The sequence below is a fragment of the Myripristis murdjan genome, chromosome 13 (assembly GCF_902150065.1).
Source record: "Myripristis murdjan chromosome 13, fMyrMur1.1, whole genome shotgun sequence".
Classification (NCBI taxonomy): Eukaryota; Metazoa; Chordata; class Actinopteri; order Holocentriformes; family Holocentridae; genus Myripristis; species Myripristis murdjan.
Window position 1 is genome coordinate 28,015,251 of NC_043992.1, and position 72,089 is coordinate 28,087,339.

The 72,089-nt window shown below is 40.6% G+C and overlaps 2 protein-coding genes across 2 annotated transcripts; one reads left to right on the top strand and one right to left on the bottom strand.

Annotated features, from left to right (window-relative positions):
- Window positions 1-17,891: 17,891 nt before the first annotated feature.
- ttc12 (tetratricopeptide repeat domain 12) lies at window positions 17,892-44,141 on the bottom strand. Its single transcript, XM_030067197.1, has 20 exons — window positions 44,044-44,141; window positions 43,601-43,781; window positions 41,888-41,967; window positions 41,667-41,788; window positions 41,021-41,080; window positions 40,343-40,414; window positions 39,754-39,814; window positions 38,801-38,989; window positions 35,215-35,284; window positions 29,399-29,487; window positions 28,763-28,931; window positions 28,252-28,347; window positions 25,875-25,938; window positions 25,028-25,162; window positions 24,760-24,852; window positions 23,120-23,188; window positions 21,082-21,183; window positions 20,598-20,697; window positions 20,152-20,380; window positions 17,892-17,961 (listed from the first exon to the last, which is right to left on the bottom strand). Exons 1-20 carry the CDS (start codon window positions 44,096-44,098, stop codon window positions 17,892-17,894), a joined length of 2,106 nt encoding a protein of 701 aa, XP_029923057.1. The 5' UTR covers window positions 44,099-44,141.
- A 6,837-nt stretch (window positions 44,142-50,978) lies between these two features.
- On the top strand, window positions 50,979-52,374 carry LOC115370263 (dispanin subfamily A member 2b-like). Its single transcript, XM_030067199.1, has 2 exons — window positions 50,979-51,151; window positions 51,544-52,374. The coding sequence occupies exons 1-2, from the start codon at window positions 51,038-51,040 to the stop codon at window positions 51,679-51,681; spliced, it is 252 nt and encodes an 83-aa protein (XP_029923059.1). The 5' UTR covers window positions 50,979-51,037; the 3' UTR covers window positions 51,682-52,374.
- Window positions 52,375-72,089: the final 19,715 nt, after the last annotated feature.

The window sequence follows — 72,089 nt, forward strand, 5'->3', positions numbered from 1 at the left end:
GACAGTGTCATATTCATATTCTGTCGTGGTTCTGTATTTCTTGTGTTTTTGGACTTTTGGTTGGACTCTTGTTTCTCTGTTTTCTTGTGTGTTTTGGTGTAGTTTCTTTTGTCTCTCCAATCAGTGGTTTCACCTGTGTCTAGTTAGTCTTGTTTGTCCCTCCCAGTTCCAGACCTGAGGCCTGTATCACAAAACAAGCTTAGTTTTCGCTAGATTACTCAGACCTATCCGGATACACTAATTGAGATCATGGTGATCAGGGATAACTGGTATCACAACGCTTGTTATCAACTCGCTCATTCGATCCAGGTTTGCCTCATCAAGAGCCATGAACACGCATGTATAAGGGGCATATTCCGAGGCAGCCGACCAATCACAAACATGAGTGAGAAGGAAAAAAAGCACAGCGTATGTCACGGTGGAGGAGCAGTGTATTATACTGGAAAAGTATGAGGAGGAAAAACAAAATTTACACACTAAATCGAACATCGTGGCTGCCGCCAAGAGAAGGCAGAATGCTTGTCAACGAATTGCTGACTGCATAAATGCTTAAGTTACACATCAATGGCTCAAGTCCACATCTGACTCTTGAAACCCATGAAATCACTGCACTGCACAGATGTGCTGCGTGTAAGACAGGTATAGTTTAATTCCTCCAGGTGTGAACCCTCAGGGGTTAAAAGGACGTGGGAGCAAGTAAAAATTAAACTCAAGAACATCATTGCATTTGTTAAGTTTGCCCTTTTATTATAGCCTGTTATACAGGCTATAATAAAATAAAGCGGATGCCAAAATTCAATCATGTTAGTGCATCAGGTTGATAGCCTGAATAAAATCAGATACTGAGCTGCGTTAGAACAGGAACAAAAGGCAACTATAAAGGCCGACTCGCCCTCTTGAATGAAGGGTACAAATGATCCTTTTTCACATTTGCATCAGCGAGCTGTCAATCAGGCCCATTCTCTCACCCAGAAATAATTTTCCCCCAAAAAATATTTAGAGCTAATTAATTGTGCCATTTTAAATGTCCCTAAATTAATTTTAATTATCAAATTTCCTTTAATGATCTCTCATTTCTGTGTTCCTCTCCTACAGAGAGTCAGCTCTGTGTAGCAGGCAGCTGTTAGCCAGGCTGAAGTGCTGCTTCACATTAGTATTACAGCCTCTCTCATACTGAGAGCTGTCGGCAAAATGTTACGGATATGATCGGTCAAGGAAAATCCTTTCACACCGTAATGCTCTCCTTATTTGGACTCGTTGTTCAATGGGATTCTCAATGACTGGGCAGGCCACATTTTTAAAGCGGTGCTTTATGTAGGATTCAATCCTATCCTGAAAGTTAGCCTGCCACGGAGCAGGCTAGCTTTCAGGACAGGATTAGGATAGTTTCCTATCCCGATCAGAGGTGAACCAGCTTTGTGATACAGAAAATCCGGAGTTGAGCCTTAAGTTATCTCACTAATGCCTTGATCCCGCTTCGTGATACAGGCCTCTGCCCTGAGTCTGTGTCATTTATCCCTGGTCGTCCTGATCCCTCCCAGTGTTTCCCTCAGCCTATCCTCTGTGTTCTCCTGTCTTGTGCTCCAGCCCCTTCCCCAGGTGTGTCTGGTTATCTGACACACCAATCTAGTTCCAATCTAGTTGTATTTTAGTCCTGTCTTCTGTTCAGTTCCTTGTCCATTCATTGTCTTTCCTGCTTGTCATGTTTGTAGTTTCCTGTGCTCCTAGAGATCCCTGTGTTTCTGAGTTATTATTAAATATTTTGTTTTCCTTTGAGCTTCCTTGCTTGCTTGCTCCTGGTCCAACCTACCTCATCACACGACGTAACATATTCCGTATCTGCTGTTTGCAGCTCGCCTCAGTGAAGCAACCTCACACTGATACTGAGTAAAATATTCAAACCCAAGATGCCATTGTTTTATGGCTGCACCATTACATCAAACAGACAATATCTAGATGTCTTGTGCATTATTTCTTACATGTTCCATGTTCCTGTAAAATCTGTGAAATCTTGTGAAATCTTGGGCTCTCCACTAGAATTAAAAAAAAAAAAAAAAAAAAAAAAAAAAAAAAACAGAGCAAAGCTCAACTGCACAGCAATGACAAACCCTCCAATGGGATGGGCAGTGATTCTCTGGTTGAGGGAACATAAGCACGCTGTCAACAACAAGAGCAGTGTGGTCAATTCACCCTGCTGTCTGTTAGTTTTGAGTTGCTTTTCCTCCTACAGATAAATGAGGTGGTCATTTCTCATTTCCCTTCTGGCAGCCTCTCCTGCACATGCTCTGTTATCTGAGATTGATCATATTTTGTTTTAAGGGACAGCTAATAATTACCTATCTCCTCTGGGAGGGTAGAATTCTTCACTTCTTTCAGCATGGGACCAAAGGATATACGATTCCTGAGATTGGTGACAATAGCCTCTGGATTGTCCAAGGGGAAGGCACTCCTCTGCTGAAGACACTGTCATCAAATCAAATCAGAGGAAGTACATGATGACGAGCAGAGTGAAGTAAATAATGATTTAAAAATAAAATAAAATAAATAATAAAATAGCTGACTGGTATTTAGCTTTCTGAAGAGAAATGGTGTTCCTGGATATAATAGATGGTTAAAATGGTTCAATGTGAAAAAATAGTAATTGAAATAATTCTGGTTCCCCTCTCTCATAAATATGTATAAAACACACTTTCCCTTTGCGGTGTTTTTTGTTTGGATAAAAGGGTGAGAGCAGAAGTATCTATTACAAAATGGAGAGCGCGGAAATAGGTTTTTAGCTTGAAAGCAAGTCACTTTCTTTTAATCTAAGAGGCTCTGAGCTGGCATAATGCAAACAAAGTAGTTGAAATGTATAATGTATGAATGTCTCGCAATATTATGCAGCCTGAAGTGCAGAGGGAAAAAAAGACCTTTTCAGGGAAGTAGATAAATAATAATTTATAGATGCACAAAAAGCAAGGTGGGATTACATAAAAAAACAAATGTGAAATTACACCAACACTTCCTGAACGCTTATAAAGTCCCATTCAGTCCAAATATTTATGAACCTGTTCTTAACTTTTTTGTTTTTTTGCAGCAATTGCCAGTCCTGCAGCCCTGTTGTACCACCCATAGCATATTTGACTGCCTTTGCTGTGAACAGACAGTTAATTGCTAAAATTTAATAGTTTTGCAATAGCAAACATAAAGAGAGACAGATAGTGCCACAGCTGACTTAAGTATGGCTGCCCTCCACAAAGGCAAACTGTGAAATGAGTCTCCAAAGTTTACTCTCTGTCTCACCACTCTCTCACACTTCACTTTACTCTTCAGATGACTCACTTTTTCCCCACTCAGCCTGAGTCCTCATTCCCACAACAGCAGGAGACAGCAATTGGTATCAGCGTGTCACCATCCTTTGCTCCTCTACAAGTGTTATTCTTTTACTCCGCTAAGACCATATCTAACCTTCAGAGTGTGTACTGACATGACAGATGTTTTAGGCTGCATGTCTCTGGCTCTTGGCCTCAGTCTCACCTTTCCCCAGTCAGTACATCTCAGTCTCTCTCTCTCTCTCAGCACCTCTATTTATTTCTGACATTTTATCACATTTATAAAAAGGAGACCTTTTCGCTGTACCTATGACAGGATATTTTCATCATATCTCAGGCTCCCATTTTAACATTCCCTCCCAGTACAGACAAGTCAAATTTATCCTCTCTTGTAAATAAGCTGAGCCTCACTCCCATCCTTCTTCCTCCATCTCATACCTCACAAGGCCCGCACTCGCCCTTGTCCCTCATCTTGCTGCCCCTCCTTCCCTGCCTGTTTGCATCAGCCACTCAGTTCGCTCCCCGTTTTTCACGGTCATAATCACACCCAGTGTGTCGCTAAATTTTAGTCTCTCTAAACCATTCGCGGTCTCTATCCTTTCATATTCATTACACAGTTCAGTCATCACAGTCTTACCCTTTGACAGTCAGAGTGGTTCTGGAGGCAGACACTGAGATCACAGTGTAGGTAGACTACTGAGTAATTAATCATTTGGAAGAGACTGATGGTGAAGCTGGCACTGGTTGACAGGGTACTGGGCAGCAGCCTGATCCCCGCTGGCTCTGCTGCTAACCTGAGGCACCACAACACACACAAAGTGTAGCCTTAGAACAGACTTATTTCCCTAGAAAGCATTGATAAAATGCTAAAGGAAGAAAGTGCATAACTCGTAGATAAAGTGTCTATTCAGCTACTGGAAAACTACTGGAGCTGTAATTAGTTGATAAGCATGAAAGCAGAAAAAAAATTTCAGACCAGCTCGCTATCAATGTTTCATATTGAATTATGATGGACCCTGAAAAGATAAGAAATAATTTTGGGTAAGGATCAACGTTGCTTTTATGTGATGGTGTAACCAATGTTTAATTAGATTAGGCCCATTTTATCATTGATTATTATTCATGCTAAGTTGTGTTTACTTTGAATTCAGCCATTTAACCTTTTTTTTGGTAACATCAAAACACTGATCCTCAGCTCATGCATTTAGCACCTAAAACAGTTTTTTTTTTTAATGATTTCAGGACTACATGGAATACTTCACTGTTCTTCCTGCATTTCAGCCTTGAGAGGAAATGCATTAAAAAGACTGTCCCCAGTGTCACCACTTTCTCTTGTTAATACAAGTGTTCTGTTCAGATACATGCAGAACAAGTCGACTGCCGGCCGACTTATTCACATTTGACAGATTTTGGAGGTCGTGCATTTTTACTGCTCCCTCTAAGCGTGTGAAGGTACATTGAATTTCCCATCCATCTCAGTGATGCTGGCTCCCACAGATAACACCATCAACCTGAAGCAGTCCTCTATTTACTGGGCAGAAAATATTCAGCTCTTAAAAATGTACCTCCAACAGCCTGAATTTACATGGGCTACAGCAACATTGTTTCCTTGGTAAACACTCTTGTGAGCTTTGATAGTTTGACAAGGTTGTGTTAGGACTGTTACAGAAGTTCATTTTTATGAAAACCTGCAACCTTTATTATTCATGTCTGTGTTTGTATACTGAGCTGAAACACTTTTTGTCACAGTTTTTACCAAATCATTTTGAGGACTCGGTTCGCAACATTGTGATAAGCATATAATGTGCATACATAGAAAAACACTGGAGGGACCAAGACTGAAAAGGACTTGTCTTCAAAGAACTTGCTTTTATGCAGTCTGGTGACAAATTAAAAGAAAAACAAAGTGTTACAGTGTTTTACTAAGGTGTTGGGCCACCATGAGCCACCAGAACAGCTTCAGTGCTCCTTGGCATAGACTCCACAAGTCTCTGAACTCCACCTGAGAGATGGAGCTCCATTCTTCCAAAAGATATTCCCTCATTTGGTGTTTTGGTGTTTGATGGAAGAGAGTGCTGTCTAACATGTTGGACTAGGGTTGAGATGTGGTGACTCTGAAGGCCATAGCATATGATTTGCATCATTTTCATCCTTTCCACTCAGTCACTGGAACAGACCATTCCACTGTTTTTCTCCACTCACTTAATAAGGCTTGTCCTTTAATTTGTCCCCCATATGTATACACTATCTGCAATACATTTCCTTGTAAGAAATTCCTGGCACTGCTCTTGTACGCTTAGTCTTGGAAAAACAAATACTCTTTTTCTTGTCTTCGGTAAAGGACAGAGATGAGAGAAAGGACAAGAAATAAAAATTTAAAGCCTCTTTACTTTGAGGTGGTAATACATGTCACCCTGCTGCTCATAAAATAAAATGATAAAACGCTGTCTAGTGACCTCTGTGAGGAGATCTGAATTTTCAGATTTTCCCTGTGTACCTAGAGAAGAGGCAGCAGGTGGAGTTGCTGAGGTCAGGCTGGATGGTGGGGGACAGACAGCAGGAGGTGACCTCCAGGTTGACCAGACTGTTGTTGGTCTTCAGGTTAATAACCACTCTGAGGTTCCCCAGGGCAGGTACTGCATCTCCAGGCTCTAACCCTCTCCCCAGCTCCAGACTCATCTCTGCTGTGTAGTTCCCACTACCACACAGGTCATCTGAAACTTCTGTTACACTGGTTGGAGATTCACATTATTACAAAGCTTTGTGAATTGAAAACCTACAACTCTGATTTCCCTTATATTCCCCCTTAGGCTACTTCAGAGTTAGATTTTTTCCTCAAATTGTACAACAGTGCTACAAATTCTACATCTGCTGGTTGCAACACTTCATTGTTCAGCATAACACTTAAATTGGATGAAATATTCAAATCCAAATGCCATTGTTTTATGCCTACAGCATAGAAAATATCTAGATGTCTTGTGCATCATTTTATACATGTTTCCCTGTAATTCAGAATGACATGTTTGGCATCTGGGATCTGTACTAGAATTTAAAAATAAAGTTCTGTCAGTTTTAACAAAGCTCAGTCATGCAGCATGCATTTGTAATGATGAACCCACTGATAGGACCAGCAGAGTTGAGGAGGCTAAAAAAGGGTTATCATGGCAGTGACAACAATGTACTTACAATGTAATTAACATGTGGATAACAGTAACATTATAATAGGTTACAAGATGGTGTGATTACCCAGAGAGGTATAGATCAGGTGAAGCTCTTCTCCTGGGTTTTAGCCTCAGCAGTTCTGGTCCAGACTCAGGCTCTAAGATTAACAGCCTCCGCCCAAAATCTTGAGATGCTATTTCTCCTCTGGCCACAGCAGACGCTGACCTAGTGGCATTGTGTGCTCCAAATATCTTATCTCTGGTTGCTCCACTGTTTAATTGAGATTTTGTGGTGGTCTTGCCCAGTGCAGTATAGTCAGTATTGTTTTGAGAAGTCTGGGTAATAGTTGCTTCAGGTTCAAATAGAGTAACTTCTGTTGCAGGAGTATCCTGAACCTCAGAGCTCTCCGTGTGAGGGTGTGTTTGTGTTATTTTTTCAATAAACTGAGCTTTTTCAAGTTTCCCAAAATGATCAGTCTCAACAACTGCTCTGTGTTTCTCTGTTGTAATTCCACTATTGATGTTTGTATTTGTTGTCTCACCACTAACGACATGGTTAGCTTTAATGATGCCACGTGACGTAATTTTCCTAACCACTGAGTGGTCAAAGTTGGCGGTCCATGTTGTAGTCTTTTCGTGTGTAAAATGGTCATTATTGTTGCGATTTCCAGGGTTTGTATCAAGAGTATGCTCAGAGTCAATAGGATCTATTGTATGTATTTCCGTGGGAGCAGCATGATCAGTCTCACCTGCTCTACTTGGGGTCTGTGTTGTTATAGTAGTCTCATCTGACATAGCACAGCCAGCTGTCCTACATCTTCTTTTTGTTATAACGTGTGTGGTCAATATCCCTGTATGCGTTATGTTATCAGTCACAACTCCAAGTGTTGTCCGAGCTGTTGAGGTCCTTTCAGATAAAATATGCCTTTCATGTGTCTCTGCGTTGTCCATTGTATGCATTGCATCAGTCCCTCCAGACAGAGCATGGCTGGCTTCAAAAGCACTGTTTGTTGTCTTTGTTGTTGTGACCTCTAAAGAATATTTTGCACCCTTACTCATCGTGTATGTTACATCATGTGGCCCTCCAGCTCTGTGGGTGGCCTTTAACTTAGACATACCTGCTCGGTTGCCTTGCTCAGGGTCACTGATAGGACGAGTTGTTGTGAGCATTCCACGGAGGGCATGCTGAGTTTGCTCGATAGTCTCTATGGAAATTTCATGGTCAGGCTCCTTGACGCTTTGTGTTTCTGTTGTGGTGTTTCTTTTCACAGTGGGGTGCAGGTTACCAGTGGTGCGAGTTGAGAGAGGCTCCCTCAGTGAAAAAGGTTCAATATGATTATTGGAATGTACCATGGGCTCAGCTGTATTTGCAGTTTGAAATGAGTGTTTGAAAACAGCTTGTCTGTCATTGGTGTCCTCTGCTGATTCATTAGGCTCTATGGAAGTGGTAAGATCACTTATACTAGCAGCTGGAGCCAGAGACACAGGACGACTGGCCTTAACAGTGGTTATCTGAACTTCAGAGAGAGCATGCACTATCCCTTTAGCAATCTCCTGTGCAGAGATGTTGTGGTCTTTAAGGTCATTTCCAAAATTAGTCTGTGTAACACGAAGAGCAGAGTTACCCACAATAACTTGTGCTGTGGATGGACTATCGGGGGCATGAATCTCTAAATTAAATAAACCATTGTTAGTCACATCAGCAGGCTCTGTTTTGGACAGACTAGCTGACTCAGCAACTGCAGCAGATCCATCATTTCTGTCAAACAAAGATATTACAAAGTCATTCTTATGAGGCACAAATTTCTCATTAATAGTGTGATCAGTCTTGCGAGTGGTCTGAATTGTAAACAAAATTGGCCTGCTGCTTGTTTCATTATTAGATTCTAACTGGGTTAGATTATTATGGGATACAGTGTTTGTTCTTGTGGTTTTCACCGTACTGCTTATTTCATTACTGCCATCTACATTTGATAAGTTATCCTGGTTACTCTCATCAGTTGTTTTTATTGCAAAGCTCTCCCCACCATTTGGTATTATTAAAGACTCAAATTCAGCGACATCATGAGGATGGTTTTCAGTTGTGCTAATTGTTTGCGTTGTGAAAGTTGAAATGTTATTTTCATGATTCTCTGCCATGTGCGTATTGACTCTGGACCCAACACGGCCACTTTTCACATCAGTGTATTCAGAGGTTGAATGTGGGCTTTTCTCTGCCTTTGCTGTCCCTTCTTCTGAGGCTGATTTGGTTAGCTCTCTCAGATTATCAGTGCCGGCTAAACTGTCACCTCCAAACAATGTTAGAAACGGTAATGGTGGCAGGCTGCTGAGAGGAAATTGATCTGATATTGCTTTAGGGCTCATTGCAGCCTGTAAAGTTTTAAGCTCGCTATTATCAAGAGAAGCAGGCAAAGCATCTGGATGGGCTGTCTTTCCTGGACGTGTAAATGAGCGTGGTTGGCCTTGCGACATGGTAAAGGATGGGGTGGATTGAGTTGCCTGAAGGCCAGATTGGCCTTGATGGGGATGCTGCAACAGGTTTATTGAGATGTGAGCATGAGATGACAAAGCCTCTGCTGTGGGTGAGTCATTATACAACTGCAGGGGTGGGGTAGGATCCAGGGAAAAAGATAAATTTATCTCCTCTGTTATTTCAGTGCTTAAACGCTCCTCAGTACTAGATTTAGATTTAGTTATTTGTGCTGGTATATTGTGTTCCACTTGCTCTGCAGTTGAAATTAAAGTGGTGGTTTGAGTATTTGCTTTTGACACCAAAGTACTAAACGGATGCCTTTGATCTAAGATGTGGTGAATAATTGATGTATTAACAATAGATGTATTTACAGTAAAGTTGGGCTGAGCACTAGACAGCCTACTTGAGATAGCCAGTTGCGGCGTGGTTAGTAAATCCAACTTGCCAGCACTGTTGAACACAGAGAGTGTTGATTTAATAGTTGCAGTACGGTGTGGGGAAGTTATTGGCTTCAACGTGTCAGTAAATTTTGAGCTCAGAGAAGCTTTTTGGACCGTTTTTGGGATGACAGTCATAGTAAATGTCACCTCTGCAACTTTGTTTAGAGTGCTTTGTTTTGTCACTCCATGATTTGTGGAAATGGCCCCGTGGGCAGAGACAGACGGTCTAAACCCTGTATACGGGTGTTTGGTTAGAGAAACAGTTCTTGATAGTTCTGGGCTCGGAGTTATGAGCGGTCGTATTGGTCCGTTATTGCTTGTCACTTCACGTAACACTGACCTATTCTTCAATTCCTCAACTTGTACAGCATTTTCACCCAGATGAACACTTTTGTGTTCAGTGGGTCCCAACTGTTTCATCAAATTATGGCAGGAAGGTGTGTTTGAAACAGTCTGCTCTTTGTCTCTGTTAAGTTCCTTGGAATTAGTCGTAAGTCCAAGGAAAACAGAATGCCTTGCATGCATAGTCGCATTTGTTGTATCCTCTCTTCCAGTTTCCTTGGTATGTTGTACGTCTTCCCTGCTTGTTGTCTCCTCTCTTCTAGCCTGTACTCCCCCCTCAGTCACAAACTGTGCCTGCTTTTCAAATCTCAACTCCTGATCCTTCACCTTGTGTACATTGTCATTATCTTTGCTAGGAACATCTTCATTTATTTTAGTCTCTTCTTCTCTTTTTGTGCCTTCTTTAGCTCTTACTTCTGCCTCTTTTCTTAGATCTGTTTCTTGTCTCATAATTGTAGCCTCCCCTCCTGTGGTTTCTCTTACTTCATCTTCCTCTTTCCTGGTCTTGGTCTTCTGTTCTTCTCTCCTGTCCTCTTCACTGTCTGTATTTTGATTGATCTCTACTTCAGTACTGATTGCTTTTTCTTCTCTACTGCCTTCTGCCTTCTCAGCTCTGAATAATTCTTCTCTGTTAATTTCTCTCTCCAACTTCTTATCATTCCTGGTCTGCTGGCCTTCCTCCTCCATCTGTATTTCTTTCAGCTCTTTGATTTCTTCACCTTCCTTGCCCTCTCTCCTGATAATCCGTGTCTCCTCATCTCCTGCAACTAGAGTCATCTCCAGCTCATTTTGATCTCCCAGCTCCGAATTGTGGACTGACTTTGTGATTACATCCTCACTGTCATGCACAAAAGTTTGATGTGAAGGTCCCACCCTCTCATCTGTGCTATTATGGAAAGTTTTCCCATGAATGATTTTTGATTGACTGGTCCCTAAAAGCCTATTTGTTGTTAATCCCTCTGAGGATGACTTTCTTGATAGTGTTGTTAGAATAAACACAAGCACATTGTCGTTAAAGTCCTGTCTCAATTCTGAAACAAGCAGCTTTGTGGGAGCAACAGGTTTTTTTGCTGTGGGAGATTGGGTATTTTGTGCTTTCACAATTGGTGTCATTGTCCCTGAGAAATCAACAGAGGACAGTGTCTGTTTAGCAGTATTGTTTACTGTTGTGCAAGCTGTCTGAAAATGTTGCCTTTCTGCAATGTGCCTTATTGCAGTTACTGAAGCAAGCTGCGTGCCAAAGCCTTCTGGTAATAAAGTCAGTAGGGGCTCTGTGGGTTGAGACCTGGGTTTAACTGGCAGCTGGCCAACGCCACTCAATTCAGACATCAAAGATGTTGCTCTTCCTGTCAGACGGAGAGAAACAGGATGTTCGAGTGCAGAAGTGGACAGTCTCCTTAGGCTGAAGGATGTTGTTGGACTATGAGCTTCAATCAAACCCACTGCTACAGTTGAATCACTGTGATCGCTGCCCTCTAGAAGAGCACTCTTTTGATTGCTGAGAGGAGTTTTGAGCAGGATAGGTTTATCACTCACTGAAGCACTGCTGATGTCCAAAGCTTGGTTTTCGCCGAGTGGGTTCTGGAGCTTTAGTGAGAAACTTTCTTGTATGTCAGCACCGTCTATCTTACTCTTGCTGAAAAAAGTCACATTTGACTGTGGGCTCCTGATGTTAGCTGTTGTACTAAAAACGTCTTGGGCTCTGTCTTTCAGTGAGTTTGACACAGTATAAAACAACTTTGCAAAGTGATAAAGTCCTTTTGTTGAAGTTGGGCTGTCAGTAACAAAACTTTGATTAGAATAGGTATGGCTCGAAGTTCTCTTCATCTCTGGTTGTGTTAAGGATGGCATTTCAGACAGAGACTTTGTTTCAAGTTGGACAGCTCCAGTATCAGAGAAAAAAATATTGGCGAGGGACCCATTCAAAATGCTTTGACTGTAATTTCCTGTTTCATCAGAGGGTAAAATAGGATATATCAGATTGTAACCCAGCCTTTTTAAATCATTCATAGACAAATTTGGATGTTTAGTTCCATGGGAAATCTCTCTTTTCATTGTTTCATCTTGTTCTCCAATTGATTGCTGAAATAAACTAGGTGATGAGGTTGCATGTTGACTGAAATCTAAAGTAAGGCCCTCTGAACTGAGGAGGCCTGAGGAGCCTTCACTTAACAGTACAGGCAGAGCTGTAGTTTTCTCAGTGGATGCTGCTCCTTGATCTTTCAAGCAGGTCAAACACAAGTTTGTCAGGATTGTTCCTGTCACTGAGCCTTCTGTGCTATCTCTTTGGGGGATGAGTTGCATTGTACCAAATGGATACTCTTTTCTTTCCAGTTTCAAAATCCCTTTTTCAACCTTGCCTTGAGATCTTTTGTCAACATTGATGTTATGTAGCTCAGCCAGGTTATCAGTTACTCGAGGATGAGCTGAAGATAGCGCTGGCACTCCCACCCCTCTGTCAGCAGACGTGAGAGCAATAGAGTCAGTGCTTCTTTTATTCTTGTCAAGCAAAGTATGAAGCCAAACAGAGGCCCTCACTGCAACTGTGGGTGAAAGGACTTCAGGCTCGGACGTGCCATTCATCATCGACTCCAACGCAGCTTGTATGGGGGAGAAAACAATCCTCTCAGAATCAAAGATCAATGGCAGTTCTGATTCAATGTGAGACCTAACCTCTGATAAACCAGCTTTCGTTGACATGAGAGAATCTGGCCCATTTCTTGAAACGAAACGGGCTCTGCCTGCTGAGGGAATTATAGCAGATGCCTCTGTGATTTGTGTTCTCCCATAAGGTGGCACTGACGTGGTGTGAAACACGGCAGTTCCTGGAAACTTGGCACTCACTGCCACTGTAGTGTGTTTAGATGTTTCCTCTATTGATGTTGCAGTTGTGCTGTGACTTGTTGTGTTTTCTTTTTCCTTTTTCAAAAACCATTTTATTGTGTCTGTTGTGAATCTTGTTTGTTGTGCATTGTAGTCTTGGAAATCTTCATTTTCAGTCCTTACTACAAAGGGAAAAAAAAGAAGGAAAGAAACAAAGAAGAAAGACACACACACACACACACACACACACACACACACACACACACACACACACACACACACACACACACACACACACACAAAGTTACTAATGTGTTTTTCTCCCCTCTGCAAATTATCCATCCAAAAAACAAATGCTATGCAGAATAAAACAAAAATAAGAACAATGCATATGTAGGTTACTGGAGATTAATTCTCATGAGCTCAATCCTGTTCTGTCCACATCCAGCCTAATAGATGGGGAGGGGCAGGTCCATATATTGTCACCACTATAGCAGGTGTAGGGTCACGACAGATGATTTTGAACCTGCACAACCTGCAGAAAGGGTCATCCTCTGCCATCTGCCCATAGTTTTGCAAACTGGCCTATTTCTATAGCAGCTCTCCAAGATTGCCTGGACAACACAAACTGTTATCAATCACTGAGTTTCTTGATGCTTCCAGTTTCCTCCCTGTGGATGAAGACTGTATGATGTGAACACGGTGCAGATCACATTCACACCTGACTGACTCTGCCTGACATCTTATCATAATGTGAGTAATTACGTTACACTCAAAGCCCGAATGCATGCTGGGTACATTTCCTGTATTTCAAAATTAGTAACCAACATTTATTTTGTATATATATATATATATATATATATATGTGTGTGTGTGTGTGTGTGTGTGTGTCTATCTATCTTATCTATATAGATAGACAGATAGATAGATATAGAGATATAGATATATGATATATGTTCTTATAACTACTGTTCACTGCAGGCAGTGATGCAGTTTTCATTTGCTACAGCAGCAATAGCAGTTTGTGTGGAATATACATTAAAAGAAGGGGCCTGGGGTCGATTCCAGCGCAGGCTGTTTGCTGCATTTCATTCCCTCTCTCTATCTTGTTTGTTTTGTCTCTGTTGTAACCGTCCAATAGAGCTGCCAGGAAAAAAAAACAAAAAACAAAAAAAAAAAACAGCCCTTGTCAGGCCAATTTGTTTGCCGTAAGGAGTGAAAATTAATTATAATCCATAATCACACAAAGTTTCATAATCAGGCCAGTGGTGACTGACATAAGATGTTGCTTAAGTTAAAATATTATTATTTGACAGTCACAGCAGAGAAAGACACGACAGGCAGGGGAGAGACATGCAGCAAATGGCCTGAGGTCAAATTCAAACCCGGGACGCTGTGATCAGGAATCAGCTTTAACAAGTGGTATACACTCTTAGTAGGTGAGCTACCGGGGCAGCCATCGCTCTCAAAGTCTTGTCAAAATTTTGTTTGAGATAACACTTCAACCATTAACTATAGAGGTATAATTATACCAAATGATAGAATTTGTAAAGATAGCTCATTATCCTTTGATTCTAGAGCCCTCATTCAATTAATCAGTTTAATTGGTGTTTGACAACACACAGTGCCAAGGTGCTCCATCTCACTAGGTTTCATCAAAATCAGATCAGTGGTGTAGCAGTTACTACCTTTAAAATTTAGAGATTTTGCCCTTTAATTATAGCACTCAAGCCAGTTAATGTAATTTTAAACACCAGAGCACAACTCCAAAATGCATAATCATTCCAACTTGTTAACACTGGAATACGATCCAAAGATTCATCATCCCTCCAAGTTTACATTTAAAATGGTTTCCTTGCCTCCCACTCACAGGTTTCATAGGGTGAGAATGGGGGAAGGGAGGGTGAGGGAGAACAAGAGAAAGTAGTGGGTATATTTAAGAGTACCAAAACTTGACAGAGGAAGTCATTTTGGTGCCAGTGAGATCTAACAGCCTTTCATTTGAAAAGGAGAGAAGAAAGAGAACTGGGCTGGAAAGCACGACTGAACAGCTCAACCTTGTATCTGACATAAGCCTAACCATAGCCATAGCCATAACCATAGTGTCTTTCCACAGCTCATTTTTAAATTTTTATTTTCTTTTTGCATATGCATTCCACGCAAATACTCACAACTGCAGGATCTCAAGACACAGCTCCCAACCCAAGACATAATAATTAATATTGGATAGCACTTCTGTGATGCCTTTCATCTTGTAAACCCTCCCCCAAAACTCAATGAATATGAGAATCTGAGGCTTTTTAGTTAACATTGTTAATTGTTATTGTTATTTCTGAATGGACATAAAATAAAGCATCATAATTTGAAATGCTGTTTTTTTTTTTTTTTTTTTACCATACATTCTTATTCTTATGTGAAAGGCAAACTGGATGAATATACAAAATCTAACTTTTAGCTCTTTCGGTCAAAGATTTCAGATGTGGTTTGTGAAATTCATCATCATGACTTCTGGGAGAAAGCATTCAGGTTCAAAACACACAGTTCTATGGTGTGTAATTGCAACTCTTATGGCAAGTTTGAAGAGTCTGTTTTCTACAAAGCCTAATGGAGTGTTACTCATTTAAACATTAGTGAAATTGACTGGGCTGCATATGGTAACTAACAAATAAGCACAAAAAATTACTACATACCTGTAAGCAGGAAAGCAAACAGTGTGAAAGAGGAAAAGCTGCTCATCTCTGTTCAGTCCTGTTTACAGTTATTCAAGCCTCAGTGAATCAGTGTCTACATTACCATGTAATCCAACTGAGCAGAAGATATCGGTGGTTTGCAGACATACACAGCTGGTATCATCTCTTACTGGGAGCTTTTGTCCTCTGCAGTTCATTTATACATGGATTAGATTTCTCAGTAACCCTTCCTTTTGCAGCCACTGTGCTGGGTACCTGTCAGGTAAATGCATGGTAAGAAGCAGTTACGCATATAACTAAATAGAAATCACAGTCAAATTACTTTAAACACCTGTTGTTTTACTCATTAATAACTGCATTGGAGTTGGTTGGCATAGTTCCTAAATTAGGCTACACTTTCTATTTAAGGCAGTGCTTTCCCATAAATTTGCTTTTTTTGCACATGATTCTACCTACTTGGAAAGGCTTTTTTAAGGTTAACATATGAAACTGTCTCCATCTTAGTTGCGGGAATGATATGAAAAATGACCACACACAAACTCCGACAGACCACATACTTTCCTTTTAGTTTCATGCTCCTTTTTGAAATGACTGAGTACATTCTTACCGGGCTGCATCAGTTTAGTGAGATTAATGTTTATATCTTCTGTGAAACATAAGAAAGCTTTTAAAAATAAAGTCGTGTTTGTTTCATGGAACTGCAAAACTGCTACCCTATTCTTTATCATGACTGTTCCATTTGTTGCCTCATGCATTTTTAATTAAAGGCCAATACATACTATACCATGTGAGCAGATACTGAGTTACAGCTCTAATTACTTGGATCTATACTATTCTTACCTGGTAAATACCTATTGCATAGAGTGCAAAAGAAAGGGAAACCAGTTTCTCTGAAAAAACACCAGTACACCAAGATCCACGATGTCTCATTCGTCGTTCATGAGCAGAGACCCATAACGCTGTAACTATCATACTGGCTTTTTTTTTTTTTTTTTTTTTTTAATGGCAATATGTAATTCTCCCCCAGTGTTACCAAGAATTTGATATTGGACTTCCCACAGAGGCTTCGAAACACAGGGTCATGCACACATTATGTGCACGCACACATACACATCCACACTTTCTCTATTTCTCTCTGTCTCTCACACAGACATACACATGCACACACAAGCCTGACTACTGTTAAAACTGTCTAACAATATGGTATCACCCCTTGCACAGCCCTACAAACTATCACAGTGGGTGTGCAAATATCTAGCACCACAGCTACAGCTGACCCACGGGGGTAGCACTGTCACTAACACAATGAATGTGTGTCTATCTGTATTAGCCCTGCTTCCCTGTCTTCCTCCAAATGCATGATGGGATAGGCTCTAGTCCCCCGTGACCCTGAATACAAATAAGCAGGAAAAGAAAATGAATGAATGATTGATTTCTTGTGCTCACAATCTAACTATGATTCTAATCGCAGTCTTCCAACCACAAATTTGTTTAGTTTGAGAGGATTTATCCACTCAGTGCTGTCATATGAAGGAAATTACCAATGCAGCTGGAGAAGTAGGGGTTTTCCATGAACAATTTGTTTTATATATTCATAGAACGCAGTAATGAATAAGGATTCAGAATTTGAATTAGGAGTTCATATCAAAATAAAGTAGAACAACTAATAATTAAAAAAACTGAAGAATGTAACAGAAATCTATTGGAAACAATTCCCCCAAAGGCTGTCACAAAAATGAGATTGGATGTATTAACCTTTAAGAGATACACATCACAGCCCACGATTTGATCTGCTTGTGCTTAAAGTCATGCTGATGTGATTGGCAGTGATACTAGCTGGCGAGCAGGAGTGTATTGCATTACGATGCATTTAACATTTCCCATGTTACAGTATATTAGACATAAACCCTCATGGCTGAATAATGAGTATAAGTGGTTATGTGTGCATGAACAGCCTGGAGCCACAGGAATACATCATTCTAACCATCTCCTGCTTCAAAACCCCACCAATATGTTAATGCCGTCTAATCAGCGTCAAGCCTTGAGATTACACTTCTGTACTGCAAGTGAACTGTCTTCTATTTCTTGAAGGGCAATTTTCCATTGTTTTGGGCTATGTGTTTTTTCATATATTATTTGGTCTACAAGACAAGGATTCAGGATTCATGCAATGAAATGCAAAATGCATTTGGAAAGAATAAAAGCTGAATACTCGCGGTAAAAGAGACTGCACTTGCACCTTGAAGCTCATATATTTATTGCAATTAACCACACAAATTCACATGGGTGTATGAAAACAAGGACAGAACACTGCTAATGTTTATGACCATTAAGCAATTAGGAGCAGAGTTACAATTAACTAAGTGTGTTTTGTTTTTGTTTTTTTTAGTCTCTATACAGGCTTAGTGTTCTTCAACAAAATGTTCTATATTATGTTTTAAATACTAAAACGTCTGTGAACAATGGCAATCTTTCAGTCCCTTATTAATCCATAAAATAAATGTATCTAACTCAAATCAGCCAAAGTTGAGATTCCTGAAGCCTTGATAGTGTTTTTATTTTTCTATTTTTTTCACAGGTTGGTGAATGTCTAAGGCTAAAACAGTCAAAAGACAAAACAAAAAGAAAGAGACTGAAAGCATGTCACGTGGTCATGCAGTGAACTTCATACACGAGTGGAGTATTTCAAGACCGTTGAGTTCTCGAAGTTTGTTCCTGTGTCTGGAAATGAAGAAAAAACAAAAAGGAATTTTAAAAAATTGAGAAAAAAGAAATGAAAGAATGAAAGCAAACACAGGGCTGGCAGTCGGTTAGACCAAACCTCCTGTGAATTTGTAAGCTTGGGAACTAAAGATAAACACAGTCTCGGCAAAGTCACAGCGGAGCTTTCTTTATAGTCTAGAGGCACAAGCGTTCACATCGGAATAAAAAGCCACTCTGAGACTAGTTTGTTGCTGCCATCTCACATAATTGAGGATACTATAACACAATGATTATACCCACATAACCTATCAGTGAGCTGCTATGGAAGATTGCCTACAGCAGCAAATCTCCATTGTTCACTTAGGCATGAGATGAAGTTCATTTTATTCAAAATGGAGTGCTGAAATAAAAATGCTTACTTGTTGCCCTCTACTTGGCAGTGTCCAATAGAAGCTTTTAAATTCTAAACCACATCAAGACAGGGAAGTGGAGCATTTTAAGGTAAGGAGGCTGTGTAATTTACCATGTGCACTCAAAGCCCTGTATCAGTTTTGAGTGAGACAGTAAGTACGAATAAGAACATTTGAATTGCCTTTGGTATTAGTCAAAAGTGCTGCTCCTGGTAGGCACTCATACACAGGAAATTCTGAGAATGTTTCAGTGACAGGGGAAGTCAACTCCTTTGTACACACACCTACAAAACCTTGCGAGATCCTCACTAATCCACCCAGTCACACCTTTTTCATGTCAATCTGATGTGAGAATGTTAGGGAATGAGTTAGGATTATACATGCCATTTCAAGGCACCTATGAATGAAAGTCAGGATTACACCTGGATTTTGTCAAGGAAGCTGGTGAAGAAAGAAAAAGCCAATACATCAGAGCCATTATTGCCGTAATGCTAATTGGAGGCAAACTCTTAATCCTGCCACAAAGTTTTTGCTGGAGTGGATGGAAAATTCACACCTCAGTTTTTGAAGGCTGACTTTCAAATGTGACTACATTGGCACTGAGTTAGCCAGCTGATTTCATGGAAAAATCAGATTGATACATGTGTCAGCAAAATGGTAAACAAACAATCTAACTTCAGTTGAGCTTAATCTGTGGGCTAGTCTGTGTATTTTTTTCCCTGTGCATGTTCTATACATGTTTGTTTTTCCAGTACAAGTAAAAGACTTTTACTACATCAAATGCTAATTTTGTTCTTTAGCAGAAGACTTTCAAATGGTTGCTTAGCTCTCAGGGGTACTAAGGGAGACTGCCAGTATATATTAAAAGATGTCCTGTCTGCTTACTGTTATACTGCAGTAATGGAAGCAGTACAGCATGCTTTATAGTAACTAACTGTAACAAACTAGCTTTCAAAGTAATTTACTCAACTTTCCCTTGGTTTGAAAGAAGTCATTTTCAGTGCTGTGTACCATGGATTTTACCACTTTCATGATTACTTTGCAGAGGACAATTCTGCTTCAGACAATTTGACAGTTAAGTGGTGAAAACTGGTGGTAGAAAAGAGAAGATTATAATCGACTTAATTTCCAAAAAACTGTTGTTAGACTACATTCTAAATTCCATCATGATTTGTCCATACCATACGATAACAAAGGAGAGAAATAAATCTGTACAGTACTGTGGTGAATCAAAAAGCGATTTTCCCCTTTTCAATTCAGCTTTATGAAAATATTTTTTGTATGTACTCTATCGCAGTTAGCCGAGAAATCCACTGAAATGTGTTCTTACTGACCTCACTATCATCTTTTTTTTCAGAAATCATTACTTTGACTGGAATGTGGCGATAAATGTAAAAAATGTGAATGAAAAACTTTCATGATCAAGCCAATTGACTCTTGAGCACCTTTAACAGCAGGTGCTTTAAGCACAATCGTGAGAATAACCTCATAATCACAGCCATGATTTCACCATAAAGTAGCAGCTAATCAGTTTAGTTAGAGAACATGAGTAATTATTATGTAAAAGCCTGAAGAAATTGCCCCAGCTCTATGTATAACACAGGGTATTCAGAAGCCATTAATTTGCCATATTTAGGACTAAGCCCTTTAGCGAAAGCCATAACATCCCTTCAACATCGCATTAGCTCACTGTCAGTGTGGCCACTTGATACCTGCTAGTTTATCAGTATACCTTCTGGCTAGATCCTAGAATGTAATGAAAAGCATGTGACTCATAGATTGTGAGGTGGGATGGCACCTGGGTTCAGATCGGCAAAGCTTCCCCAGAGCAATAGCGGCACTCTTTTGCACAGCAATCCTCTTGGCATTCCCCGCAGCGTGGTGCAGCAGCAGCAGCACAATATCGGTGCCCAGCAGGTTGCTAGCAATTCCCTCCAACTCAAGGCAGTGGCCCAGGCACAGAGCTGCATTCCCTGACACCACTTCATCACAGCTGGAGGCCAGCAAACGACGCAGAATGGAGAGCCCTGTGAGGAACAATGAATAAATAGCAAACTTGAAGAGACACACACTCACAAACACACATGAAATACCAGGGGATCAATACAGATACACACTCACAAGCATAGATGCACATACATGTGCACACACACAAACACAAATCATTTGCATATTAGGTCAACTCTAAAAACAAATATTTTTGCAGCTCATAAAAGCAATGCAAGAATGTCAATCATGTCTCACTTTTATCAGACTTAACCAGCTCTTCCCGTGCCGACTGACTGGCAGCAGTGCACACTGTTAGCGTCTTAATGGCGTACTTTGTGGTGGTCTTCCCTGCTCTCTGGATTGGAAAGGACACATAAAAAATAACATTACACAAGTACAATATATGAGTGCAAAATATAACTTCATGTGACAGTCAAAGGTTGCATAAAGTTAAAAAAACAATTGACCTGTAAAAGATGGGCACAACTGCCATGAATGCATATGCAAAAAACACAGTCAATGAGGGGGAAGAAATGAAAAAAGCCACTCTTCTCTCTGGTCTCTATGGTTGTTTTTGGGGATATGCATGCATTATTCATCTGTTATTTTGAGGAATTAGGAGTTCCAGAAAAGATGGCTATGAAAGTCATACTGGAGCTATGTTACTATTCAAAGAGTGAAATGTGATAAAATGTTTGTGTTGGTGTCAACAGAGAGTGGTTTGACCATATAAATATACCTTCAGCAGCTGGCACATGGTCCTAACCACGCTGCCCTGGACGACATATTGAACAGCAGCAGGGGACTGTGGGAGGACAGTACTCAACACGCCTGTAGCTCTCTGGAGGACAGGGGAGAAAACTAGCATTAGAAGAGAAGGGAATAGAGAGGAGACAAAGAGCACAAGGAGAGAGGTGGAGAAAAAAGACAGAAAAGCAAAAAAAGACCAAGGGAAAGTAGCAGAGGACCGAGAGACAACTGTTAGGAGCAGGAGAGAGTTGGAGGATAAAGAAAATAGAGAAAGAAAAACACCTCCTGCTGAAGACAGAGTATAGTAGGGAAAAGATGGAGAACAGGGAGAGAGAAAAAACTCTTATGTCATGAGACATGAAATCAGTGGGGGTGTTATGGAGTTTATCAGCAGAGATGGAGAAGAAAAAAATTTAAGAGATGGAGAGAATGATGTTATGTTAGAGTGAATCTAAAACAGATGAACATTTCAAGGAGAGATGATAAAAAATAAAAAATGAGTAAGGTAGAAAAAAGCACAAAGCAGAAGAATCAGATAAAGCCACTCAGGGATGCTTTTTTGTTTTTTTCTTGTTAGTAGGATCTAATACATGCTGTATTATTTTTAACAACTGTTATTTCATTTTTGGCTGTAAAGGTTCCATACCCGATGTTTACTTTTTTCTTTTTTATTAACTTAAATTCATTTTTTTCTTGCCAGGTAGGCAAGAACACATTTCTCAAGCTGACATTTTCTATGTTTCAGTAATAAAATTACTTTTCAAGAAATAGTTCACTCCAAATGATAATCAACCCACACCGCATGGTTGCCCTTGTCAGTAAAAACTCCACTGAAGGTCATACAAAACAAAAATAAAGCACAGTGAGCTAACCCCTGTTCCATCCCAGTCTTTTTCCAAACTATCAAAATAAATGGAGCTATCGATATGGTGTCCAAAACATGCAGAAAACATCTATCAAATTTCTGCAAACAGCTCGGGCTCCCCTGTTCAAACAACTGTAGTATTTCAACCTCCTATATTTTCCTCAATGACATTGCTTTGCTCTAAAATGCACCAAATGTTGCAGTCGTGCACACACCCTAGATGTTGACATCAGAAGCTTGGAAGAAGGCTGAGATGGCACCATGGGGGTTAATATACTATGTGTTCAGTCTTCGTACAAACTTCAGTGGACTTTCGACTGACTAGGCCGAGGTCATTTAACTCTAAAATAGAAATCCATCTTCCACTATATAAAATGTGCATTCATTTGTGATACAGAAACAGAACAACTTTTTCCATAATAATCCCCAAACAATTTAAAACTGGAAAATGATCAAACTATGAAGAGAAGAGAAGAGAAGAGAAGAGAAGAGAAGAGAAGAGAAGAGAAGAGAAGAGAAGAGAAGAGAAGAGAAGAGAAGAGAAGAGAAGAGAAGAGAAGAATATTGACAAAGTAAAAAGGACACTGACAGGGGTGCAACAGGGGAGAAATAGCGTCAGCCACTGAGCGAGAGAGGAGTAAAACAGAGTCGGGAGACAGATGGGAGGAAGTGGAGGACACTGAGGGCACTGCATAGATGGTGTGAATGTACTATAACAGTCATTAGCACAGACAGCAGCACCTGGAGCTGGAGTTTTAATCAACTGTAATGACAGACAGGATCCTCTTCACAATGTGGGATGCTGTTACCACCTTTGGGGGCACACTGGCACTGAGTTCACAAGTCGAAGGAAATGGCCATTACTCAAGACAAATGTCTTTTATTTTCTTCTTGTTACCTAAAAGCATTGTTTTTGCTTCGTAGGCTGTAAGCAAGTTTCAGAAACAAGCAAGAAAAAGATTTCAGCCTCTTCACTTACTAGTATAATGTTGCATACTTTCTTGATCTCACACTGTAGTTTTGTTCCCAATAGGAAATCTTACTGAGTATAATGATATGGTAAAGTAAGTTATTAACGACTATCCGATGAGTTGTAGGTTTGTACTCCTTAATACTTTTAGAATCCTGCCTCTTGGGTAATGAAGGAAGTTCCTCCACTCACAGTTATGATTCCTCCATCACAATCAGTCAACAGGTCCAGACAGCAACCACAGAGAGAAACAGCATGTTCCTACCAAAAACAGATAGCAAAAGGACCAAGTCAATTTTCACATACATATCACATCCACGTAGGTGAAATCACACATGCCACAAGGTTCACACAAATGTTCCCTCTTCGTCCCGTGTCAAATTGCATTTAGTTTTTTTCTATAATCTTATCTCTAGCATTTCAGTGGTGTGGCGTCTATCCATTTATTACAGGACACACAGGGCCACCCAAGGGGTCGAGTGGGGAATTTTATATATCTATATCTACAGTATATCTATATCTATATCTATATCTATGTATGTGTTTGTGTGTGTGTTTCATACTTTGTATTTAACTTTTACAAGTGATAAGAGAGATATCAGCCTTATGATCCTTTTGCATGCCATGCCAAAAAAAAAAAGAAAAAGAGAAAGACTTTCACTCATAATTCATAGTTGTGGTTGTTGTTAACATTATGGGCTCTAGTTTCCCGGCGCAGCGCGGGGTGGCGCAGTGATGCGAACCCCGCGCAGAGCTAGTTTCGACCGGCGAAACGGCAGAGGCGGACAGTGTCCAAGTTTCGCAGGCGGAGGTTCGCCGAGATGGGAGCGGCCCAGCGGGGGGAGGTGCCGACAGATTCGGCTTGGCGCAGTGACAGTTTCGTGCCAAAAGGCTTCGCCGAGGTGCGCCAAAAGCTCGCCATCTGAAACCACGTCTACTTTCAGCGCAAGGCGGAGCGGAGCCGGCGCAGTCGAAGTTTGGCTGCCTGGCGCACATCACCAAAACCTCACAATCAGCATAAACGGTGCCAATCTCCTTTGATCTGACATCAGCTGTGACGGGACAGTTGATATGGAGATATATGTATGTGCTGATTGTGATCGTAGCATTGAATAGTGTTTTTTTTTCGGTATTTATTGCATTGTTCATGTGCCTGACATTCCGGAAGCCTGCCTGTGAGGTTTTGGTGACGTGTCCGCACTGCTCGCCGGTCTCCGCTCCGCACCTGTCTCCTGAGCTCCGCTCCGCCTGCGGCAATAGACCTCCAAGTCCGCTGTGTAAACTTTCATTACGCTTTCGCGCAGCGCATTTTAAAGGCAAGGACAGGGGCTCATTTGATTGGTTAAATGTGAATCGGCAATGTCAAACCCACTCCATGCCTTCTCTCCTCCCTTGCGCCGGTAGGAGGGACGGCGGAGTACTTGCGCCACCGAGAACGGCGTGCCAAACTTGGAAAATCCGCCTGGCCACACCCAGTTGGCGAAGCGCATCTGCGCTACGCCCCCGCCTCGCCTGGTCTGCGAAACTAGAGCCCTATTTGTGTTGTTATGAGTGATGCATTTTTCCCAGGCTTTTTTCTTTCTCTCTGCTTTTCTTTGTTTTTCTTTTTAACTTATAAATTTATTCCCTCTCTTAAACTATGAATTATGAATGATGGGTGCCTAATATTAACATCACTGGAAATGAAGCACAAATTTATCTTTCCCAAAAGCGTGGCTGGGTCATTAAACATCCATGTAGAATGCAACTGTTAACATGTTAAATTATAAATTATAATTAAGATTCCACTTCAATCAAGTCACTGTGGCATTACAAATCGCTAGCTGCCTTACCTGGATAACTGGAGAGGTGACGGTGGACAGGTTAATGATAAGGCCCAGCATGGGATGGAGGATCTCTTTGTATTCACATGCAATGCACTGCTTCTGCAAGGACAAACAACAGAGTTGTTTAAATTGAAGAGAAATGCATACAGTATTCGTGGTACACACTGGAAAATAATGCCATAATATCCAAGACAGACTATGTGCACTGTGCACATAGTCTGAGAAAAGGGCAGTGCTCCTCTTAACAAGGTGACCAGTCTGTAATCATAATCACCATGGCGATCAAAAAGGCCTCCCAACATTCTGCATCATGAGCCATATTGTGGTGGATGACATCATCCCTGGCCAGACAGCCAACAGCTAATATCAGAGATGGAAGGACATGCTGATTGGACCTGTTGATATTTCTCTAAAAAATTGAGAAAACACACACACACATATATGCATGAATGTACACACACACAAACACACACAATACACACACTCACACAGGCACACATACACATATAGAACATACTTCAAAGACCATACCAGTCATTTTTCATGTAACAACTACAAAATGTATATACTTCATCTTTGTGCTAATCTTTTCCCAAAGCAAGCAGTCATAAATAACAACTCCAATATCATTATTCCTTCCTTTTATCAAGTCACTGGATTTGATTAATCCCACTACAATTTGAGTATTAACTCTCCAAGACTGAAAACCATCTTGTCATGGGTATTCCATCATCATAATAAAGTTGTCAACATTAGTTGTCCCAAAAGCAGCAGCGCTGTTGTGTTTTGATCAGTTTGGATGATTTGAAATTAGGCAGAGTGAAATGATGTGTCTGCCAGAAAATAGTCCCTGGGGAAACATCTGTTTTACATAGCAAATTATCAGTTCTGTGGTTCATAAATGATGATGACTTTGTTAGCCACAGAAGCAGATGTGGGTGTTGATTATATGTCATGAATGTGTAGTACTCTGCAAGATTTGTAAAATAGTTTCTTGCAATGTAAATGTGTGGGTAAACTGTGGTAAATGGGAAAACATTCAGAATCATTGATATTGTCATTTAAAGCAAATTCTGGGCATATGTGTCACCACAGTGCAACATTGTATTTAAATGTCTTACCAGCATTGTTGTAAAAGGGACACCAACAGACTCAATACACACATCCCTTAGCTGCATACAAAATCTGTAAGAAAATATAAAAACATTCCATATGTAAGCAGTAACATCAGATAACAGCTAAATGGCTTAAATATTCCATAATTAAACACAAATATCATATATAATTTCTGTCAAGATCATACAAGGTCTTGCAGTGAGCAGCAACGCTTGGCTGATGGTAGACTCTTAAGTAAAACACCACAGTGGTCCAGTATGGTATCTGAGAGTCATTGGGGACGAATTACTTTGCATAGCAGTGTGCTTAAATCGTCAAACAGTATGAACTGTCTATATGAACTGTCTTGTTACGTCAGCATGATTTTTTGAGATCCAGAGGTGACGGGTGCCCTCTTTCCATGGAACCATCAATTTTTATCAAATCAGCAAGTCTGTTGGTCAATGTTTAGAAAGGAAAATAAGGTGTATCTAATAAATACTTCAGGTATTTATTAGGTACACCTATCAGGTGTCAGGTAGAACCCACTTTGGCCTCCAGCCTAAATTCTTTCAGTCACCGACCCAACAAGTTGCTGGAAACTTCCTACAGAGATCTTGGTCCATGCTGATCTGATAGTGTCAGGCAGGTTCTGCATATTTCTCAGCAGCACATCCATGCTGTGAACAACATATTCCAATACTGAGCTGAGATATGGACTATGCACAGACCCAGCAACAGTCTTGAAATAATGCATGCTTTGTGAATTCCTGCAATATCCAGCTGCTATAGGGTAGGTCTAGATTGTGGTACAATGCATAGGCTGCAGCTTTCAAACATTAATTAGTTGATACTAAGGGACCTAATGTGCAGTGTGGAAACATTTCTTATACCATTAAGCCACCAGCAGCAGTCTGTATCACTGACAACAAGCAAGAAGAACCCATGGATTCTAACTATTTACAACAAATTCTGTCTCTGCCAAGAGCATGCCATGACAGGGAACTGGGACCCAGTTCAAAACAACATTTTTTCCATTTTTCAATTGTCTACTTTTTGTGATTTCATGTCCACTTTAGTGACAGGAGTACAACCCGGCGTGGCCTGTACTGCTGTGGTCCATCTACTTTTTGATTTGATTTCTGATCACGCCTCATCATGGAGCATTTTTACCCAGAGGACTGCTGCTCTTTTGTTCATCACAGTATTCTCTTTGAAATCTCGACACTGGTCTCTATGGACACTTTGGTGTGCCTGGAAAAGTGCCTGGACTTGTAGATGAAAAACAAACCATTTCATCTTAACTTTCTTGTTCATCATGACATCATCACAACTGAAAAAAATGTCTTGATTTAGAAAATGTTTTGAAAAATCCAAATAAAAATAAGTCCTTTAAGGCCTCAAACTACTCTGGGAGGTTATAATATGTTATTATATACTGTCCTGTCTGGTGTCAAAAGTTCAGACAATAAATTTATCCAGATAGATGGATAAATATTTCAGATTTTAATAACTGCACGATTACCAAGAGTCCATTTTTGATCCTATTGTCTGGTTTAGGTCACACATCAGATATATTACTGAATGTGTGTTTTTCTATCTCGAAGGAAATCTCCATGGAAACCTCCAAGGAAGAGCATGCCGGGTGTTGTTTTCTTATGCTGTTTGGTTAAGTAAGTATTGTGAAGCCCTTTGAAACAAACTGTGATTAAAAGCTAAACACATAAACTTGATAGAATAATAATCTTGTGTTACTTGTGCCCAACCGTCTTTTTGAGTTAATTTATTTGTCAAATGCCAGTGTATCTGGGAAAAGCCAAGAGTATCTGTGCACTACTATATATCTGTTTGGCACTAATGGATAGGTGTACACAATAATTCTCTGAATTGTTAGTATGAAAAGGGAACCTACTTACAAGTTACTTGAAGCTAATACATTCCCCTGAAGTGATTTTCCTAGAGCTATAGACAGAGAAAATTTATCTGCTTATTTCACTGCTTGACAGCTCAACGTATTTTCTGCTGTGTCTGAGAGCCTCCCATGCCCTTTCATCTCTATTTTCCTGAAGGGCCAAAGAGGGAAATAGGTTGAGAAACGGAACAGCCTTTTGCTTTCAAGTGAGATTAACACTGGGATAGCACATGTTGATTTATTAAAGATGTCACACTCCACATTTCTCAGAGGCCCTCTTGTGATGTGGGTGGATTTTCAAGTGTTTTCAATATATATGGATCTGATGTACGGTAGGATAATAGACTGTCCCGGGGGTCATAGTCTGAATTTTGCAGACTATGACTATCTTAAAATGGTATGTACTTTCTATTGCTGAAATAACATTTATCATTTTCCAGGATGTGAAAAGACAAACTGCGTTGTGTTGTTGTGGGTTGTGTGTCCAGTACTTATTCTCTGATGCAAAGTTCTCCAGAATAATCACTGCTGTGTTCTCCTGCTGCTCCTTTGGGTTTGAGATGCACACCATGAGGTTTTTGACCAAACTTCACAATCCAGATTGAGAGGACACATTGAGAGAAAGAGAAATAAACAGAACAAGACGACTAAGGAAAAAGATTTGCCAAAAGTTCTTCATAAATATCAATTCTTCATAAACAAAAAATATGTGCTGCAAACATAAGAAGCTACAGCATGGCTTGTGATTTAGCTGAATGATGAATACGTTATTTCAAATTACAGTTACACACACCGGTGGGGTTAGTGAAATAGAACGTTTGTTATTAATGTTTGTCCTGTTGGGAACATAAGCCTAACTTCCCTGTTGTCTATATTTCATTTTTTTTCTTTAAATTTCCTTACCCTCTATATGCCTAGCTGGAACTACAGGAATGCAGTTTTAATCAAGCTGCTCTATTGCTGTCATCAGTTGCAATGTGACAAGGTGGAGGAATTTCTTACATGTGCAAATTCAAGTTGTCAATGGCCAAACCTCTGCTGTGTGGCATTTGTGAGTATAAACACAGCAATGCCAGACATTCTGTCCGCACTGCAATGTGTTCTGATGTTACCAAGTGAACAATGGACTGGCTGAAGGTCGGGCATGTCATCAGCATCTTCAGGTTTTCATCTACAAGACCAAACAAACAAACAAACAAACAGGAAGTGTCATTTACACAGAGGTAAATAATGAATCAAGTGGACCTGGAGTGCCCAGTTGGAAAATATTTTCTTTCTTTATATTCCTAAGGAAGGATAACCTGCTTAATCTAGGTGTAAATTAGTCTGTACATACAAATGTGGCAACGTTACACTGACAGACTGAGTGAATGATTTATCAAAGTTGGCACAAACAGTAGAAGTTTGTAAATGCTGGTGTGTTGAAGCCCACATATTTTGAGTGAATCCAAGGCCAGTGAGTGCCTAATAAGAGAGGAGCCATCACAAAGACACAATTGAAATGCTTTGTATTTTAAGCATTTTTTCCCCTCCATTTATACTCAAGCATTTTTCTCTATTTCTTTGCCAACTCAATCACAACAAATTGCTGCATGATGAAAAAGAGATCATTAAGTGTAACTGAAAACACCTACATACCATTGCCATTGCAAATCACCCTCCATAATTTCAGAACAAAAACACATAACTCCTGGGCGGACAGCTCTCTTGTTTCCTGCAACAGGCAACTGTAGAGAAAGTAAAACAGATTTGGTGCTCTTCAAATGTGCATAGCAAAATCCAATTTAAATTTTACTGTCCAATAAGGAAAATGCATCTTGGACACAGAGTTAATAACAGGAACACAATAAAATGTATTAAAATGTCAATGGACATGATATAATTCTAATAAATAATAATAAAAACATTGAATTACCACAGTGTAAGACAAAAATTGTCACAAAATACAGCAAATGGACAAAAATGAGTTAATAAGAGCAGACAGGGAGCAAATAACTCCATAGGGCAAAAAATGTCTTTCATCAGGACAGAACAGAAAGTTCCCACACAAGCACAAGATGGCATTTCATTTCATGTGCCAATGAAACAATCTTGCTGCAGTTAGTCCTTGGTTCTATTTGCTGGGTTAGTTACTCATCTAGTTTCCTCGGCTCACTGAAATTTGCATGCACATACTCAGAATAGAAGAATAGAAGAATAGAACCCACATACTATGCTCCAATGGATTCCTTTAGAAAACACATCAATCCAACTGGGTCTTGGTAAGGCCTTAATATCAATGATATTTGCTGTCTATATACTATATGAACGTGGCCACCTTCACCACTAGTATCAATTGATTGCAGTATTTTAATTTGTGGGAAGAGTGGTGATAAAATAAATAAATAAAATAAAATAAAATAAAATAATAATGGGGCAAAGCTCCGATGCATTCATATGATCAGCCCAACTGACAGCAGAGCTTATCGGCAAGTTCACTTACAGCTCAACCTCCCCAGAGTTGCTGTTCCCTGCCAATTCTTTGCACAAGAGACAGACATGGGCACTGGTTTAGCTGTCTAAGGCAGTGAATGGGAATTCAGATAATATTAATAATAAGCATCTTATATACCTTCAGTAAAAGACCTAATTTCTAATGTCATTTTCATAAAGCTATAGTGTTGAGTAAAGCGAGCTCTCAGAGAACACATGTTGTCACAACACTGCCTGTCCACTGTCACTGTCTCGTGGACACACAAGAATGGCGGGTCTACAATTTCAAAAGTGCTGAGAGTGGTGGGCTCACTAACATGAAGGCACCACTCTTCTCTAAAAGGCAGTGGTTAAAGGCAAGGAACCAGCTCATCAAGACTGTTGGAAAAAAAAAAAAAAAAAAAAAACCTGCTGTGATCTTCAAACAAGTGGACCATTGTCAATGTCTGCCAGCAGTTTACATCATCAGTGGAGGCTGTTTTTCAGTCATCTCTCCAGCTCTAACTGAAAGCTGGCTAAAACTGGCCCATGGCCCTACAGTGATTAGAGTCAATCGCTCCAAAATCTGTCTCCTCCATTGAACCAAGATCACCGTAAGGGCATACTGTCATCCTCTGCATCTCACTCAAGGTCCCAGTTTGGATACGGTGCTGCTAGCGGTCCAGGTCCTCTTTTATTTATGCAACCAGATAACAATGACCCAGTCCAAAAAGGGGCCATGTCCCAAACTGCCCAACTGAGGCAGCTTGAGTTAGGATTGCAATCACTTGAGAGAAAGGCACAACTGAGCCAAAAGGTGCAACTGGGCGGGGAGGTTACAGTGTTCACTGTAATGTGACTCCTCAACCTTACATCAGTGGTACACGCCGTGGTTGTACTTAACATAGGTTTCTAAAGCCCTGACGAAAACCTACAGTGGTTGAAGCATGTTGGCTTTTTTAACGATTTAGCCCAGGGGTCGGGAACCTATGGCTCGCGAGCCAGATGTGGCTCTTTTGATGATAACATCTGGCTCGCAGATTTCGGGTTTTAAAATATTATCGTTTGTTTAAATCCATCCATCGATTTTCTACTGCTCATGTCTTGTTCAGAGTTGCAGTTGCATGAGCGATTGTCTATTATTTTAATTGGATGATAATAGCCTACGTTGGCCGTTACTGGGCCGTTGCTGGGTGCACAGGTACACGCCCCCTTTTGCATCAGTTGGCTCGGTCATTAGCTCAAAGCTAACCCTTCGACGGAGAAGATGGCGAAAAGAAAAAAAGATGACGAGTATCGGTGAGTATTATAACAACATTATTTAAAAGAATAAATTAAGACGCTTGTTATGCTCACATTTAATTGAATTCAGTCTTAAAATATATTATATGGCTCTCACTGAAACAAATTTCCAAAAATTGTGCTTTTATGGCTCTCTGAGTCAAAAAGGTTCCCGACCCCTGATTTAGCCACTACAATAAAAGCTTTTTAATATTTCCTTCCTTGTTGTCATGTTTCCTGATATTTGGGGTTCTAGTTTCCCCGGCGCAGCGCAGGGTGGTGCAGTGAGGCGAACCCCCCGCAGAGCTAGTTTCGAGCAGCACAACCCGAGGCGCGCTCAGTTTGGTAGTTTCGCAGACCGAGGTGCGCTGAGATGGGAGTGGCATTGCAGCAGGGGGAGGTGTCGACAGATTCAGCTTGGTGTAGTGACAGTTTTGTGCCAAAAGGCTTCATCGAAGGTGTGCTCAAAGCCCGGAATCTGAAACCAGGTGTGCTTTCAGCGCAGGCTGAGCGCAGCCAGTGTTGTGGAAGTTTGGCTGACCGGTGCACAGTTTGCACACGTCACCAAAACTTCACAGGCAGGTTTCCAGAATGTCAGGCACATTAACAATGCAATAAATACAGACAAAAACCACTATTCAATGCTACTATCTCAATCAGCACATAAATTTATCTCCATATCGACTGTCCCGTCACATCTGATGTCAGATCAAAGGAGATTGGCACCGTTTGGCATGCGTAATGGAAACCCAACCTGATCACCTGTCAGTCAAACAATGTGTCCAGTACGGTGATGTCTTTTTCCAGTCATGGTGTCTGGCGCTGCTCATGTTAACTGCCCAGTTCTTAGTCCATATATATAAATATACCACACAAATCAAAAACGTAAAATGCATCAGTTCCTTGCCAGACACTGGGCATTTAGACAGCGAATGTAAAAGCTTTCATGAACCAGATTTTGTTTTAATCTCTAGTGTGTTGTAGCATCAGTAAATGATGGAGTCGAAAGTTGCAAAACAAACGTGTTTATATGAAGATGGCAAGGATTATCCTTTGAGGTAAAAACATTCATGAAAAATGGAGGCTTCACAGTTAAATTTATATTTGCTCGTAAAAATCAATAACTTTAACAGATGGTGACAGAGCTGGAAAAAGAGGGATGCGAGGCAGGTAGGTAATGGAAAGACAGGGGAATGAGGAAGACGAATGTAAGGATAGATGCATGGATGGATGGATGGATGGGTGGATAGATGGATGGCAGGTAGCTCCAGCAACATTCCAGCAGCCAAGACTGGCCTCATCGTCCTGAGTGTGTGTTGCTGCTGCTCTCTTCCTCCATGTCAATTCACGATTCCGACCCGGAGAATATTGCCAATAGGATTGGCCGATTTCACAAGACCACGCCCCTCATAATTCCACGTACAACTAATGTCTCACAAACAAACTTCTTTAGCGACGATGTATCACTAGGCTACTAGCCTGAAGTCTTGCGGTGAAGAAAATTATTCTCAGTGCTCAGTTTACAATACATTAGTAACGTTACTAGTCCTTGACACTAGAAGGCGCTCTAAGACCGCCCAGCTATCCGCTCCCAAACCAGAGGTTGATTCAGTTAAGGATTCAGTTCACCCAAGGAGGTCAAAAGGAGTTCACCAGGCATCTTAGCTCCGGACGTAACAAACGTTAATGTGTACTCAGTCTGCGAGCATGTTCAGACTTCAGAGGACCCCTTTGGATTTAATGTTCGCATAGCCTTAGACGTCTGTCCTCTGATGCATATTTAGCAGGTAAGCAGATGAATTTGTTTAGAAGTAACGTAGCCGTGAGTACTGCAGTGGGATATACTAGCATAATGACATGTCCAACAGTGCAACGTTAGCTCTAGCTATAGCCAGTGGTTAAAGTGGGATTTGACCGGTGGGGTAGCCCTAAACTTCCATTACTCCTGCCCCTCCCGCCGTATCTTGGCGCTTATGAGAGAGCCATGCAGACTGTGCATGCGAAAATGATCTGTAGTCCACAGCGCTACTGCCAGTTTGAATTGAATAATTTATTTATTTGACTAAGGTGGCGGAGCTCAGCTCCGGAGGGCTCCGGCCCACTTTAACCCCTGGCTATAATGTTATAACGTTAGCTGTTTGTTGTCGCTAGCCTAAGTTAGGTAGGTAAAATAATTTAGCCCTTTAGATAAAACCTTCTTGAAGAACATTGTTATGTCAGTCGTTAGATAAGGTAGTCCTATTTTATCGGGGATTAAAGCTAAATCATCTGACATCTTGAAGTTGCAACTGCCGAAGTGAGACCAGGTGATTGCACTGAGGTAGGACAATGGCTTGTGAGACAGAGCAACAGTAACTATGCGTGCTGCCAGCGTCAGAATGGTGAATTGTGTAAACTTTCATTATGCCTTCGCACAGCTTTATCATTTGATTGGTTTAAAGTGAATCGGCTGTGTCAAACCCACTCCACGCCTTCTCTCCTCCCTTCCACTGGTAGGAGGGACAGCAGAGTACTTGCGCCAGCACGCACGGCATGCCAAACTTGCAAAATCCACCTGGTCACACCCAGTTGGCGAAGCGCAGTTGCGATGCGCCCCCACCTCGCCCGGTCTGCAAAACTAGACTTGTCTGTCTGTCTTTATTGACAAAGATTGTCAATAAAGACAGTGCTGCTGTTGGCATTTATAACAGCTAAGAGAGTGAGTGATTTGTGTGAACTCTTTATCAAATCCAGTTGTGGGTAGCACTCACCATATAACTGCCAAGTGTATCACCCTGTAGTTTGAATAGGGGACCAGTACACCATTGCATGGTGCCAATAGCTTAGCAATTTTGTAAACTCCCTGGCTCAAAATTATGCTGTTTTGAGATATTACATGTTTATTTTTTAAGCCATTACTTTATAGGGCAAAACCTGTGTGAAACAGAATGACAGTTATGCCTGGTAACTCTAGTTCTGTAATCACTGATGGAGCCCTATAAGATATCTTGCTGCCACTCCAAATGTCGCTGAAGACGTAATGGACATATATAGAGCAAGAAGGTGTCTGTAGGTACATCCATACTAACCTCATGCATGCAAATTGCACACATATATAAATAGAGTTACCACACATAAATGTATCTTCTTCTGTTGAATTGGGCTCTCTATAGCATTGCCCAGCTTAAAGCTCTCTAAAAGAGGATGACCATGTCAGGTAAAAATAAATAGCTTTTCTCACTACACACATATGATGGATTTCAATTAGTATGTCTGCATAGCACATGCTACATGCTTTACCATGCTCAAACTGGACTTTGTTTGCACCATGAACCTAAACTTTCCCGACACTCCAACTTGACATTCCAACTTGAGTAATGACAATGCCAACACTGAAGAACATGGAGAGTAGAGTGTGTGGTAAGTTCGCAATGCCCTTAATAATCTGACATGGGGGAGTTATAATTTGTGTTTTGCTATACAAAGCTCCCTTCCTTTCTGGGACAAAACACAGGGTCTTTGCTCATTCCAGAGCTCATTTCAGTCTCTAGTGTGGTGATGCTTTCCTTTTTGGGCCATCATTTTACTAAGACAAACAACCAGCAAAGGGGGGGTTAAGAAAGGGAAACGAATGATCTCTTTCTAGGTTGGGCCATTTTTGTCTCTGTAGGCCCCTGTCATTGAGTCCATTTGTCAAAGCCCCACTGAAAGCTGTCAGCTGCCTCTCCCTCTGGTCTCCTTACCTCCTCACAGTGCCATTGCTGCTGATTATACTGAAGCCATTGTTCAGTCTGAACAGGGTCTGGCCAGTGCCTGTTAGGAGAGAACACTAGATAGTGTAAGAACACAGAGAACCATATATCATCACCGGGCAGTCTCCAGGTTGTACAAAAACATAATGCCTTTCTCCCATTTGGATGAGCATGGCTTATTCACTAGTGCATGGTCAAGGGCATCAGGGAATGGAATAAATAAAATTCACTGGGAAAGAGTGTGAGAGTGAGGAATGGTCCGTTTTCCTCAAATAATGTGTTGGAGCATAAAGCCAGTAAAGCAGAGCAGAAGAAAGAGGGAATAGGAAAGAAAGCCTGCAATGTCAGCTATGCTGAGAGCCTTTCAGTTTTGAGTCATGTAATTTTTGCCCTTTTCCATTGAATGGCACTTTTAGATAGGCATTATATCATCTGACAATACACTTTCATTCATCCAAATGAAGAAAAAGGAGAGACTAGACAAGAAATGTTTGCCTCTCTTGCCAGTTATCACCGATAACTGGCTTATTCACTAGCATTTATCATTACTTTATGATGGTAGCTACTTTACAGGTGAATTAGCTACAGGCTTACTAAGACTATACAAGCTATACAGTTGTCCCTCCCTATAACGCGGTTCACCTTTCGCGGTCTTGTAGTTTCACAGATTTTTTTTAGTGCAATTTTGCATGCTTTTTTTTTTTTTTTTTTTTTATACAGCGCATTGTGTTCTGCGTCCTGATTGGCTAAGGGAGAGCCCACGCATTGTGTTCTACGTCCTGATTGGCTAAGGGACTGTAGACCATTGTCAATCAATCTCCTCCGTGCCATGTCTCCTGTACAGTACAAAATGCGTTCATTCTATAATACTGGACTTATTTTTCTACGAAGGTTTGAACTTTGAGAGTGTTTAAACAAGAGAGAAAAGTGAGAAAATGTTAATGCCTGTCTGAGAAAAGTGTATAAAGTGTGTAGTGAGGGGTTTTACAGCCTTAAAACATCTATAATAATTGTAAAAAATAAAGCTGACTACTTCGCGGATTTCGCCTATTGCGGGTTATTTTTAGAACGTAACCGCGATAAACGTTGGACCACTGTACTAAACTTGTTTAAGAGCACAGCAGGTCTGGACATGTCAGAACTACTGCATTACAGCTACTCAGGTGTTAACCTTAATGAACTACTCTATTAACCCTTTTCCACCAAAGAGGTTCCAGGGCTGGTTCGGAGCCAGTGCCTGACTTAGCACCGGTTCTTTGTTTTTCCACCGCCCAAGCACCGGCCAAACTGGTTCCCAGTCGGTTCCAGGCAAGCACCAACTTCGAGCAGGGGCTAAACAGGGGCCAGAGAAAGAACCGATGACACGACCCACCACGTCATTGGTGAGCGGGGTTACAGACCCAAACAGGAACAGCGAACGCTATAAACGTATAGCTAAATGTAGGTCGTTCGTTCCGACCACAAATACAACGGGTAGCCAGCAATAATTGTGTTTTTCACCTCTGGATCGCAATGTAGGCTTGTAAAGACACGAGCAGCATTTGCATTGCTACGATGGGTGGTCCATTTGTCGTCCATGTTGGTTATTGTGATTCCGAGCGAGTGTCTCGCACGCCCACGTGATCACGTTTTACGATGGTGTAATGACGTGGGTCTGGCTTGGCTCTGCTTGGCTCTTGGCCGAATGAAAAGCGAACCGGTTCTTTGTTGGAACCAGTTAAGCACTGGCTCTAGCACGAGCACTGAACTAGCACCAGATTCTTTTTGGTGGAAAAGGGGCATATTAGGCCTTTGATACATACAACTCAGAAATGTGTCTTTCATTGCTTTTGGCTCTAGCCAAAAAGAGATCATTTAGCAGCGTATACTTTCAAAATCAGATTCCTGGTCTAGTTTTAACAGGAACAGTGTATGAACAACTGACAGAGGAGAGGTGAAAAACTACATGGGCAGCACTGCAGATGTCTGCAGTGCAAGATTATCATACCAGCCCCTTCCATAGACAACCTGATAAACATCCTCTTCATCCAGAACTATATATTTCACCTACGATGTTCTTCTTTGGTAGGATTAGTCAGTGTAGAGGTTGCCTAGCTGACACCAACTGCGTGGGACAAGGAGTTGCCACTACTTCGTCTAGGCAGGCTCTATTAATTTGGTTTTAATTGGTTGCCACATTTGAATTTTTATTTCCCCTGGCTTGCCAATTAAATTAATGCACATTGCCTCTGAAATTGCTGTACCTTTACCTACAGTTGTGATTGTGATTGTGATCATGATTCTTTTGATTCAGATTCCCATATAAAGTGGGCTCAAGTCCTGGGTAGTAGTAAGATTTTAGGTCAGAGTAAAAAGTATAGGGGGAAATCTGCGTCAGCATAAGAGACCATCTCCAAGGAATTTTGAGTAAACAATGTCCAATCTGTGGCAGTTACTCAGAAAGCAACAGAAAAATACATTCAGTAAGGGAGTACTTTCAGATTCCTCCAGAGGTAACAGCCCAAAATTCTGGTCAAAATTGCATGTCTGTCAGCTACTTCAATGATGAACACAGGCACTAATCTTTGTAAAAACATCTAACCATCCCTCCCAATGCATTGTACCATCAAAAATTATGTACTAATCCACAAATTGTGACTGTGAAGGACATAGAGCTGCACCTTCATGAATCTGCAGGATCATCAAACAGGCAAGTGCAGGAATGTCACTGGGGTTTCCAAATGGTCAACTTACACACATATCACACATGTTCCATTAGGCACATGACGGCTCCAGAAGCCAATAGTGATTTCTAGATTCCAGAGCCAGACCCTCCCACCTACTTTCAACACAAGATACAGTTTTAGTCACATAATAGCTGTACCTACAATATGCTTAAGCTTAGCCATAGTTTTTAATGTTGTTCAATCATTTCTTAATTTACTATTGATTTAACCCAAAAAAGCTAACAAGATGGCTGACACTCAGCTGTATTCATCTTAAATGGATCAGCAGATGAAATAGACCAAAGGAATGAACATGGCTTGGAGTCAGTTTAAACAAATACTAATTGTTGTGATTGGTGCCCTACTCTCTGCCCATTCACTCTCCAGACAGAGTGGAGATTTTGCTCTCTTGCTGTGGCTCTTAGACTGTGTTGGAAATTTGCTCACTGTGACAAGCAAATGGAGCATGAAGAAAAATCAATGGCGCACACTGTCCTGTCTCCCTTCTCTTCCATTTTTACAGGTATTACAAATTGACAGTTACCCACAACAAACATTTAGTTTTCACAGCTATGGTTCATCTGACGTTATGTCTTAGGAAATTGGTTGGAGGTGTTGAAGTATTAACCAAAAGGCTGTCTAGAAACACAGCTAAAGTTGATTCATATGACCTAGACCTGCCAAAGGTGGTGAATGTCCCCTCTCTATTCTCCTCATGGTTTAATATCCTTTCTGAAGTAGGGAAAACTCTGTTGTCAATATATCAGATATCAGAGTACTGGTTAACTAGTTAAAGAAGCAATTGAGGGGAGGGTGCACAAAAGGGACAAAGGAGAAAGAAAAGGAGGAGCATCTTCCAATCGAGCACTCACAGTCAGTAATGGCTTGTGACAGAAGCTCCAAACCTCCACAGTAGTACGAAGGGCTTTGCTCGAGCCTTGACAGCTTCTCTAACAGCTGGGGCACTATTGTGGCCTTGTTCTTTCCATTGTTAAACTCTTCCCTCGCATTCCTCTCCTGGCTCTCTCTTGCCTCTTCCAAATCTACCTGGGTCAGGTATTCTGGGAAAAGAGAATGAAAGGAGATAAAAGAAGGGAAAAGAGGAAACAGAACCTGATCTGAGAGAAAAATTGTTCCAGAGCAGCTGAGCATGTAACTGTAGTTGCACTCCCACAGAGCAGAGTAATCTGAAAGCCTCCTATAGTGCAACTGCCTTCCCAAGATGACCCCCTTCACTTCCCCCACATACTCAAACAGGAGGGGAGAGTGTGGTCACGATGTTGTTGATGTATTTGAAGTGAATGCTACATTACATCCAAAAAATGATCTTTTAAAAATAGACTGCGAGTTTGTGTACATAAGACAGTGATGGGCATACAATGAGGGTGTACTGCTAGGTACTTCATGTCAGCAGAGCAAAGTGCTGGGCTTAGCCTCATTATCTATTTTTTCATAGAGTTTGCATTAATCCTTTACAGTTACTACAATGTTGAACCATATAAATCTAAAGGCACTATTTATTGTAAACAAAACCTTTCCTCTGCACTTTGGATGAGTTTCAGTCTACAAAACAATGCGCTAGATATAGATTAGTAGCATTCTTAACAAAGTTTGAATAATTTAATCAATCAAACAATCATTTAATTTAATCATTATTTATTTTAAAAATGACTCAGGAAAATGCAAAATTTCCAAGAAGCATTTAAAACACTTGAGATGGTGTGAAAAGATGCAGCTTTAATGAGGACAACACCCACAACATGTCTGAAATAAATATGAATATTCTGTATTGAGTAACTTAGAAAATTATAATTTTTTTCTTTACCTTTAACCATCTTCTCCTTCCTAGGTTCAATTTCCGTTATCTTTTCATAGCAGTTTCTGGACTGAAAAAGAGAGGATTTTGCAGTCTGGTAATGTGATAGGTTGATGGGCTTCAGTGATCCCTTGCAGAACCATGGAAATCAATACGATTCTGTCCTTACCAAAATACCACCTCAGCACAAAAGACTGTCAGCAACAAATCAGAAACCATGATGGGAAATAAATTGTACACTGTGCAATATTTGTATCAAAGAGTGTTTAACAGATATCAATTTGTTTAAATAAGCCTATTTTCCAGTGGGTGGATTGGAATACCTACTGTACAGAGCAGATTTTACAGAAGCTTGCTGTGAGATCACATTACCAAGGATCAATAATAGGCTTGCAGAGATATGCAACCATACTGATTCGAAGGACTAGAAAAAACCTTACCAACTTTGCTCTGCTTTGCAGGTCAACAAAAAAGTCTAAATTCACCTGCAGGCTTCTGCGACAGCTAGATAAGATGCTAAAGTGCAGCAATGTGTATACAAGAGCACTGTGTACAAAATCAAAGAGGTATGATTAGCCGTAATGAGGGGTATGCTCACCTTGTTATAGTTCTTCAGTGCCAGATATGCTTTGCCCATGTGTAGATAAGCCTTTATGCACTTCTCGTTACACTGACAACAGAGAAAATGCATGGAATTGTATGTGTTAACGCACTTCAGCAGCAGCATATCTATATGATTGTGGTTAAAAGTGTGTGCATTGTTGAACACTGCTAGAGTGAGATGGCTGAAAATACTCATCCTGAACTTAAGAGATACAATCCACTCTAGATAGTGTATGTAGTACTGTATGTGTTGCTTAAGTGTGATTTCACAAATTGTCATGAAAGACACAATTGTTATTTTATAGAGCAAATTTATCTTCCAAAACTAGGGTAAAGCAATTTCAACTATAACTTGTACTTGGCTTGAACAGCCAGAAACATACACACTTTAGAGAAAAAAAAATGGATGAACTCATAAACACTATCATTTGTTGTACACTTTTTCAAACAGTGTTCTCCTCAGATCATTGTACTCATGACCCGCACCTATTACTGTTCTTGTCTGAGTGCTGTACAGGACAGGATATAGCCAAGTGGTAAGACATACAACCCCATTTTCCTACCAAACCCATGGTCCTCTGAGCACCGAGGATCACTAAGAATGGTGCTTGAAATGACACCATGATGAATGAGGTAGCAACTGACTGACCCTCAGTTCCCAGCCAGGCCTTACCTTAAGGGCCCACTCACAATCACTGATGGCCTCCTTGTACTTTCCCAGCTTGATATAGGCCTAGGTGGAGTTAAATGGTGGTCAGATAGTAACTAAGGAACAAAAACAGAAACCTCAGAAAGTGCATCAGAACAGTAGCATAAATTTACTGCGGCAACAGATAGTGTAGTGTAGTCCCTCCAGAAATTGGGTCCTCGCCTCGGAGAAACATCTAATCAATATAAAATTACTGCAACTGTATCTGACAATCATTATTTGGAAATTAAAATTTATGACGAACAACCACCCGGCTGCACAGAGCCCCCCACTGAAGCTAGGTTCATTTACTAGGCTGCAGTTGCATTTCGCAAGTTCACAAGAGCAGCTTTATTTCTGCTCCTCAGGGGAGAAAAACATTGTTTTGGCACTTTTCCCATGTATCTTAGAGGTTTGGGTCGACCTCTGTTTGGGTCACCTGCTGAAAAAGGTTTGGAATCCTAATGGGTTTTTACAGCAAGCCTCTGGAATTACTCACATTTGAACTTTTTGGCCAGGGTGGGGTTCAAATCCTTTTCAAACCTAGACTTCCTCCAATTCTTTCCCATATTACATGTCCTCATTGTAAAGCCAACAGTTAAAACTAAAGGAATGAAATGAAAATATTTACTTGCGCTCGGTTGGTGTACAATGGCTGCATGTCACGGAGTTCAGCCAATCCATCAGTGTAATATTTTACAGCAGTTTCATAGTCTTCTTGGGTGTAAGCTTCATTCCCTTTTTCTTTGAGAGCTATAGAAACACATTATTAAGGAAGAAAATGTAGAAGGACAACTGGCTCTAGAGTGCATCAAGTGCAGCTGAATGTGGTGATCCCTGAAGTTCACATACCAACTGCCTTTTGCTCTTTTGCTCTCCTCCTTTGTCTTCTGTCTTCAGCATCCATTTCTACACTCTTCATAAAATTCTCTGGTCAAAAAAAAAAAAAAAAAAAAAAAACAAGAGGAAGAAGATAAGCACATGTGCAAGAACAGAAAATTGGTGAATGGTAATTATATTAACTGCAATAATTTACTTATTATAGGGGAATATTTCACATTGGTAGATCATTTTACAGTTTTAGTTTCCCCAAATGAGTTTAGGGACACACTTGTTTTCCCCAATGACACATGGCTGAAATCCAGACATCAAAATAACCATCAAAATTGCAGTTAGAGTCACAGAAAAAAATATATTAAGATCTGTAGGTTGTATTAATTTATCCCTTCGAAATGTAATTTTCAAACTAGTTTTTTAAAGTGAGGGCAGACGTTTTCCTGCCTGTGTCTTTGGTCCCTGCAGAACAGTTAAAGGTGGTAGATGCTTATGCTAAAAGAGGAAAATGTTTCCCCAAAGACAGACATTGCTTTAGGTAAAATGTAATAAATGTCAGTTGAAGGTAGAGTTAGCACTGGTATCAAAAATCAGTGCACAATGACAAGAGGAGTTAATAGTCATTTGAAACCTTTTCCCTGTCTCCTCTGCCTCGAGCACAAAATTATTTTCTACTCCCTTTTTGCGAACTGATTGTGTCACTTTACTCTAAGCTACAGTAATAGTCTCCAAAAAAACATATGAAACATTTGTTAATTTGTGCTCCTATGCTTGTAGTGAAACTGATGATAGTTTTACTGAAAAAATGTGTTAATTTGATAATAACTTGTTTGATAGAATTTAACAAATGTGCTAGCAGTGCCAGCAGAGCTCATCTGAAGGAGTAGAACAAGAGGAAATTCATGATTGGAGTGAGGGAAACGTGTTAACTTCAAAGTGTTGTGGTGTCATGGAGCTCAATTCCTGCCACATGAATAATAAACATAATGTCTAAATTGAGAGTTTTTTGACTTTGTAATTCGATAACTCATTATATGTTTTTCTTTCTCAAATTGGCAACTTTATATCTTGGAGTTTTGAGTTTTTTTCAAAACTTGTAACTTACAGTAACTCTTTCATTTTCTCACAACGGGACTTTGCAACTACAACTTCGAAACTCACAGTCTGGTATTTTTCCTCACAACTGCAACTGTATATGTGAGAATTCTGATCTTTATTCTCACATCTATGACTTTGTATAGCTGACAGAAAAATTAAAAGGGCCAGTGAGATTCAGTTTTTATATTTAACAACGCTGGAGATTATGCTCTGTGAATATGAGATTTTTCCTACCTCGCACAGAGGGAAATTTAGGTCTACTTACATGCTTTTTATGATTAATTACAAATGATAGCCAGAGGGGGGATCTGTTTTAACTGCTTACCTGGGATTACATTTGGAGTGTTCTGAAGACTCTGTAAAACAAGAAGAGAGGGATTTAAAGGGCGCTAGGCAAGATATGTACATATTTATCTATGTGAATACATTCAAATTCATAAAGTACACACTGAACCGTTATTAGCATGATCTGCTCCATTCAACTACAGTTCATAGTAAGAGGAGACAAGGTATTGTAGCGATTATTGTGCGTGAGTGTGTGTGTGTGTGTGTGTGTGTGTGTGTGTGTGTGTGAGAGAGAGAGAGAGAGAGAGAGAGAGAGAGAGATTGTGGATGATGTGTGGGCTCAGTCTGTGTGTGCATGTCTTTACCGGTGAGGACGGCTGTGACTGCGGGTTCGAGTTGATTGATGTCCTGCTGAAGTTTGTCCTGCACGGTTCATCTCCCCCCGAGGCAGCGATGTAGTGATCAGCCCTCTCCAAGGCTTTCTGCTGGGCCTCTGCGTCGGAGGAGTTCAGCTCCTTCACCAGCTCACCTGGGTGCGAGGAAGGGAAGGAGGGACACAGGGTCATTTACATTCTTGTACAGTTTACCAGTTTTCAGTTTCACATGATGATAATATTAACGGCTTGTGTCGAGGTTTCTGTGTCACGAACTAACTGGCTATATCGCAATTTTAACGTTAAATGCCATACTGCCAAAGGGTGTGACTGCCATTTCTCCGCCTTCAACCTGTTTACATTTCCCTTTTTCTTTTACAGAGTGACAAGCGCCATAACTTCTGGACTTTTACTAACTTATCTCGTCGACATTCTTCAGAAAACTTTCGAAGTCTTGAAGCTGGGCCGTCATGTTGCTATCTACCACACAACAGAAGCTTCCACCGGATCACTGTACTTTTTGTTTAGCTAACTTCTCCTTGGCATTTCAAGTAACCATGGTAACGTGCTGACTTCAGGTTCCTCGTAACCTCCAACCTCCCGAGTGCTAAATTTGAAAACGGAGATCATCACGTCAGTCAGTAACCGGTTAGTGCAGCTTATATGATCAGTAATTTTCCACAGAAGTGGGCTACATCGATCCGTCGTGGCCATACAGTCTGTGGTCGTGGCAGGGGAGGACAATGAGCCCCGGGCATATGGGATTTCTCAATAAATTACCCAGCGTTGCATCATATATGTATATTTTTTACCATCAGTCGCTCATGCTCATGCCTCTCATGCTCGTCGCTATGGTAGACACTTGCTAGAAGTCATTTGTTGACTCGCCAAGCCATATTTGTCGCTAACATAAGGTCTTTTTGAAATCGGAGCTTTACCATGGCATTTGAAGGTAGCATTCCTCACCGAGGTGGTCACGTGCTTCCCTGGGAGATTTCTATGATTTCTCAATTTATCATCCCCTGTTATTTATATGACCGCCACTCGTTTTTTTCAGTAATGTCCACATGGAAGCAAGCATTATCTCTTACTAAAAATAAGTGAAGATTACAAGACCGCACTGTGGCTTCACAGTCCTCCCGTGGTAACTCCATATAGGCTATATGCGTCTGTCCCCTCATAGTGGGTCCAGCATGGCCTGTATAGAACAAAGATCTCAATGAACTTGATATCGCATAAGTTTTTTTTATATAGTGAGCATCTTATTGTGAAAGCGTCATGGGCCAGTGAACATGCTCCACCCTTTCATTTCTCTCAGCAGAGGATCAACACTGCCTCTCTATGGCCCAGCTCAGAAAGATCAAGAGACACCCATGATGCACAGCCCAGCAAAACATGAGAGACGTTGTCTGCACATCTCAGGACCCTGACCACCAGCAACTGACACTGAATTTCTTTAGACAGGAGACTATAGCATGGACCCAGAGTGCTTTGATTGGACTAATTGTCTCAGGCTGTTCTGCTCTGTAAGCACCATGGGCTGTCTGGATTTAGCTGAACCATAGGATCCACTTGATGTGTGTGTGTGTGTGTGTGTGTGTGTGTGTGTGTGTGTGTGTGTGTGTGTGTGTGTGTGTGTGTGTGTGTGTGTGTGTGTGTGCGCAAATGGTGGTTTAAAAAAAAAACTCAGATCCTTTACTTAGCAAGAGTTTGATGGAAAATAAAATGTAAAAGGTAAATATACAAGCATCTATAGTAAATGTACTTATTATGGAAAACTGTTCATTTCTGAGTGATAAGTTATTAATTCATTAATCTGTAATAAGTATTTAATGTAGTTGATACTAGCTCTAACTACATATGGCCTGCTATTGGGTAGTCAAAACTGTGACAATGCATTATATTTTATGAGCTTGATGTTTTGTATGTAAAACCTAGTTCTGTAACATAAGATAAATGTAAGATTATGTAGACACATAGAGTGAAAAGTATATTTTTTTTCTGTCAGGCATTCAGAGGAGTAGGGTTTTACAACATGGACATACACTGGTATGTGGTCAGCTAAGCAGATGAAAGCATGTATCCTCTGACAATGTCAAGGTCAAAACTAAAAGGAGAAATTATTTTTTTTCTTCCTTTTTAGCTCATTCTCTATCATATCATGCACCTATTTGACAATTATGTATCAAAATGTTAATACTTTTCATTTCTGGTGAAAAAAAAAAAAAAAACTTAATTGGTTACTTCATTGTGCATCAGGAAGCATACATAACAATTCCAACCAATAAAACCCATCACTGATTCTTCAAAAATTCTCCCATCCTTTCAGATAAAGTAGCCCCCCCCCTTTTTTCCCCCCCCATTGTTTTGTACTTTTGAATGCTCCCTCTCTGTGTCTGTGTTATGTTCCATCTCACTATCCAGTTTTAACAGCAAATACATCACATTAAGGAAACAGGATGGTCACAAATGCGCTGTGAGATTTTCACACTAAAATCATACTTTCTGGCAGAGTGTAGTTTGGTGTCTGTCTGTGTCAACTGACCAATCAGAGCCCATATTCTCCGTGTACACATCTCTGGTTTGGATTTCAGAAAACCCCCAAAAGAGAAGTAACTGAGTAGAGGTTAGAAACAACACCAGTCTGCAGTGATCCTAGCAAATTTCAGTAAATTTCATTGTGTTAACATCTGTCCAGTTAATTCAAATTTACCAGTCAAGGTGTGTATACAAAGAGGTGCCTCAAGTCCAGCGGGATCCTCCACAAGCTGTCCGATGGTTTCTCCTCATAGGTTTTACCTTGGCGCCTACCTACCCACAGTTACATTTAAAAACATAATGACAGACATACAGTATTAGTCCAGATTATTTTTTTTTGTATGACACTTACTCCTCTATAGCCATCTCTCCACACTTGTTTTTTCAGTCGTCCTTGCATGTGAAAGGAGCATTACTCCCATTGCACAAAACTGACCAGAGCTGATGAAATGAAAGTGAAATCTAAAATTCTACAAATTTCCAATATTACGTGTGTTTGTAGTGGTGTCTCTTGACAGTAACCTGATATTTTCACTTAGTATAGATGTGTAAAAATACACAACACTGGCAGCTACAAAATACTGGCAAATTACACCCGCTTATCTTTGGATTTCACTGCACAGACGGCTCTCACTGTGAGTAATGGCAAGTAATTAATCCATAAGCCAAGATATGACATACCAACATCAAAGGTGTGTTGTCTGCGGTGTTTTCTTTAGTCATTACAAACTGCACTCCAGTAGTGGTAAGTTACTTTAGTTTACTTTGTAGCTCCAGTCTTCTGAGACAAAGGATTTAATCTGCCTACTGTAATTCACTATTTGTACTGTCTTACTAATCTGCAAAGTAAAGCCTTGGGATCAACACAGGACTTCAACATGCATGCCCTCTGAGACTAAAATCATTTACAGGTTGCCCAAGCTGTCTGCCTTGGGACGTCTTGATGTTTGGGGATGTTGTCAACTTAGCCTAGATACTGTGAGTTATTTTACATTTTGAATATACAATTTATATACATGGTTGAATAGCCTCTATATTGGTTCACTTCACAGACAAAACCGGTGGCAAGCAGGAAAACAAACACTAAGCCCATGTCATGCTACAAGAACTTGTGTGTTATTATGTCAAATTGGATTTGCACCATAAAGAATGCCAATTAAGTAAACTAAAGCCTACAGAATTTGACACAGTGTAAACACTCTCTCTACTCCCACCACGTAGGAACATGAAACACACTTTCTAAAATTACCTGGATGATGTGACCTCGTTTCAACCAGAACAAAGTCATGGTTTTAGTTTTCAAAGAGTCAAGCTAAATCAAACAGCAAAATGTTTCTGTCTTGCCCTCTGTCTTGTCTGAGAGCTTGGACAGCTAAATGTGTCACTGAAAACTGTAATCTACAAGAAAACCTCCCTTTGTTGAATCATTTAAGTCATAAAAATTTCATCTCTGCCTAAGGTGTGCGCTTTGTAAGCTTGCATCATTCTCAGCAGTAAAAATACATCACTTTCCGTACTCAGCTATCAATCACTTGTCACGGACCAATCAAAGCCCTCATACATTCATAGTCATACCTTGATAAACAATTCAGTTATTTTGCATTCAAAGAAATCAAATAAACATAAATAATTTTGCACTGACATAAAAGATGTGATACATCTGTCACAAGTTCCTTTTCTCACACACATGCTCCAACAGACGAAGTCTCAGAATTTGAATAATTGTTTACACACTTAAAGAAACACTATATGCATAATTCAAATTAATTAAGCTCTTGAGCTAGTACAAAACAAATTGCACCCCCTAAAGATTGAACGTAGCAAGTAGTTTCACTGCTATAACCTCAGTTGGTCTGGTGGGACCTTCTTGCATCTCAAGAACAGACATTTATCACCAGGCAAGATTTAGGCTCACTGGAAATGACACAAGCCTCATCACAGCGATTAAAAAAAAAAAAAAAAAAAAAAAAAGAGTACAGATTTATGAATTTGCTCAGCAATGGCAGACAAAGATGAAGCTACCTCATCCACCAAGTCTGGAAGGAAAGTCTGCAAGAAAATAGAGTTACAATTGAGGCTGCACTGAATTTGTGGAGGCAAATAATAAAGCAGACTTAGAAGCTTATTTTTTTGCTGACCAGGTTTAAATGCATTTTAAGCAATGTGAATATTCACAACAGCCTTGTAATGCCTACTAGTTAGCAGGTGGATACAGGCTTGTGTTGATGTCAGACTATTATATTATATTATAATCAATCTATTCTAATTTTCTACTCACCAATTATGCTGCTATTAAGTTTCACATTCATGCACCCCATTCTTCATATTGAATATACAGCCCCTGCTTGTCACCTATAGTTTGAGGGGAAGACCTTACAATATCTGGACAATCATACATGTATGAATGTATGGGTGATGATTTGCAACAGATGGGTGCCAAGAGATCAAGTAGAAAAAGTGCCTTGGCGCATCAGTAATGTAGCAATAAAAATGACTTTAACACCTTAAAATAACCACTTGAATTTGCCATGACAGACGGCTGTGGCATCATGCTGCTGTGGGGGAACTGTGGGAGTTTTCTTATATGAATTGAAAATGGATTGCGAATTCGTCCCCCCATTTCCACGTGTGGGTGGCAAGCAGGAGATGCACGTCCAGTATGAAAAATAAAACAGGATGGATGAATATGAGCAGAAGAGTAGACATGTGAGTAGAAAATAGAAATAGACTTCAAACATTCTAACTATTCTAACCTTGTAACTATTCCTAGAGGGTAAGGGTTGCTAGGCATTGGGGACAGGTTCCCAATTAAAGCCGTGCCTAGCAACCATCTTCTACTGTTGGATGAGGCTATTGTTGTACGCTAGTTAAATCTAGTGTAATAAATACAAGCTCACACACAACTGTTGTGGGGAAATCACTCTGCACAACTGGCCTCTGTGGAATGTCCAAGACTGAACGGAAGAGCTGACCTGCACCCTCAGGGGCCAGCATGCTTTCACTGCTATGTCCCAGTTGACAACAAACACAAGGGGAGGCTCTGACAAGGAAATATATGGCCCTCGGTGAAAACAAAGTGAAGGAAAAATGCCATTCCAAATGCCCAGTATTGAGAATCTTGACCTGCCTTGGATTTAAATCTTTTTACCATAGTAAAATAAAACTGAATGATTGTGCCTCAACCCCATTTCACAATCAGTGTGGTATCACCTCACACATTCCATGTTGACAGGCTTTCAAGATCTCTAAATAGCAGGCTGGAATTTTTCCAAAGCCAAGAACTCCAAGGTCAAGATAAAGCACAGTGAAACCCAAGACTTCAAGCTTCAGGGAAGGAATGGACATTACAAGGATGGGGATCATCACTACACCAAATCAGAAATATGCCGGAAAAATTGAAAAAACATTCTTTAATGCCTTCCAAATATAGCTTGCTTTATGCATTCAGTGCTCTGCTATTGTTGGTGCATGGTGCATCAGAATAATTACCACAGCAGGAGCACTATACTGTACATGTCAGCTATCGAGATCCCATGGTAAAGAGACAGTAAAGGCTGCAAATCCGCAGAATATAATACAGATTGAAATCAAATGGGCTTTGTGGAGCTATTTCTGTGATGGATCACATAGAGGGGCTTTTCCTAAGACCAGACTTCAACGACTCCGAATGTCACTGTGTTGCGTCTCATAGGAAGACAGATGCTGACAGCACTATGCTGTCATTGATTAAATGCTCTTGAGTTTATCTGTCTTCATACAATACATCCACTAATGTGTCCCCTCCCTGTGTTTATCTACAGAGGATGAACACCACTCTAACACGGTGCTAAAAAAAAAAAAAAAAAAAAAAAAAAAAAAGAAATGAACGTCTGTTATTGTTAGAATTATTATTGAAGATGCCTTCATTAATGACTGCTGGACTGATACATATTTTGCACCTTCAATCATCTTTACTATCAGTTTATGTATACACAATAAACAGAGAGAAACTTTACAGTAAACTCATAAACTGTAGGACAGTGTCACACACAAAATGATGCAAGGGATTCTCCCGTTATCTCTCGCTCAGTTAAGCAATTTAACCGTTGTTTATCCTCTTCCTCTTCCCTGTCTCCAGTTGGTACAGATTAACTGATCTTGGATTCAGAATTTGACCTGAAAAGACAGGACTGGCTTGAAATATGTAGAACAATAAATATGACAGCATGTATTGTAAGACATGATCCTATGATTTATCTAACCCTTTTTATATGTAAAAATAACAGGGGTTTGTCAGTTACTGGAGACAACAGTCAGATACATTAGTACTTTAACTAAGACATGATGAAGGGAGGCCGTATTTCTCTGCAGCTGCCCAGTCGAGGCTGGTATGTCTCTGCTTTTAGACTTCAAAAATGCCAGTAAATGCCAGTCTTGAAAAGTGAGTAGATGTTGTTGATATAGTGCATTTGCTGAATCAAACTTTTAAAAATGTTCTTATTCTTCACAGTTCACCATGTGCAATATGATTTCAGTGATTCTGAGTTAGACAGAATGAAGATGATTAAATGGCAACAAGAACTCCTCCTCTCTATATGCAAACATGTAATATCAGAGGTTACTACCCCCTTTCTGGTCCCTCCCCCCTTTCTTTAGCTTCTCCAACCAGTCAAGTAAAAGTTTGGGACTCCTGATAAATCACAGATGGTTCCTTTCGTCAATGCTCTTTGTCCATTCATTTTCACCCTTACACAACCGCCTTTCTTTAGCATAAACCACACCCATAAAGAATAAAAGCTTGTTACCCCCAACCCCCACCATCCACTGGGTCCAGACATTGGCCAACACACTTCACCATAGTTACTGCCTATTTCAACAGAAACCAAGAGCCACTATGGAGGGAGGCCAGCCCCGAGCTGCTGCCCCATCTTACCTGGGATGGTCCATCTTTAACACTTTGTGCTGCTGCCTGCCTCTTGGGATTGCTGCTATTGTCTGCTCCTGCAGGGTAGGTACTTACTGCTATAAAACAAACTAGAGTGTGCCTGATAGATTCTTCTTTGACCATCATCTGCTACTATCTGCATTGTAAAAGAAGCTCTAAAATAATTATTTTAAAAAATCCACATCAGTTTCAGTGGTTTGCAATAGTTTTAGCAATGGTATGACTATACTTGTGCACAAAAAAAGAATTTTAAAAGTTGTAAAAGTTGGAGTTAATCTTTGTTTTAATTGTGTAGAGCAGCTCCAGGTTTTCTGTTGACAAACAATTAGGCTTGTTTCGGTTAAATTTGGTTGAATTTGAATATGCTGAATATAATTCAGTTCTTCAGTCATAGAATAATAGAATAAGTGTTGTCTGGTGAACTGAACTTTAATGAAAACAGTTTTTTTTTTAAGGCACAAAATGCTAATACCATGGGTGAGACAGCTACGGCTGAGGAGGCATCAAGGACCGCCAAGACCCTGAACATCATCGGACTTGTCTGTGGAATAATTTTGATCATCATTGTCATCGCTATCAAAGCCAGTGGATGAAAATGGGGGACTGTTTCTTTTTAACCAAAGTTATCAGCTTTTGCTTGTATGTATCTATTGGCATCTCTGCAAATCTTTTGTAACCATGGACCTCCTTTCTCTACACACGGGACCACCTGATGAGAACCAGCTGCCCATGTGTGTAATAATTTTGATCATCATTTCAACACTATCAAAGCCAGTGTATGAAAGTGGAGAACTGTTTCTTTTTCACTAAAGTTACCAGCTTTTGCTTGCGTGTATCTTTTGATAGTTCAGCAAATCTTTTGTAACCATGGACCTTCCTTTTCCTATACCACCTGATGAGAACCAGCTGTGCGTGCGTGCGTGTGTGTGTGTGTGTGTGTGTGTGTGTGTGTGTACACGCACATATGCGTGTTCACAAGCTCACATGTATGTGTATGGTAGTGCCCCTCCCCTGACCAAGCCCCAATAAACAGCCCCGAGGAATGCACTGCAGTGCTGCACAGACCAGTTATTGTGCAGCTGATGCTGAAAGACCAACATGAACAACTTCACTGAGGAGAAAACCTTTCCTATGAAGCCAAGCAGTTTTTGTTGTTTTGTTTGCCTCTTTGTTAGTTTCACTGCAATAAACAAATTAATACAAATCTATCAAATGAATGTTCTCATTTTGTGATCGATGATGAACAGTAACGATTTAAGCAATGTCACAATTAAACAAAGGTCATGGAAAAATGGGAAGTCATTCAACCAATAACCGAAAAACTGGGATGCACACTGATGCTGATACTTTTGTGAACAGTATTTTATTGCTTTGTATGAAAAAAAAAATAAAATAAAATAAAATGCACAATGGTAAATAAATATAGAAAATTCCACATTTTAATCAACATTATAAGCATTTGCAATGTGTATGTGTATCTATTTTTTCAACTCTTGAAAATATCTTCAGATTGCTCATAATTAGGGGGAAAGCTTGTTTTCTATCCAGTCTATGTTGTTACTTATGTTTCATACAGTTCAGTGCAAATGTTGGAAAGTGTAGTATCAAAACCAAATACTTACAGAAAAGGCTTTAGAGGCATGCTGATTAATTGGGCAGAATTCTCAAAATATATATCATATTATTAAAATATATACTTATATATATATAGAGAGAGAGAGAGAGAGAGAATATTTTTTCTTTCCAGAGATGTGCATCTGCTAGCCACCAGTGATTTTCCAGAGGTACTCTCTGTTTAGCTTTGATATTCTCTTGCGTTTGAGTACCCAGTGTTATGTAACTTCACATTAAAGTCATACCAGAACTAGTCTAAAAAGTCGGTAGCATATGGTAGAATGTAAAATCATTCAGATCATGGCTAAATTAATCTGTGTAGAGTTGACTATTTACCCTATTTTGAGCAAAATATGTGCATTTGCATGTACATTCCTGGTGCGAAAACCCAGATACAGTGGTTACAATCAGCCTGTGCATAACTTCTCATTACTCTGAGAGCTTTGTTCTCCTTAAAGGCATAGTTGCTGATTTTGGTGTCTTTGGTGCTTGATGGTATTGTTGTTTTGATTTTTTAAATTCATTTGGATTTTTAAAAAATTTGCATGATTACATTCTACACCAATATCAGAATTAAATTTTGCAAACGTTTTTAGGTATAAACATTTACCCTGTCAGATCTTTGTCTGTGAGTTCAGAGCTCTTCTCTCTCAGCAGTCCTTCAACACGGGAGAACAAGGATCTCTCTCTGTGCCTCCTCTGAAGCCCCCCAATTTCCTGTTTTCATAATCACAAACATATGCACACACACACACACATGCTCCTATGAGTCACTCACAAAAAAACATCTTTCCATTCCTGCATATTACTCAAACAATACAATTAAGAATATGAAATCCTGGCAAATGTGCAGTCCTTACATCTTGAGAAAGTATCCCTCTGCTCGGTCTGTGCAGTCTGTCAAGCAGGGAGGCAGCCTGAGAGCCTGCAGAGGTCCCACGTAAGTCGCATGGAGGACCCTTTTGGTCTGGGAACCACATATTCAGCGCAGCTTGTTGTCCAGAGTCGAGCACCCCCAGTCTGGCCTGAAACAGCTCACCCAGACATGCCTGCAGCACCTGACAAGCAAGACCAAACAAACACACACACACGGCATAGTGAAACCTAGACGCTGTGAACAAAAGCACATTGTACTCGAAGGAAAACTAAGTAAACTATTAAAAAATCCAAATGTACAGCTTATCTGGCAGTTAATTTCAAATCACAGAATTAAAACCACTCTCACAGCTCTTTCCCCAAACCTTTAAAGCCACAGGAATGCAAATCTTGTTACTGTTTGGAATTTTAATACAAACTCCCAGAGTGGGACGGAGGTTATGCTTTGCTGTTTGTCATATTTTTTTTAGATAACAGGATATCTCAAAAAACTTTGCTTTTGGTGGTAATGGGGCAAGAAAGAGCTACTTTTCACACTGACTGACCAACAGGGTGTGTGGCGGTGTATGTGGCCTCTCATAAAAAAGGCATGTAGTATCTGGGTGTGATAAAGTGTTGGTGAATATCCCACAGATTTATAATAAATGTTGGTGGTACGTTGGCGGAGGTACACTATATTACCAAAAGTATTCGCTCACCCATTCAAATGATCAGAATCAGGTGTCCTAATCACTTGGCCTGGCCACAGGTGTATAAAATCAAGCACTCAGGCATGCAGACTGTGAAACAAGACATTTGTGAAAGAATGGGCCGCTCTCAGGAGCTCAGTGAATTCCAGCGTGGAACTGTCATAGGATGCCACCTGTGCAACAAATCCAGTCGTGAAATTTCCTCGCTCCTAAATATTCCACAGTCAACTGTCAGCTCTATTATAACAAAATGGAAGCGTTTGGGAACAACAGCAACTCAGTCACGAAGTGGTAGGCCACGTAAAGTGACGGAGAGGGGTCAGCGGATGCTGAAGCGCATAGTGCAAAGAGGTCGCCGACTTTCTGCACAGTCAATTGCTACAGAGCTACAAACTTCATGTGACCTTCAGATTAGCCCAAGTACAGTACGCAGAGAGCTTCATGGAATGGGTTTCCATGGCCGAGCAGCTGCAGCCAAGCCACACATCACCAAGTGCAATGCAAAGCGTCGGATGCAATGGTGTAAAGCACGCCACCACTGGCCTCTAGAGCAGTGGAGACGCGTTCTCTGGAGTGATGAATCACGCTTTTCCATCTGGCAATCTGATGGACGAGTCTGGGTTTGGAGGTTGCCAGGAGAACAGTACATTTCAGACTGCATTGTGCCGACTGTGAAATTTGGTGGAGGAGGAATTATGGTGTGGGGTTGTTTTTCAGGAGCTGGGCCTGGCCCCTTAGTTCCAGTGAAAGGAACTTTGAATGCTTCAGGATACCAAAACATTTTGGACAATTCCATGCTCCCAACCTTGTGGGAACAGTTTGGAGCGGGCCCCTTCCTCTTCCAACATGACTGTGCACCAGTGCACAAAGCAAGGTCCATAAAGACATGGATGACAGAGTCTGGTGTGGATGAACTTGACTGGCCTGCACAGAGTCCTGACCTGAACCCGATAGAACACCTTTGGGATGAATTAGAGCGGAGACTGAGAGCCAGGCCTTCTCGACCAACATCAGTGTGTGACCTCACCAATGCGCTTTTGGAAGAATGGTCAAAAATTCCTATAAACACTCTCCTCAACCTTGTGGACAGTCTTCCCAGAAGAGTTGAAGCTGTAATAGCTGCAAAAGGTGGACCGACATCATATTGAACTCTATGGGTTAGGAATGGGATGGCACTTCAGTTCATAGTATGAGTAAAGGCAGGTGAGCGAATACTTTTGGTAATATAGTGTATGTGTTCCACTGAGTGCTTTCTAATTGGATAATTCTCCCTGGAAACAGCATCTTAATCCGGTATGAGCACACAGTGCAAGGCCCAGCAAATAAATCAAAAACTCCTCCTTCATTAACTATTGAATGCAATAACTGCCATTTTTTTGTACCATTCTGTACAATCAACAACATTATTGTTTGGCACTATTAGGCACTATCACATAAGCTAAACCTTTAATAGTAAATATAACAATGAACAAAAAGAGGAGTCTTTCCTGACATGCACAGATTTTGCTATGATGGATGCACATCTTCAGGCTCATCATTTTCTAGTTCATGAGGTTATTCCACTTTTTCCTACTCAACCTGCTTCTCTTGGAGTCTTTTAACAGTGGCTCACAGCTCATTTTGCCGCGGCAAGGGTGGAGAAAACGATTTAAATGGGTGTAATATATCAGCCAATGGCGACAAACACATTATTGTCAGCACAGCTGAATAAACGAACAGCTGCATGATCTGCATGTCCTTGGAGTTTAAAAGGATCACTAAGTGATTTCTAAACCATATAAATAGTTTGCATATAAAAAAGCCCAAAACATATTCCTCAAGTAGTCTATATTTTAAATAATGTAAATCTCATGTCATATGATGTTTCATAGTGTATCATAGGTTTAAAAGGAGCTTTTTAATCTGCATAGTGCTGGTCTCTTGCGATAGATGCGAATAGCTACGACCATAAAAGAAGAGGACCAGTGTGCTGTTGAAGAGTAGAGAATTATAATGGTTTCTATTGTTACAAGTAACTCACCAGTGATTCCAAGTGTCTGGCAGTCAACACAAAGACCTCCGGAAACACCCACGACAACCTCTGGGAAGAAGTTTTTTTCCAGAGGTTTAAAGGTCTTTGTGTTTGTTGCCAGACCCCTCCCACTTATGCCGATATCTCTTGAGCATCAGAGATGACAACTGACAATTTTAGTATCAACTGAGCATGACTGGCCCTCAAAAACTGGTGAGAGCAGTATTGAGAGTCAGTTGCACCGTGCTGGGAATTATTTAGTACTCCACAGGTCAAAACCAGCACACTAGCACATCCAGCAGTGACAAATCACAACTACATTGCTTTCATGTGATGTATCCCAGTGTCAAATGTCCAAACAAAGTGTTCTGGCTAAAACTGCAAATTGCCCAGCCCACCTGCAGCTACAGCACAGGATAGTTCAACTAGAACACAGTGTCTAGATTCAGCAAATGGGCTCTCTGGTCTTTCAAACTTTGTTAAATACCAAAACGCTGACATCAGAGGATGCCTCAATTGTGACATTAGGGGGAAATAAAAGCTGTTCAGCTCGAGGCTTAGTGGATTCATGGACATAAAGGAGGTTTGTCTGTACCTTAAAGAAAAGCCTCTGGAAGGCGGGGCTAGAGTCAGAGCTCATGTCGCCAATAGTGGCATGGGATACACAGTGCAGCAGGAGCAGAGAGAAGCCTCCAACTGACTGGAGTCTCTGGCGACGCACAAACAATGTTTCCTCTGCCTCCTGGAAACAGGTTAGTCATTCATACATATCTGAGCGTTATCCTCAGCAGCACACTACAGATGTACAAGCAATACAAAGACATTCAGATGCATAACTCACTGATGAAAGAAAGCATTGTATATATACATGAACAGTCATCAACACAGAACACACAACCTAATACCAGGCCTGCACCACAGATATTTTCTTGTTGACGTTTGCACAACACGCAAATGTGAGTGGGCCGGCATCTGGATGCCATTCTTTCACTTGCCGCGCTTTCACTATACCATAATGAGGCATATTCATTTTGTCTTAAAGAGCCCCCCTGCACTTGACTGATTGATCATAAAGAACTTCAGTGGTTGGATCGGGGAGAACAACAAGAGTATTCTCTGAAGTGTAGTCTGCAGACACTGCATTAAAAACAAAAAACTTATTTATGATTCAAAAACAATAAGGATTCTGTGGAGCACAGAAAAATGAGGGCAAACGAAATATATAATAGAGAAGAGAAATATCTAATAAATAATAAAAGAAATATCTAATAAAAAAGAGCTAAGCTTACCTGGAAAAAGAAGGAATTTCTGAAAGCATTGTTGAAGTAGTTGTTGTTTGGGAGACTAGCTGCTATCTGGAGTGAAACAGAAGGAGTCTGGGGGAAAAAAGGGAACAACAATCCCCCCAGGGAGGCTTTACATTAGTGTACTCCTCCTGACGATGGTTCAGCATCGACACTGGAGCTTCATGTACACTGAGTAAAGATGCATAATGATGGGGTTATGCATTAGAGTGCACAAATAACTTTGTTGAAGTAACATCTAACTTGTTAGTTAGATGTTAGTTGCTCGATTTATACTTAAAATATTTATATTCATAAGTCTACTCTGTAAAACATACATCTATTTTACTTTTAAATTTAACTGCTAATGAAAAAATAAAAATTCAAAGGGTGCTATGATGTTTTTGGACTGAACACAACAATAATGTTCAGAAGTATTTTGAGATATTTGTATTAATTATCAAAGATAAGAATATTCTTATTAACAGCAAACCGTGCATCAAGAGTCGGAACACTACATGCTGTTTGTTTTGACACCAGAAGGAATAAATGTAATCGAATTAGTTCACAGTGTATCTGCGGTAATCAAGTAAATGAAAGCTGCCTGTTTTTTCAGCAGCTTTTCCTTTGAATAACAGTACAATGCAATTTGTAAGTAATAACAGAATACATATTTTCACCAGAAGATGCGTCTAAAGAGGGAAACTTTTAAAGTATTGAAATGTGTTACTTTGAAAAAGACTAACTAAGTAACCGATCACTTTCGAAAGTATCGTCACACAGCACCGATGAGATGGAAATAGTGCAAGTACTGTGTCTGACACCAACCAGTTTGAGTGTGTGCAAAGTGTGTAGCAGGAATAGTCCATGCTGATAGACCAGGAACTCTCGAGGGTTAAGAGCTGCGGGGTCTAAAGGGATCAGCTCTCCCTCACACTCCCACTGGGCCTCCAGGACGTCTACAAAACTGTTCCCTCTGTCTGGACAAAACACAGACAAAATAGACGGCTTCCAGCTACTGTAAGCAATAACTAGTCTTCACTGCATCCAAATATATATCCACTGAACTGTAACTTACTCTGTATCCAAAACAGAGCAACAAACACTGACAAAAAAGGTTTGGGACTTTTTGGGCCAATAAATTATTTTAGTTTTGCGAGCAGCAACGACACTAACAGTAACGATGACCTATGTCCAGAAATCCCATATTTTGTCGTTGAGTGTTAACATTTCCTTTCTTTACATGTATAACACAACTATTCATAGCTATGCATTGCTGCAGCGCATAAAAGAATGAATGGATACCGAAGGGGTTACATAACAAAACACCATATGTTTTCTATCCAGTTACACCAGGCTGTTTTTTCTGCTGTACCATGTGACAGCAACTCAGCAATAGAGATTCCTTCTAGTCTGAAGAATTTGTGACTTTCTTCAGACTAGAACCCTGAAGCCATATAAACTAACATCTGTATGCATACTTTAGCTTTAGGAAATGTGTACCATATGCAACATCAAAGCACAGGAAAATGAGAATACAGGAAAACAAATAAAACTAAACTGGCAGTGTTGTTGCAGAATGCTTAAATTATGTTGCAGTCTACAAGATTTGGTAATTACCACTTCATGCCCCTTTCAGAAAAAAAAAAAAAAAAAAAACAAGTACACCAGCACGCAAAGGGAACCTTATTCTGGACATGTAAAACACTGAAAGATGCTGAAATGCTGGGTCCATAACTTTTATTTCACAAATTTAAAAAAGCCAGCATTTCCAATCCAACATACCACCACCAGGCTCCTCTCTCAGGAGCCCCACGTCCCTGGCACGTCCCTTCAGCTGGAGCTCCACCCCTTTCAACAGCTGGAACAGAGGAGAGAATTCCAGCAGCCGATCCCACTCCTCCTCTGTGGGGGCGGACATGGAGTAAGGGGATATCAAGGCGAGAGGCCAGGATAAGACATAGCTGCTTCCTGGTTATATGCAGGCTCTACTTGGTGTTACCTGACATTGTGGGGACACAGATATGTGTCGGCTGAGCAGGATCTTTCATCGGCTGGCTCTCTAAGAGGAAATGGGGTGTAATCAGAATGAATGGCTCATCATCATTAAAATATTTTGGTGCTATACAGACAGTCTAAATTATAATGAGCCTTAAAGTTCTGTGTGTGTGTGTGTGTGTGTGTGTGTGTGTGCGCGCGCGCGTGTCATCATGAAATGCACAGCCCACGAGCAGGATCCTCCACCGCTCCTAATTAAAGCTCAAGTCAGAAATGAGCTAGAGGTGCAAGCACTAGGCTCATGCAAGATCATTTCACTCCTAACCTGTCACCCGAAACAGGACCATCAGAGCGCGGCCTACTTGCTGGACCTTCTGCTGACGGTGTCAAGAGCATGTGTTTCCCAGCTGCCCTAACTCAGTGAAGACGCCAGATGTGGCCTGACCCTAACCTTTTGAGACAGAAGTCTGTAAAAAAGAAACTCCAATATGATAAAACCTTACCGTAACTGGAGTTAAAGAACTTATGTTCCATTCTAAAATCAGTAGACACCGGTTTTGGAGAGATAGACGTTTCATCATGAAGATAGGATATGACATTAGGATATGACACATGTAACTATATGTCATATATATTGTTAGTAGTGGGGGCAGGGTTAATAGTGATCTGATATGGTTGAAACAACGCTCCACTGACGATGCACTAGTTTTGAGCCATGGGCTCTGCGTGAGTACCGGCGAGAATGATGAAAACATGTAGCAACCATATGTTTGTGTTGGCAATAAAGTGTTTGTTGTTGCTGGCTGACAGATTACATTCTATCTAGATTGGTTTTCTTCTCCCTTACCACTCTGAATACACCGCTGCTCAAAGGCTCATGGAAAGGCAAGTAGAATAGAACAGTGGTTCTCAAACTTTTTTCAATAATGTACCCCTTTTCAAATTTTTTTTTTTTTTTCAGCCGAGTACCCTCTGACCGGTAACAAAAGTAAGTGGTTGAAAAAAATCCAATATAAAGACGTCCAACCCACCCTCATCAGTGTCTGAAACAACAACCTGATACTGAGGATGTTTTGTTGTTTCTGTTTTTGCTTCTTTGTCTCTTCTTTCTCCTTGTTTTCAGCTGTATCACTGGTACGTTTCAACCACTAATCCATTTTCTTGATTTTTGTCTTGGCTTCCTGGTCATGGTAAACAAATGTTCTCACTCAACAACCACGGCAGCAGATTTAAACCAGAAACACACACATCTGACGCCTTTAGGAAACCTGGAGAGAATACTGAGTATAAAATGTTCTTTATCAAAATTAGATTTACATTTTTTATCAAACTTATTATGGAATTATTATGCCGTATATATAACTGATATTTTTTAAATTAGCATTTTAAAAAACACCATTTGAGAACCAATGCTCTTGTTCATCATGTCACTTTATGGTCTCTTCAAAAGGTTCTCAAATGGGGGTACACATATCCCTAGGGGTACGTTGGAGTGTTGTACAGTATGTGAGATTTTTTTTTATGTTAATTTTAAAAATATCATTCACGCATAATTCCTATAACAATTAGCCTATGCTAAGTTCAATACAATTGTGAACTGAAGTTTGATGAACCTCATGTTATATTCAGTATTACCTCCAGGTTTCGCAAAGGTGTCAAATGCGTGTGTTTGTGGCTTAAATCTGCTGCCGTGGTCTGCGAGCAAAGATATTTGATTACTATGACTCAAGAAAACTCAAGAAAATGTGTTTTTGGCTGAAATGTACAGCTGAATCAAAGGAGAAAGAAGTGAAAAAGAGGCAAAAACAGCCAACCAAACATCGTCAGTATCAGGTTGTTGTTTTAGACACTAATGGAGGTGTATGCCTCTTTATATGGGCTTTTCTTTCTTCCATTTTTTTTTTTTTTTGTCCTGGTCATCAGGTACTTGGCTGAACAGACATTTCAATGGGGGTACATAACTGGAAAAAATTTGAGAGCCACTGAACTACATAAAAAGGCATTTTTGACAATGTACACACCCATCACCACAAACTCCATATATCATTTAAGTGAATGGTGATTAGACTGTTAGGAGAAGGTCTATTTATTATTAACTATTTAGCTGATATAACATTAGCCATAGCTGCTAATTTTCTAAAGTCATGTTAGTGATTTTGGTCTTTCCTGCTAAGCCCCCCCGCTGAAAGCCTCAAACGCTGGTTCCACTGAAAATCATCGGAATCCAACAACAAGGCATTTCTCCTGGAAAAATAATACATCGCGTTCCACGACAACTGCACAGACTTACAACAAGTTAAACATACACTATCATCTGCTTTACTACAAGCCATCAGCACTTTTGTTGCCCTTCAATCACTTACCTTGGGCTACTTACCTTGGGAGAACATAGTGTACTATTTTCAACTATTCACACAGAGTATAATTCCCCATGTGTAGTAAGCATACTCTGTTAATCCCAGAATGACAGAAATGTGCTTATCATTATGACTGTAAATATTCCAATTATTTCATTACCGTGTCACCCATTTATTGAGGAAAATCAGCGAACCAGATGTACCATAAGTTAGTGAGTGTCTACTGCTGACAGAAACTGGATAATACAACATTAATTACCAATTGAACTGTGATTCAATGACACACATAAAGACACAAGAACTCAGTCCCAACCACAGCCCTGGATACCTATAAATTCAGGAAACTCAGTTAAAAGCAACTTGTCTGCAATTTAGGATTAACTCCTGGTATCACTGGGGGAAGACAGGGTTGCATTTAAATAAGGATTGTACAAATTACCTCTTCTGGGACAATGTGGGTACCTACAGTGGTCCAGCTGCAGGCTATGAAAGAGGCTAGCAAAGGCTTCAGCGAGCTCCTCATCTCTTCCACAGAAATTGGTCCCTTTATTTGTGCACTGCTCTACCAACATTCCTCTCTGGGTGTTAAATCTCCTGAGCGCCATTAGAAAAGAGGCTGTATCAATGGTATGGATAAGGTCCAACTGGACAGCCTGTGTAGTTAGGCATTTGAATAGTTTTCTCAGTGCCATCTCCCGACTTAAGCCTGGAATGGCCCTAAGCATTTCATCTAAGTTAAATGATCCCGGCTTAAAAAAGCTCAGACATGCAGTTGGCAAACCCGCCATCCAGGATACAGTGGGCTTGCCTTTCCATTAGTGACTGGCATTCTGTGCTGGTATGTTGGATGCAGCAAACGACCTCATAACCTCTGAGTATCCAGAAGATCTACAGCTTATGGATCTCGGCACGAACCTTCTGTGGCCCAGGATTACATGGACGGCTGTCAAAGTTTTGGAAAAATAGCAAGGTTGCTAGGCAGTGAGTCCAACATGATGAGAGGCACTGCAGTCGGCTCCAGGCCAGTGGCGTTGTCAAGCTGTGGGACTTACCAACAGCTACTGAAGCAGACCTACTTCTATGAGATGGATTTTGTCACGGAAGCTTACTCACTGTGCTCTCTTCCTTATGAAAATCTTGGAATCACAGACGTCAGTGGCACTAAGCTTCTTGAGATGCTCTGCCACCCTGCGCTGGCTATAGCCTGTATCAGTTCCCTGTACATATTTTACCGGCTTGACCCTGGATCTGAACACAATACCGATTTATGTAGCTCTCACTCTGTCTGCTGAATCATACAGTGGCTCCATATGTTTGGCTTTGCAAGCTCTTTGAAAGTCTTGTCTCTTGTAATATACTTTGCAGGGTTCTTTAGGGAGTCAATATAGTCAAAAATGGAACACCCAATGTGCCCAACCCCCAAACATGAAACTCTTTGCACTTCAATCCACTGCTGGATCACTCCTCAGTTGAGAGACTTCAAAACAAAATGCCTGGACCCAGCCACCGAGGAAAGCAGAATGCTGGACATAGGTTGACACTGACATTTTGACATTTTTGACATGAAAAAATAAATAACGACTTAATCTATCCTGACTGTAGGTCCAAGTACTTTGTTTCAGAGTTAGCACAGGCCTAATGCCAGTTCTGAAGGTTGGTAGGCTCTTGGATTTTGGATCACAACCATGTCAGCACAGTAATGAAGTGGCTCACGGAGCCATCTAGGTGATCTTCAGGAAGAGCTTTGCCAACTATTCTCCAGTAACCACCGTACAGAGCTTCAGCCTAGGCATGGAAACCTTACATGTCACCCTAAAACTTGCAAGGAGGAATGAAAGGTAGACTTGGCCCTTTTCATCTTATGACCACAGGTGTGCAACCTTGAGAAAATTCTCAAAACTGTTAAGGATTGGATTTGCTTTATTTGTGGATAATCAGTAAATTGTTTTTGCCAAACTACAAAACTAGCTATGACTAGATTTAAGAAGGATTTGCTGTTCTTAATGCTAAACAACCTAGAAGAGCTTTGCTGGTTTTGAATGGGAATAACTCTGGCCGGCAGTACCACACCTTGTGAAACATTCATAAGGTTAAACTAATCTCAGCCCAAACTTGTAGAACGCCTCTTAAAACCCAGTTCTGTGTATTCATCTGTGATTAAGTTTAGGAATAACTTCTAGAAAGTAGGTCAAGGCGGTTTGTCTGCAAGGAGACGAAGTGGTGGTTAGGTGTATTTACTGGTGAGGCAGACAGAGCACAAGCTGGAGATAATGGCTTAAACAATTTATGGACAAAAATTCCTTTATAGAGTTATAATAGGCCAGCTGTAACACTGTTTTTCCCACCTCTAACTTGGAAATACACAACAGTGTGTTCAGGCGTGAGTGTGTGTGAATCCTCTCCCAGCCAATTAATGTCAGAAACTATACAGAATGTGCAACTGGTAAGTAAGGTACAGTTTACTGCAACAAACCCCAGTCAGATCAGCTCAGCTGGGCCCAACACAGAATAATACAGAGTAACTCACCCATTATGACTTGTGCAATTATAAACCATCAGCAGCAGGTTCCTGTGCTGTGAACTTCCACCTGACCTCATGCTCCACATAATATAACACAAAAATTTAACTCAGACTTAATGGATCTGGCAGAAGCCAAACTGTCCCTGTCCTGCTACCCTTCAGCTGAGCTCACCCCTAACATGAGAAGATAAGAGAGACTTCACAGGTTGGATCCTAACTGCTCCATCCAAATTTGTGAAGGGTGGTATCATGCACTGGTGTATCTACAGTATCAACAGACACCAAGTTCTTCAGCTAAATTATTGGTCATACTGATGGGAGAACGGTCAGACGAGGCACAAGCTGAGATTGGGCAACACAAATAACTGGGATTGTTTTATTGCATGTTCCTTGTTCTGCCTTAACTTAAAATATGTGAGCAAAAGAGTACTTTAAGTTCAAAAACAGATAAAATTGGGTATTTAACAGGGAGGACAAAGAGAAATGAGAGGCTTGGCCAAAGGTCAGGGGTTTGGCTGATGAGCCTCAAGGCGCTGTTTATGCAGATCCTATTTTTATCTTTTTCACTTCTTATTATTTTCTTTTTTAATCAGTTTAGTTTTTACATTTCAGTAAATAACATTTATGGAAAATATTATTCTGCTCCTGTTTCCTGCCTTTTCATGGCCTAAGTAAGGGTCCGTCATTTCTGGAATACTCCTTATTCTGAGCTATTCTCGAGGGGAGGTTTGGGAGTCTAGGTCTTGACTCCAGTCAAGGAAAAAGCAAATTAGTCATTGAATTCCACCCTGAATTTCTACATGCAATTTGAACTTTATCCACATATACCACCTTATTTCAGTCATTTAAATAGGGTCTTACATTCAGCTGTGTAGTGTGTGCTGACAGACTCACCCTGGGAGTGAATGCCTGAGGATGAGGTGTGTCTCTGGGAGTTGTGTGTCTGGGGTGAACTGGTCTGAAGTGCAACAGCAGTGTCCTGGGACTGAGTCTTGACTGGCTCCCTCAAAGACTGGGTGGAAATACCTGCAGAAACACAATGTGTCAGAGACCTTTTGTGCACTACAGCCCATTGATCAAGCCAAATCAGAGGAAGAAAGGCAGACACTAGACCAAAGGATTTCCCCAAGCAACTGCAGCGAGGCTTCCTCTCCTACAGGCTAAATTACAATAGCACTGAGTCTCTCAAGAACCATTTTTAAGAAATGCAGCCTACTTTAGCTGGCTAGTTTTGGTGCAGATTTTCACCACAGATGTTCTGTCATGATAAACCTATTCTCCTTTAAGTGAAAGCGTAAACATTTAACCCCAGTGCTTCATGCATCTTAAATTTCAAATACATAGGTCTACACATTATAGCTCTACTTTTATTGCAAGCAACATTGTCTTCAACGTTGCTAAGTGTCATACCAATCAAATGATACTCAAGTAATCACTGCAAGGAAATTCTCTTTTCCCTTGCCACCTCCACAGGGAGATTAGAGAAACTGAACAGCACCCCTGGAGCTATAAGACTTTCAGCGTCTGACTCAATGAGGCTTCAGTAGGGTGACTTCTTACCTTTTACAGCAGTGCTTTCACTATTCACTGCACACCCTGCTGTCTAATAACTTAAAATCAATTCTCTTCCACGCACTATCTCCCCATTCTCTATCCACACACAGGTGCAAGGCTTGCGTGGCTTTAAATGCACCTTTCACCACAGGCACAGAGGCTGTCCACACTCTTGAGCACATCTCCAACCCGTACATCTGTTTTGTTGAAAAGCCTGAAAATATATGTCAGAGATCAAGGTCAGCCAGAATACAATGTAGGAAACATGTAAGGAGTAAACTGGAATCTCTGGATGCATTTATTTGTACAGTTCATAAAGTGCATGTTGCACAATAGATTTGCAAGGTCACAGACAGTATATGGTTAAGGTGTTAGGAAAATGTGCACTGCAATACATGAATTCTCACATGTCACATATGAAAGCACGATATATTACACAGCAAGGCAGGGGGAAGACAGAAAATCATTACTGATGACAGATCTACAGTGTATACTAATATTGATGCCTTATCAAAGACTGTACTGTCAACGTTCCAGTTCGCTCATACAGTATGTATATCTAATCGTATGCCCACCGCCGTATGATCCAGTACCACGGATATGCTGACGGCAGGCGCTGGGGGAGAGGCTGGCAGGCTGTTTGTCTTCCAGGAGCTGGCTCAGTCTCTGCAGCAGAGGCAGAGCCTTCTGCTGGACCAAAGCCGTGACCTTCACACAGGGTCTGGGCCTGCTGCACCAGGCCAGACCATAGTCTCTGTACCAGAACCTAGCCGACAGAACCGCCTAGATGGAGACACAGAGTAATGATTAAAAAAAAAAAAAGAAAAAAAAAACACAAGTAGGAGCTGACAAACTCAAAATTTCTCAGCTAACTTAAACTCCTCCGCTGTAAGTGTGCCATTAATCACTTTGTGCTTTAGATTGTAATTTAATTTATTTAATTCATTACCTGTGCAGTTCAAACAAACTTGAAGTGCAGTATCAACTATGCAGATTCAATTTATTTGTATGTAGTATTATTTATTTGTCTGTGTGTGTTTTAACCTGAGCAGTGTCTGCGCGGAGCTGAGAGAGATGTCTGACAAAGTGCAGGGCGGTGAGAGCTGCCTCCAACTCGACTTGTCTGGAACAGCACTGCTCCCACAGCTCTCTCTGTCTTAGTTCTCTGTCCTGGAGATCAAACGCACACAGCCTCAGGCCAAATTAAGAACACAGTCTCTTGGATGCATCTGATCCAAACACCACAACAAAGTTAACAGGGTGATCCATTTACATTTAGATGAAAATGTTACCCAGTGGGACTGGGAGTGAACACAACACTAAAAAGGACTTAAGTATGTTGATCTGCAACACAAACAAAAGCTGCCACACACACACATAGACACACACACACACACACACACACACACACACACACACACACACACACACACACACACACACACACACACACACATAAACACACACACACATAAACACACACACATGCACTTTGGTATGCAACATTTTACACAGCAGCAGACAAAGTCAAGTCAAGTCAATTTAATTTGTATATTCCAATTCCACAAGGTTCTGTCCTTAGACTCAGACATCAGATAAGGAACAATTCCTTGAGTTTAAAAAAAAAAAAAAAAACTTTCACGGAGAAAAAAATAGGAAGAGATCTCAGGGAGAGCAACAGAAGAGGGACCCTCCCTCAGGATGGACAGACATGCAGTGGGGGCTGTGTATGAAGAACAAAAGCTACACATTACAACACTGAAACAGGATGACAAAATGGATGTACAAGATATATTAATAATAATATATATAAAGAGCATACGCATTGAACCTATTGGCCATCCTTGGCATTTCTGAGACAGTGGAATTAATTTATATCTACTCATCATTTTGAGGTATATTTTGTGCTACAGTATGATGAGTCTGCAAATTTATCAACACATTGGTGGTATTTTCTGAGTGCTATTTTTGCATTTTAATTTAGCTTAATCCTGTATCTTTCTGTCTAACAGAATGATGAAGCCTATTATATTATGTGCAGTCAGTCATGGAGGTTTCACACTATGTTATGTAAATATGTATAATCTATTTTGTTTTTCTACTGTGTTTTTTTCCATTATTAGTAGCTGATTGATAATCGATGGTGGCTCTCTGGTTTCTGATAGGGTAACAGAAATGCTGAGAAAGGAAAGTGTTGTTCTTAAAAGTGTTGGGTAATGTTTTTTCTGATGCTCTGCAAATCAATAAGTTGTATACAGAATGTGTGAGTGCTGATGGTGTTTGTTGCTGTTTTTTTTTTTTTTTTTTGGATTGAGCCCCTACAAAGTTTTAACTTCCTGGTTGAACACACCGGTTCTCCTTTTGGGGACAACATTACAAGCAGTGCCATGATGCTTATAATATATTCTCCTTTAATACAATGTCCCTACAGTACCACAAGCCACGTGTCCTTAGCATGGGTGGCGCCAGTGGGAAGTGAAGCTCTAAAATAACAATGTCAAGGTCATGCATGCAATCAGCTACAAAACCAGAATTAAACCTGTTGATGGAAGCACAATGACTGTAATGTCACTGATCTCACCACAGCATGGAGGTTGGCAGCCCACTCTCCTCCTTGTGATGCACATTTATCCAGGCTTTGCTGTAGCTGCTCCATGTATACATCTACCCTGTCCAGGCCTGACACCAGCTCTGACTGCCACACACACTGCTGATCCCACTCCTCCTCATCACCTAAAACAGTAAAATTTGGATACATAAAAGTTGGCATGAAGCTGCTCTTTTTGGGGAGCACTCAGTAAAATTCTAATGCCGTAATTCTTGTCCTTCCAGTCATGGCAGCGGCCTCCTTGAGGCTTATCCTTCTGCCAGCTTGCCCATAGCAATTTAGGTAAACACTGGGTAAACTGGAGAAACCAATTTACCCAGTGTGAGGATATGTAATACATGGGGTGGCAGGAGCAGAGTTAGGTGGGCGCACTGCGCTGCTCTCCTCTGGGTCTCACACTGGGCTGATTCCTGGAGCTCCACCACTGCTTCTTTCAGCAGCCTTTCTGGCTCTGACCACTGGACCTGCAAAGGAATGATACACACAAATATGCACACGCGCGCACACACACGCACACACACACACACACACACACACACACACACACACACACACAAAATGATCATTCTGGAGGTATACAGGATTATAAGCATGCCCACAGAGGCTGCCCTCTCCTCTTTGTTGTGCGTCACTTACAATCCACCTGTAACAGGGCCAATGGCAGGATATGATAGGCTTGATCTGAATACATTTACAATTTACAGTTTACAACAATGGTTTTCCATACATCACTAGACTCATTTCTACACACTGGAAATATTCCTCTTATAGAAATTGAATTGATGTTTATATGGATATTGGATATTCAACATATTCAATTTCTATAGTTCCTCCCCTCACCCCCCACTGCTGACCTGATCAGAGTTAGCCTGTGTGATTCTACTGAGACACTGAAGTAAAGCTGAGTCCAGATCAGAGAGAATCTCCTCCTCCCTCTGCCTCTGCTGCTGCCAGTAAATATTGCGCAGACACACCTCCCTATGCAGCGCCTCCACCTGGCACACAGCAAAACCACAACAACAAAGGGAAGTACATCAAACTCATGGCACTGATTCTATCCTGGTCAATTTAGGGAAAAAAAGACTGCAAAATTAAATCTGAAAATAAAAAACATAAACCTCAAATCAAATTAAACCTCATCAGTGATGGTTGAAAAAATATTCATAGTCACTATAAAGGTATGTGTTGTTAAAATAATTTTGTGAAAACATATCTCCCAGTTGTTTGCCCACCTGTGCACTATCAGTGTGATCTGCCACTGTTAGCCAGTACGGGGCTGTAACAGGTACAACGCTTTTTCTTGAAACATCCAGCCTGGCACCAACCACTGGAGCCAACACCCCCGTTACAGGATCTACAGCCTGAGAGCCACAGCAGATCGCCACTAGACCTGAGAAACACAACAGCAAACATTTGGAGAGGGTTGCAGATAAGTAGGTGTACCCTTTGAATCCTCTCATTTTATCTGCATTGCCTTGTATTGTATAATAGTAACTATTTTTTTTTTTTTTTTTTTTTTTTTCCAGTACCTTTTCCATTAGGATCCTCCATGGTGCCTGCCAGTGGTATTGTGATTCCAGAAATGAGGTCAGTCTGAGACCCCAAGACAGGCACACTAAGACCAGATCCCATGGGGTCAGGGTACTGCATGCCCAGTAGAGCTGGCACACACATATCAGAGCCTGGGAGAGGCATCTCTCCTGATGGGAGCAGGGCAGGGGAAATCAGACGGCCAGAACTGAGATATGATAAGGTGTCTGACAGCAACTGTAGCAACCTCAGAAAGACAGAATTAGGCAGTTAGGTAGATTGACATTTGACTTCAGAAGTGTAATTCACTGTACTTTAGTGCAAGAGTTCAGATTTCATTGGTATTTTTTTTTTTTTTTTTGTAAGATGCTAGAAACAACAACAAAGGTACATGAAACAAGATAGTAGCTGCACGGCACACCTGGGGAAGCACTTTGCACATATAAGTACATAAACTAAGTGGCAGACATCTAGCACAGAATCGTGACATGATGAGAATACAAACTGAGCAGATGAATATTAGAAATAGCGCAATATTGCAAAGCACACCAAGTAAAACATATCGAGTCAAGAGGACAAGCAGAGATAAACTGATCAGCAGATCAGATCAAACAGAGCTGCACTATTTTAGCACTGGTATATTTGATTACTGGTTAGATAAGCTGAAATGACATCTAAAACAATGACTTTAATAAATTCTCTGATATCTACATGCTCAACATGTACAGATGCAGAACATCCTAATGAGATTCTGATCACGAAAAAGGCAGTTTGATTAAATCTTCTTACAATGGAGGCCTTTATGGCATTTGGATATAGGATTTGGATCCACAGTAAGTAATACATATGTTGGTGCACACACAAGAAATGAGGACTGGGACGGGCCAGTTTAGATGCCGAGGACCAAAAAAGGAAGGTGGTTACTTACTACAAACACTTGTGGCACCAGTTTTGATGATTTTCATGTTTCTACATATTTTGACTTGAAATAATATATTGTTCTTTAGGCTTACAAAATCATTTCAAAGCCAAATGTAAATTTTCAAAAACAAAGGACAGTCCATTTATTATTAAAGTAACTACAACAACACCTCTGTATTTATGTTTTCTGACTTTCTCATTTGATGCTATTATTGACATTAACACTTTTCTATTATCTAAGAATGAATGATCCATTTGTCACACTTTGAGTGTAGTATGAGATCTCATTATTTTGTACGTGTCTTATATTTAATATTAACTGGGGTAAATATCAAATATAAGGCAAGGGGTAATTTCTAATACACAAAAGCTCTTTATTTCCTTAAGGCTGACATTTTAGAGAAACGTTGACATTCAGCAGCTGCAAAAAGTTAGAGAGGGGATTATTTTCTGACATGAAATCTCATATCCAAATACTGTAGCGTTCTTATTCCCAACAGCAGTGAGATTATACTAAATTGAAACTTGCTCATATCGCAGTAAAATGTGTAGAGCAGAAAAGCAAAAAAAGATTAATGAGTTGTATACCTAGACAATAATGAATAGAGTTTTACTGCAGAATGAAGTGGAGATAAAAGTGAAAGTTAAAATGAATAGAGATAATGAATAAAGGAAGTCTCCTAGGACAATATCATCTCAAACACTTGCAAGCACTTCAAGCAAAGTTGAGGATAAATTGGAAAAAAAAAAAGCTTCAAATGTACAGAGTAAAAAGGAACTCATTTACAAGCATAAGAGGAGGAGCAGAATGTAGATTATAAGAAAACTGCAGTTTTCGATGTCCTGCCTCAGGAGACACTTGTCAAATCCACTGACCTTCTCACTGCACAGCTAATATAAGCCCTGCCATTGGTCCTCAACAATACCATCCTCTTTTCTTTCTCTTGCACAAGGAGGCCTATATCAAACAGTAGTGATGATTTCTTGTAAACAACTTTTTAATGTTGAATCTGTCTCACCCACCCAAAGTGCCACCATC

Bases quoted from the DNA above. Each gene is read 5' to 3' on its own strand.
- ttc12 (XM_030067197.1), bottom strand. From the start codon at position 44,098: ATGACGGCCCAGCTTCAAGACTTCGAAAGTTTTCTGAAGAATGTCGAC. The intron at 28,932-29,398 runs GTATGTAGGTGT...TTGGTCTTGTAG, and splicing joins GGTGATTTGCAATGGCAATG to ATGAAAACCTGAAGATGCTG. The intron at 23,189-24,759 runs GTAAGGCAGCTA...TGTTTTTGGTAG, and splicing joins TCACCTCTCCAGTTATCCAG to GAACATGCTGTTTCTCTCTG.
- LOC115370263 (XM_030067199.1), top strand. From the start codon at position 51,038: ATGGAGGGAGGCCAGCCCCGAGCTGCTGCCCCATCTTACCTGGGATGG. The intron at 51,152-51,543 runs GTAGGTACTTAC...TTTTTTTTTAAG, and splicing joins CTATTGTCTGCTCCTGCAGG to GCACAAAATGCTAATACCAT.